The 71,097-nt window shown below is 50.5% G+C and overlaps 1 protein-coding gene and 1 long non-coding RNA gene across 2 annotated transcripts; one reads left to right on the forward strand and one right to left on the reverse strand.

The window, feature by feature from the left end:
• Positions 1–12,929: 12,929 nt before the first annotated feature.
• Positions 12,930–37,586, forward strand: ISX (intestine specific homeobox). Its single transcript, XM_070253890.1, has 7 exons — positions 12,930–14,209; positions 31,491–31,642; positions 33,402–33,518; positions 34,160–34,266; positions 34,384–34,592; positions 34,951–35,052; positions 37,516–37,586. The coding sequence occupies exons 1-7, from the start codon at positions 14,017–14,019 to the stop codon at positions 37,584–37,586; spliced, it is 951 nt and encodes a 316-aa protein (XP_070109991.1). The 5' UTR covers positions 12,930–14,016.
• LOC138921154 (uncharacterized) lies at positions 19,220–27,691 on the reverse strand. Its single transcript, XR_011433483.1, has 3 exons — positions 26,567–27,691; positions 26,202–26,313; positions 19,220–21,510 (listed from the first exon to the last, which is right to left on the reverse strand). It is a non-coding gene; the product is annotated as an uncharacterized lncRNA (long non-coding RNA).
• Positions 37,587–71,097: the final 33,511 nt, after the last annotated feature.

Here is a 71,097-nt window from a genome sequence, read left to right on the forward strand (position 1 = left end):
AATCCTAGAGCCGTTTGTGCCCTGATGGATGGTGATGCAGACGGAAATGTCCATCGATCTTAATTGGTCCCTAAATGGACCCCATAATACAAGTTATCAGTTTAAGACCCAGGGACACTTTATTAATATTTGTAATTTATGGGCTCATTTGAGAAGTCATCAGGGACGACAAACCTAATAAATCACAGGTCATAAGGACTCAGACAGCAGCGCGGGGGCCCTTCCGTGAGATGGGTGGTCGCCGCTGAACTTTTGAGACTTTTAAACCAGGGAGACGGGCTGCAAAAGGGAGTCTGGACTGGCAGCGGTGCCAGCTGGAGGCAGAGTGTCAAGAAGGGACCGCGTTTCCTGGTCCAGCGGGGTCTGCGGGGGGGAGATGCTGCTGTCCATTGGGCCCCGACTTTAGCGGGCACTGTATTTGCGCTGCCTCGTTCAAGGCCCTCACCGCCCGCCTGCACGTAGCCGCCCGCATCCGCATTTGTCAGACGAGGCCACAAGGCTCAGGGAGACGAGGCCGCCTGCTCAGCGACTGCAGTTAACCAGTGAGCTGGGATTCAAAGGCGGGAGACGCCCTCCCGAGGGCTCATGTTCTTGGTCACTGGGCTCTTCTGGCCACCAGTCCAAGGCACAGAGGGGGAAACTGAGACCAGTGATGCAGCCACACACCAGCTTGCCGACGGCAGGGCTGGGATGCGACTCCGGCATCTCAGCGTCTGCTTCTCCTTCTTTCTGAGACGCTTCCCCGGCTCCCTGGCCCCTTCCCTCGCGTTCTTGTCTCTTCACTCACTTTCTCCCTCTAGCACTGGTCACCTGCCATGTCGTATATGCATCTATCTGAGTCCCAGCCTGTGCGCGTCAGCGAGCTGAGCGTTTGAGCTGTTCCATTTCACAGCCACTTGTACCCAAGATGGGGACAGAGACCTGGACTCAAAGGCAGTTGGCTGCACACACGTCTCAAGGACGTGGTCTTCCCAGTGGAACCGAAATAACCAAGGTCCTCGTGCTGGAATCGTCCCCGTGGCCTCACCCACAGACCCCAACCATCAGCAAGGGGCACTGCCCACATTGGCACCTGTGTGGGCTTTCTCAGACCCCCGGAAGCTGCCAGGCTTCAGGCCTGTGTCCCGTGAAGTTGCCTTTGTACATCTCTGCGTCAGCCTGGTATGTGTTCAATATCAAGTTTGTCACCAAGAAGGCCACCTTACTTCTTTTCTCTAGGTTTTTAGGGAACTTGTGCCTTGCAGCTCCCAGCTACGAGCTGTAGTGCTCTGGTTGTGCATCCAAGATTCATGTTCCTCTTCTTGCTACCAGTAGTACCCTAATTTTATTCAGGGTGGCAACGTTCCCAGGTTAAAGACTGTATTTCCTAGCCCCACTTTCAGCTAAGAGGGGAGGTTTAAGGAGGTGAAGGAGAAAGTCATTAGGTGAGCTTTTCTCCAGAAAAAGCTCTTGACAAGGGGGCTGGCCGAGCTGAGAGATTGGTCCTTTTTCCCTTCCACTTGGAATTCAAACCTGATGTCTGGAGCCCCAGCAGCCAACTTGGACTGTGAGGCAACCTTGAGGATGGAGCTGGTACTAAGGTAGGTAAATGCTGAGAATAGTGAATCTGCTAACACAGCCCTGGCCTGACAACCCTGGGGCTGCATTTACATGACAGAAAAAATACATTTATATTTTCTAAGATATAGATGCCCATATTCTGTGACTTGCAGCCAAACAAAATACTAACTAACATGCTAACACATGCATTTTCGTTCAGCAGACCGTCATGGAACACCTGCTATATGCAAGCCACTGTGTTAGGCGTGTGGTATGAAAGATGAGTAAGGCACAGCCCTGGCTTTCAAGGGCCTCATAGTGCAGGGAATTCCATGTGGAAACTATGAGAGCGGTATCAAAAGAAAAATGGACAGAGATTTATTTGATAGGAATACTTTACTGAGTGAGATCCAAACTGTTCACAAACAGGAATGCTTCAAACTGAAAACCAGTATGAGGCTCAGAAGCGTGACGTTATAGGATGGCTTACGAAACGAAAGTGAGGAAGTCGTTTAACCTTTAAACCTTGATTGTTACAATGGAAGTTTCCAGACGGCAGGGGACTGGTTAAAAGTAAGTATCTTCTACCATTTTTGGAAGATGACTTAAGTCTCTTTTGTGATTGTCAGAGGCATTGACAAGAAGTAAGCGAAGTTCAGTCTCGCTCATGTCGCTGAAATAAGCCCGGCTTCGTTTTGCTTGTACGGCTTAACTGGTTTTCTCTGCTCCAGGGGTTGTCGGGCCTGGTCTCTGTTCTGCTTTATTTTAACAGTGCGAAGTCTGAGCTGAGGGACGCAGAACTGGCGCCCTGGCCCAGCAGGCAGGGCAGAGAAAGCCACCCAGAGACACGCTGCGTGGTCATGAACGAGGACTCCCCAGGGAGATTTGGGGCAGAGACAGAAGCGGAGGCGCAGGACAGATCACGAGGAGTCTGTTCACCAGGCTGAAAGGTTTGGGTTCTGCCCCACCCCACCCGGGCACACGCTCACACACGTACCCCACACACATACACACATGGACATGTGTGAACACACAGGCACACGCATGCACGCACACGAACTAAACCATCCTGAACCTCTTGCCTTTCTCCAAACCTCCTAGGTCATCTCGTGCCTCCAGGCCTTTGTCCAGGCTGTTCCCTCTGCCTGGAACACTCTCCAGGCCCCTCCCTTTGGCTGGCTCCCAGGTTAGCGTGATGGGAGGTGCTCCTTCTGGCCGTGATGGGAGGCGCTCCTGAGCATGATGGGAGGTGATCCTTCTGGCCGTGATGGGAGGTCCTCCCAGGAGTGATGGGAGGTGCTCCTTCTGGGTGTGATGGGAGGTGCTCCTGGGAGTGATGAGAGGTGCTCCTTCTGACCGTGATGGGAGGTCCTCCCGGGAGTGATGGGAGGTGCTCCTTCTGGCCGTGATGGGAGGTGCTCCTGAGTGTGATGGGAGGTGCTCCTGAGCATGATGAGAGGTGCTCCTTCTGGCCATGATGGGAGGTGCTCTTGAGCGTGATGGGAGGTGCTCCTGAGTGTGATGGGAGGTGCTCCTGAGTGTGATGAGAGGTGCTCCTTCTGGGCATGATGGGAGGCGCTCCTGAGCATGATGGGAGGTGATCCCGGGAGTGATGGGAGGTGCTCCTTCTGGGTGTGATGGGAGGTGCTCCTGGGCGTGATGAGAGGTGCTCCTTCTAGGTGGGGCCGCCCGCCTCTCTCACTCCACCATCCGCCTCCGCATGCCGTTTGCGGTTTTTCGCTAAGAGCTCACCTGCACAGCTGTCTGTGCCGCTGAGCAGCAGGCCCGCCCCGGGCAGGTTCTCGGTTGCCTCTGCTGAGGCCCCTCAGGTTTCCGTGGCCTGGGTTTGAAGTTCACTAGCGTATCAAAAAAGCTGCTGTCGCTCTCTACCCAGGATTTCTATCTGTTGGAGCAGAAGGTGTTGCCTGCATAACAGCTCAACTCTTCTTGTCAAATCATGTGCCTGGTTCGTGGTCTGAGAGGAAAACACCAGCTCGGCAGTCGGGACACCTGGGTTCCAGTCCTTCACGATACTCGTTAGTGTTTTAGGATGATAGATGGACTGTCCCCTCTTCATACTGGTGTCTATTTACATCTCTGCCTCATCCTGGGAAAGATTTGAATACAGACAACCCAGCACGTATTTTAAAGGAAGGAAAAGATCAAGAAACCAGGGAGACAGGAAGGAAGCCCAGCACACTCTAAGATCCAAGAGCCCAAACCAGTTTTTTAAACTTAGCTTCCCAGGAGCCATGGAGAAAACAGAAACACAGCCACCCACAAGTGCTCAGGATGACAGTGACTCTAAAAGTTAGAAAACTGCTAATTGCTTAGAAGTTAGAAGTGGGCTTTTCCTGGCTTGGTGGTCTGAGAAACATTTATCTGGGTTCTCATAAGGGAAACGTCATGCCAACCTCAGCAAGATCCAGCTCTCTTCTTCAGGGAATTCCGGGGAGTACGTCTCTCTCCATCTCTGTAGAGATGTAATGAGCAGCGCAGACAGTCTGAGGTTTCAGTCTGTGGGAAGAACCAGCCTGTGGCACAGACAGTCTATGTTACCAGCTAAGGGAACGTCCGTGCGCATTAACAGTCAATCAAGTGGACCAACTTTGGCATAAAGAGAAGCTAAAGGAATATCTGGGGGAATGCATGTGGGAACGCCTGTGGGAATACCTATGGGAATGCCCGTGGGAATGCCTGTGTGACTGCCTGTGGGAATGCTTGTGGGAACACCTGTGGGAACGCCTGTGGGAAAACCTGTGGGAATGCCTGTGGGAATGCCTGTGGGAAAACCTGTGGGAATGCCTGTGGGAACGCCTGTGGGAACGCCTGTGGGAATGCCTGTGGGAACACCCGTGAGAATACCTGTGGGAAGACCTGTGGGAACACCTGTGGGAATGCCTGTGGGAACGCCTGTGGGAAAACCTGTGGGAACGCCTGTGGGAATACCTGTGGGAACGCCTGTGGGAACGCCTATGGGAATACCTGTGGGAATGCCTGTGGGAATGCCTGTGGGAATACCTGTGGGAACGCCTCTGGGAACGCCTCTGGGAACGCCTGTGGGAAAGGCTGTGGGAATGCCTGTGGGAAAACCTGTGGGAATGCCTGTGGGAACGCCTGTGGGAACGCCTCTGGGAACGCCTGTGGGAAAGGCTGTGGGAACGCCTGTGGGAATACCTATGGGAACGCCTGTGGGAACACCTGTGGGAATACCTGTGGGAATGCCTGTGGGAACACCTGTGGGAACGCCTGTGGGAACACCTGTGGGAATACCTGTGGGAACGCCTATGGGAATACCTGTGGGAATACCTGTGGGAACACCCGTGGGAACACCCGTGGGAATGCCTGTGGGAACGCCTGTGAGAACACCTGTGGGAACGCCTGTGGGAATACCTGTGGGAACGCCTGTGGGAATGCCTGTGGGAATACCTGTGGGAATGCCTGTGGGAACGCCTATGGGAATACCTGTGAGAATACCTGTGGGAATGCCTGTGGGAATGCCTGTGGGAATACCTGTGGGAATGCCTGTGGGAAAGCCTGGGGAAAGTCTGTGGGATTATCTATGAGAATGCCCGTGGGAATGCCTGTGGGAATATCCATGGAAAAGCTGTTTTCCTTAAGAGAACAGCTCTGTATCTGCTCCCACATCGAGAAATAATGTCCTAGCCCGTCAAGCTAAGCCATGACAATTTTAGGTTAAAATTTTTTTCAAAGCACATTTTAAAAATCTCCCAAGAAGGCCTTATAAAAATCCTAATACTGCATCCACAGACACCTAATGTTAAGCACGTATCACCTCTGGGTGAGTCCCCCAAATGGCCTAGTAGGAAAAGATAGCCCTAAGTGACTAAATGAGTGAATGCAATTCACAGTTGTTGACTAAAAGCCAACTCAATGTTGGAGGACACCTGCCAAAAATGGCAGTTGGAGGGTTGGAGCAGTTATCTGAGCCATTTTTTCCTCACAGTAATGAGGCCATTCCTAGTTGGTGACAATAAAACCATGTCATCTGCGTAGAAAAGACTTAACTTTCTGTTCCTCTTAGCAAAGGGCAATTCATTCAGCTCATTCAAAAATTCTTTCAAGTCATAAAATACTCATTAAAGGGAGTGGGGACCAACGTACGTGGCTCTTGTGCTGTGCTTGAAGCTGTCGTCTGGTTCTCAGGACACCCTTTCTCCCGACGCCAGCCCTCACGCTGAGCTGGGGTGCAAGTTCTGGAGAAGCGTCTGAGGTGGGGTGGGGACTAACGCTGAGCACCTGCAGTTTAGCCCGTAATTGGTTTCTCTCCACGTAACTAGTTTCCCTCCCCTGAGTCAAAGGCCAAAGTCGGTCATTGCTGTTGCAATTCGTATATTGTTCCTGACAAATTTGTGCAAGAGTGGCATGAAAAGGTCAATAGCACGGAAGAAATGTGCTGAAAACCCAAAGACTTCCTCATAAGAAATATCAGCCTGAGAAACCCAGACTTGCAATTTATAAAAGAGGAAATTGACAGACAGTTTAGTTGGAATATCAAGTAAACCAGTGGGCCCAACCCTGGGGAGGAAATAGAGGACGGTCCCTGTTTACAACGTGGGATAATCTACCCTATAGGCCCATCCAGACAAGACCACATGTGTGGAATCAAGGAAAGGAGGCAACTTGGCTATGGAACACTTGAGATGTTGCAAGTCCAAATTGAGATGAACTCTAAGTGTAAAACACATCAGCTTTCAGATGCAGTATGAAAAAAGAACGCAAAATATCTTGTGAATAATGTTATGTTGATTACATGTTGAAATGATAATATTTGAATATGTTATGTTGGGTGAATAAAATATGTTATGAAAGTTAATACCACTTTTTTAATGCAACTATTAGAGAATTTTTAATTACGTGCATGCACACTGTGGAAGCCACCCCCAAGATGACCCCTAATGATCCCCCGTCCTGGTATTCACATCCTGTGTAGCCCCCTCCCGTGTTGTGTCAGGGTTGATCTGTGGGACCAATAGAATATGTCAGAAGGAATGGTATATCACTCCAAGGTTAGGTTATAAAAGATACTGCGGCTTCTACCTTTGTCTCTCTCTCAGTCTCTGTTTCTATTTCTCTGACCACTTATTCCGGGGGAAGATAGCTGCTATTTTGTGAGCAGCCCTGTGGGAGAGAAACTAAAGCCTCTGGCCAACACCCACGTGGGTGACCCTTCTTGGAAGCAGGTCCTCCAGCCCCAGTCCAACCTTGAGGAAACTGCAGCCCAACCGACATCTTGACAACAACTTCGTGAGAGACCCTGAGTCAGAACCACCCAGCTAAGCCGATCCTGGATTCCCAATACTCAGAAATTGTGTAAAATAATAATATTAAGTCTTAGGTAATTTATTACACAGCAGTAGATGACTAATACTCAGGCACTATATTTCTATTGAACATCACTGGTCTCAAGCTTAAAAAAAAAAAAAAAAGGAGTAAGCTTGTAGAGCAGAGATGCCAAACCTGGCTGCACATTAGAATCACCCACAGAACTTTTCAAAATTGCGGATGCCCCAGCCTCACCCCAAAAGAATTGAATCAGAGTCTCTACAGATAGAGCGCCGGCACTGGTATTTTCTAGAAGTTACCCAGGTGGTGTTAATGTGCAGCCAGGGTTGAGACCACTGCTCTAAGGACATGATTCTCCAATGTCATTGAGCTTAAATCAACACGACATCGAGGGCTTCACCACTCCAAGTGTGCCTCTGGATCTCCTGGGAGCTGTTGGAAATGCCGGGTCTCAGGCCCCAGCCCAGGTGCACTAAACCAGAAGCTGAATTTTAATAGGATCCCCAGGGAATTGGATGCACACTGAGGTTTTGGGTATCCATTCAAAACTGGTCCTCAGACGTCTCGTCCCCCAGATTCCCGCTAAGGATAACCAGATCCCAGCATCCGTTCTCCCATAAACGTTTATTAGGCTACAAGTTGTGAGTGAGGTCTCCCCCGAGGGATTCTGGCATAACTGGTGTTGGGGATGGGGTGGGGTCCAGACGGGGAGAATTTTGTGAAAGTTCCCCTGGGGGATTCTAAGCCGCAGCCAGGGTGGAGAGCCGTCAGCCGAGGGTCGGGGGATGGGAGACACCCTAACTGCTTCTCAATCCCTGAGTCTCTCATCTCGCCATGCTGAGCAGGAGTCGAGAGTTTAAAGATGTGTCGCTTCCATACAATGTGGACCCTAGAAGCCAACTGCCCCATCTAGAACTTACCTAAGAAACAGCAATTTCTTCCAACTCAAGAGAGAGAAAACTTGCCACGTGGGTCTGACCCACAGGCAATGCGTGCCTCTCAGCAAGGTGCTCTCCCAAGGGGGCTCCCAGAGGAGCGCTGAGGATCAGAGGCAGTCACCTGAGTCCCCTCCTTGACAACTAACCCCCGACAAGTGCACGGCCGCCACACAGCAAGAGTTAAATTTGACAGCAATACTGTGGCTGTCTGCAAACTCCTCTTCACACGTCCGCTCGCTTCCCTGGCCGCAGTTTAAGAATTGTTTTATTTCTCAGTTCATTTGGTTTCTTTTTCCTCTCTGATAGTCTTTATCAAACCAAGAACTACAATGGCAAAATCTACATTCACCCAAGTCAAAATGAACCAACAAAGCCAGTCTTAATTTGCCAACAGCTCCGTTGATAATGGGTAAGTGGTAAACCCAAAGTGTCTCTTGGCATCCCAAGAGATTCTCAGAAAAAGCAGTTTCCACCAATTTGAAAGTTCTAGTCCTCTCTTTGCCATCCCCTCACCCTTGGAGGTGCGGCCATGAGACCTAACAGCCTTCGCACGGCAATACTCCCTGCTAAGGTGGGAGGGACCTTATCACTTTGTCCCTGGCTGAAAAAAAATGCCTTCCTAAACATAGTCATAAATAAGACAGGCTAACTGTAATACAATTTACAGCACCGTCTCCTTCAAGCTGTTTACCATCATTTGTAATTATTTTATCTACTTGCTGCTTGTTCATCTGATCTATAACTCCATCGGGGCAAGAGCCATGCTGGTCTTACCCAGTATGTTCCTCCTACTTAGCCTGGCACCAAAAGAATGTTTCTAAATGAAGGATTGAATGGAAAGTTTCCCCAGATCCATGCCACACACTAACATCCAGAAATACTAGACGTTATAAATCCACTGGTGAGGAATTGCCCTCTCGGCTTAATACAGCTGTCCGTCAGGAGATGTGACCTATATATAGGAAATATATACGGATCTGACATAGTTCTGCTCCAGCGCAGTTCAAGCAGGACTGTAAGCCTGTGCCAATCCTGATATTCTTCAGAGCTTATTATGACTGACTTTAAATATGCTATGTCATGGAGGGTTTGAACCATCACACACAACCAACGTCCAGGTAGACGGCACGTACCCAACCAGAGCGATGTGAGCCAGGTCCAGCCTCTCTGGTTAGCAAATCCCGTAAGGAAAGAACTCTGTTCTGTCCTGCGCAGTAGGGATCGCCACTCCCCGTTTTCTCTAGGATCTGCCCGGCCTGCTTGGAAGGACAAGTTCTCATTCCCAAACAAGGGGGCATAAGGACCTGGCGGGCTCTGGGAAGACTTTGAATGCTCTCCACAGAATCCAAGGTGAAAAAGAATCAGTCAAACACGAACCCAAAGAGGCAGGTCTAGGCATCCTGCTTCCCCCAGGAAGCCATATCAAACGCAAGTCTCAAGGGCAAAGAGTACAGGGACAAGGGATCCACTGAGAAGTCCTGATCCTCTCACCAGACCATTCCATGATGGGCCATCTTCGTGTCCTTGTCCCTGATCCCTCAGCTCATATAACCTAGCTCATAGGACAAGGGCCCTCTTCTGCTCAGGAAGCCAGTGCCACAGAGTCCCAAATGCAAATTGGGTTAGACTCTAAAAAATTCTCTGGAGGAAAGTAGCAGAGTGGGAGCTCCACAGACCTCAAATCTCTCAACCATCAAGCCATGGAGATCTCCAGACACATGCTTCTTTGAGAGTGCCTTGTTAAAACTCAGGATTTAAAAATCACTCAAAGAGGCAGTGTGGCGTGGTGGAAAGAGTTTGGGATGGGTGATAGAAAGATTGGGTCTAAGCTGTGACTCTCCCCGCAGCCAGCAACTAACAGAGAGAGCTCGAGCAAGTCACTTCCCTCGTCAGGCTTCAATCCCTTCAGCTGGACAGCAGGGGCGGTAACTCCCCATTCCCATGGAGCCTGGGAGCCTCAAAGGTGGTGCTGGTGTAGAGGGCTTTGGAAAGGAGTCAGCTGTGAGCCACTTGAGGCGTGCTCCGGGTCAGTCAATGTGTCACTTCCTCAAGAAGAGCGACCTCCCCCGCACACATGGGCACACACCTTTCCAGACGCAACATCCCCCATCAAAACCCACTTGATCTGCCACACACCTTGAAGCAAACACTCTTGGTCGTCTCCCCAATAGCGGTCACCTGCCTTCTTCCTGCTAACACACCCCCAGCTTTGTCCAGGAACTGAGCAGCAGAGTGACGAGGACAGCGGGTCCCCTGCAAAGTCCCAGAGTGGACACTGAATAAGGCAATCTGTCATGATCATTTCATTCTTTCTGCCAGTGATTGGTTTAAGGACACGCACGTGACCCAGCCCCGGCTGAGGGGAAATAAAGGGACTCGGCTAGGAGACCTCTGGGAGAGGGTTTCCTCCATGATAAAAAGAGTTGGGGAAGGCAAGCCTCCTCCTGCGGCCTTGGGAAGTGTTGGCAGGAGGCCAGGAGGTCTGGAGCTGCAGCGACCACCTACCAGCCACGCGGGGACAAAGCCAATGCCCACAGACACAACCAACGCACTGGGGACGGCAGAGGAGGAAGAGGAAAATGCCTGGCCCTTGCCGTTGTTGCTGTGTCTGAATCAACCTGCCCAGGATCCCCTACTACACACGTTATCACGTGGACAACAAACCCCTGCTGTGGAAGCCTCTTCAGGTTGGGTATCTGGTCACTTAGAGCAGAGCATCCGCGTACACACTCCTCCCGGACTCCAACACACACAGCCTATAACTTGTCTCCATCTTATTCGGGTCCCCAAGGTTTGTCCTAACCCCATAGTTCAGCTCGTGAACCATTGCTCACAAGAACACCCGTAGCTCGGTAATGCCTGCAGGATAAAATTCAAATCTGAAAAAACTAATGTCCCTCCCCTCACCTGGCCCCGTCTAGCTCATCCCCCTGCTTTGTTTTATTCAGAACGTGATCGCGAATGGAAATTACCCTGGGTCTTGGTTTATTATCTGGTTATCACCTGTCTGTTCTCAAGGGAAGCACCACGAGAAGAGGGAGCTTGTCTGTTTGGATCACAACCGTCTTTCCAACACGGCGATCACAGTCTGGCACATCAGAGTGGGTACTTACAAATACCCGATGGGTGCATAAATGGACAGACGGCTCCCACCTGCCTTTCCAGCATAGTCCCCCTAAACACCTCTTCAGAAAATGAAACCTGTCTCCCATCAATGAAACACTCACAGTACACCATGCAGGGTGACTGTGTGTTTGTGTGTTTAGGAGAATTAAATGACAGAATTGTGTGTGTTGGCTTCCCTACCTCTCTCCTTCCTCCACGTCCAAGCCTTCTTTGATCCAAACAGCCACACAGTCTCTTACTTGTCTGAACTCCCACAAGATCCCATCACTGACCACTGACCACTTTCCCCTGGCACATCTGCCACCATCTTCTCCCCACCACCCCGACTCCCTCCCCAGAATGTGCGTCCCTCAGGGCAGGGTCTGTATCTCATTCATCTACATCTCTCTAGTGGATGGCACATGGTAGATACTTAAGAAGAAACATTTGTGGGACGAACATACTTGCAAGTGCCAGGGCTGTGGCTAACCATGCGGCAATGGTTTGGGAAGGAGGGCAAGGGTCTGGGTCCACACCACAAGGGGTGTTTTTCTAAACTTTCCAAGGAGTGAGGCTCACCCCAAAGACAGGCAAAATAAAAGGAAATAAAATGAGGTGCTAAAAATGACAGGCGTAACTCTGGTGACTTCTCTCTCTGAGACTCGGTTCATCTGTGCAATGAGAAAGTTGGACCAGATGGTCTCTGGGGATTATGGCAAAGGGAGCAGAACATGGGTTTTAGAGCTGGGCTCACCTGGATTGAACACCACTTCTTCTGCTGTGCAGCCTTATACCCACCACTCCACCTCTCTGGGCGCATCTCCTCGCCTGTAAAATGGCGTTAATGACACCAGTAGACGGGACTGTTGGGTGGAGTAAACATGTGCACAGCTCCTGGCTCCATGGTATCTCCTCCCCTCCTTTCCTGCCTCTGCTGCTTCCAGCCCTGAAGTCCCTGTCTTCCCTCTTCACCGGCCACCACAAGTATCCATCACAGCTTCTCTGCACCAAGTGGAAGGAAATTTGCTCTCCCAAGGCAGTAACTCCTTTAGCCAACCAACGGTGGGCCTTTCTTCTGTGGGACTGTGGCCTCCTGACCATGAAGGGTACACAGCAGGCCTTTCCCTGTGCATCCAGCAAACTGGGTCATTTCCTCCTAGCACAGAGAACTCCATTTCCCAGCCCCCTTGCATCTAGGCAGGGTCATGTGACTCATTCTGGCCACACCATTTGGTCATCACCATTTGGAAGAAGCCTGAGTCCCTGAATGGATGTGCCACTAATTAGACTGGGACACGGGTGAGCAATGATGCTCCTAAGATTTTCAGGTTTCCTTGTTACTGCCACAGAGCCCAGACTCCCCCAGCTAGATCAGACAGCCCAGCACTTGCAGGGGGCACGGCTCCCGTCCCCATCTCAGGTGAGTCCCTCACTCTCCTGGCTCAGCCTCCTCAGGGAGTGGGGATCAGCCTTCTCCACCCCCACCCTCTGTGAGAAGGTCTGGGTTCTGATGTCCCAATTCACATTCACAGTCCCTCCGGGGGTATCTGTCACTCTCATGCAGATCGGCTCCGTGTGGCCAGCACAGCATCCTGGAGCTCCCCAATGGAGTACTTAGAAATCAGACCTTGCCATGACATCCACTACACCCCCGTGGTCTTGGCCTCAGTTTCCCCACACACACCCTAAGGGCTCAGAAGGCCTTCCCCCTCTGATATTTGCAAGCCCTGGAAGGCATATTCCAGAGGGACTGCCCGCAGCCGACACCCAGCAGCCTGCACCCTGGCCCAGCCTCCAGCCTATATGTGACCCATAAACTCTCCTGGCTGAGTAAACACGTTTTATTGGGGCTTGGGACATTTCCTGGCCATCCTGCTCCCACCTCCCGTTGTCCTGCTCTGGTCTGGCCTGTTCCCCAGCATGGCCCCTCCCGGGGGCCCCCAATACCCATCCTTCAGCTCCCCTCCGCCCCCTGCCCGTTCCCCTGACACGTGTATGCTCGGTCTTAAGGAGGTGGAGAGTTTCTTCCCTTATCAGCCGTTCCTGCCCCCTCCTCCCTGGTTACACAGTAATTGGGAGCAGAACGCCTGGCAGGGGCAGGTCGATGCCTGTCAGCTCCCAGCCGGCAGTTTACTGGACACAGAGAAAGGGTCCCTTCAGTGCTGTCTCAGGAGGCAGGTAAGGGCGTGCAAGTAGGAAAGAAGCAGAAAGGACCCCAAAAAGAAGGAGGAGCCACCCTGGGCCAGGAGGCTGTGGGGAGACTTGTGAAGTGAGGTTAGGGAGAGGAGAACTGAAGAAAGTCGGGGCCAGACCAGAGACACCTGGGGAGGTTCAGAGAGCAGCACTCTGCCCAGCCCCGTCACGGAGAGAGAGCCTGGCAGGGACCCACTGAGCCCCTCCCTGAGCCTCCACCTACAGGACAGCAGAAACACAGGCTCCGAGAGGCCTCTTCTGGAGTCTTCCAGCAGCAGAAGTGAAAGGAGTCCAGGAGGGTTTCTGGGAACACTCCTCAAGCTGCGGTGTGGCCCTGGACTGAGTTGGCCACCTGGGGCCCAAAGGAGGCACTCCAGCCTTCCAGAGGCCTGTCCTGAGCCAGCAGGAAAGGGCCACGAGCCAGAGAAAGGGCAAAGGTGGACAGACTGCTCCAGATCTCCTCTGGGGGCAGGCTCCCTCTTCCTTCCGGATCTTTGCCTTGTTCCCCACTGGCAGTGACCCCTGTAGCCTAGGCTGGGGGCTGTGAAGGTGACCACCCCGGAGAAGACCCTTCATAGTAAGACTGAACCCAATTTGGCAATGGTGACCCCCTTGACACTGAGCCGGCAAGGGCTCTGAGCCCACGGGCACAGGGTACAGCCCATTCCGGGTCCTCCGACGGGACCTGCCTCCTTGATGCCAGGGGTCTTTTGAGGTGGCCCATGGAAGTCCCTGCAGAGATGGAGTTGTGCTTGGATAATCCGACATGAGGCTCCTCATTCTCCACGTCTGCCTGCCCTCTTGATTCCAGGAGTTTCAGAGAGGAAGTACGCACCCTCCTTCGACAACACCCTGGGCACACGCAAAGCCCCGCTCTGCCTCTCCTCACAGCTGCCCAGAGTGTGCCCAAGCCGGCCCTGCTCTCTGTGGGGTTATGGAGAGGAAGAACTTGGGGTGCTGTGAAGCCCCAAAGAAGCTGGGCCTGTCCTTCTCCATCGAGGAGATCTTAAAGAGGCCTGATGAGAGGAGCCATGTGGTCGGGCCGGAAGGGGCAGGTGGAGGGGGCACCAGGCAAGCAGGAGCTGCGGGCTCCAGGCTGGAGAGGGCCCCAGAGGACCAGCCCCAGGGTAAGTGGCTTCTGGTCATTTCTTATCCATTCCCTGGGTTCCAAGACCCAGCTAGGCTCAGGCAGAAAGAAAGCTGTTTCGTATCAACAGAAGACAGGACTCCAAAATTCAGAGAAGTCAGGCACTGAGCTTTCGGCCTAAAGACCTCTCTGTCTAGCCCAGACCGAGGGCCAGATGCGGACACCAAGCCTCAGGCAGGTGCAGAATGCAGGCACCCAGGGTTCGTTCCCGTAACCAGGCCGCCACTGAGAATGCTTGTTACCGTCTATTGACCCAGCGTTTACAGTGTGGCAGGCATCGTCCTGCAGGCTGTGTGTGTCTCCTCTTTAACTTCAGTAGAAAAGCATGGTTATCACAACTTGACAGATGAGGAAACTCATCCATGGAAGAGAAGAGGCAGGTGACGCCCCCAAACTACACAGCTAGTAAGCAGAAGAGCTGAGTCAGGACGTGGCACTGGCTGCCCCCAAACCCCTGCTCAGTCTAGCACATTCTTCTCCTTCATGAGCAGAGTTCATCCTGCACAGCTTGTAATGGCTGAAGCTTTGCCCAGGATCAGCCCACGCTGATCCAGGGTGTCCCTCAACCCAGGCCAGTGGCCCACTCCAGGGCATGTCCCCAAATAGCAATGACCAGGTAGATCTCAGACCCCTCCTTGAGAACCAGCTCAAGTAAGGGCATTGAGGTGGACACAAGCACCCTGCTATGAGTCAGGAAGCCGCAATGTCGGGATCAGTTTTACCCCAGCCTGCTGTGTGACCCCAGGAAAGTCCCTTTCTACTCTGGCCTCAGTTTCATCCCCAGGGAACCACTTGGGCTGAGGGGGGAGGAAACAGAGATGGTGATGTCTCAAGGGTCCACTGGAGTCTGGTAGTCGATGAGCCTGGAGTATTTCACAGGAGGTTCCCAGTTCTCACCTCCTTTCTGCCCCTTTAATCCAAGGAAAGGCTGGGAAGGAAGCTCGGGTGAGCCCGTGATGTCCTCTCTACTGTACACAGAGCGCCACCCGCTCCCCTCAGTCTAGTCTTCCAAGAGGGAGATGTGGGGTGGTGCTGAGCTGCAGACAAGGGGAAGACCCCTGGAGGCTACAGATCCCGTGCCCAGGGTGCCGGTGAGTTTCCCTGTAGCTGAGCCTATCAGTAGGAAAGCAGCTCAATCTTCAGAAGTTCATCAATAACTTGCAGGGAATTGAATGAGCATTCACAGAAGCAATTCTGGGGATCTAACCTGAGTGCCCCTTGCTGCACCTACATAAAACCCATGACCGTCCTCTCTGGAGGAGAGAGAGAGAGAATAAAAAGAGAGAAGAGAGAGAGAACAGGTTCACTCTCGCCTCCCAGAACAGCTTCCCTTCCCCTAGCCTGACAATAGCTGATGGCAACAAGGAGGCCACTCATTCCAGTCCCCCACTGAAGATGCTGGCATGTTCCATGTCAGCTATCCAGCTGGACCCAGAGCAGACCCCCCAGTAGGCAAAATAGCAGTCATAACGTCAGACAGTGCCCTGTGGCTCTCACGGCACCCTCACGGCCATTCTCTCGTTGAACTGCCACAATTGTGAGCCCCACCTCAGAGATGATTAAACCAAGAAGAGAAGATAAGTCACCTGCAAAAGCTAGTGAGAGGTTAGCACTAGGACTGAACCCTGGTGGCCTGAGACCATCCCCTCTAGATTATTCCTGAATGTGGCTTAAATCCATACATCTCCCACACTGCCAGACTTCAGCATTTCCGAAAGCCCAGTGAGGGTCCCACTGGTAGTTTTCAAGATGAGTTTAAGGGGTACGCAGACAAAGATGACTTATGTCGATGGTTCTGTAATTATTTCTACACTGACCTGTTTATGACACATGATACTGGTAATCCACTTATGGTTATGATGTGAGGTTTGCTTTCAAAATAAATTTATTTATTTAAGCAAAACAAAAAAGTCTATCTGGGAAAATGCTAAGTGGATAATGATACAGAATGGATGCCAATGTGGCGGAAAGTACAAAGGTAACTTGCAGAATCTGCAAATGAGCTGGAGTCTGTGAGACCCTGGGCAAGGAGGGCCGAGAGCCGGGATTCCAGAAGCCTGGCCTCTAAGCTGTAGTCCGGCACCAATTCGCAGGAGGACGTCAGGCGAGACACTCCCCTTTCTGGGCCTCTGTTTCCGCATCTAGAACATGAAAGAGCAGAGCTAGAACATTCCTGAGGCCCCTCCCAGCTCTGGTACGCCATGACTAATTCCGCAACAGACTGCTTGCTGAAAAGCCTTGGCAGTTTCACCCGTGGTCATTTTCCACGGCTGACGCTTCCTCTCTGCAGAGGGGGTCTCCACGCCAGGAGGGCAGGGGCGGGGGGCTGGGAGGGGCAAGCCAGAGGGCAAACCCTCTCACAGGCCTCCGCCTCTCCTGTCCTCACAGGAGCCCCATCCCCCAGGGCTTGCTGCTGCGGCTAATGCCCCTCCATCTCCCTGTCCTGCCCTCCTCCCGGCATGCAGGCCCCCTGGGGGAACGGGCAACAGGACCAGAAACCGTGTGTCCAGGGCCCTCTCCTGCCCCAGTAATCACTACAGAGGAATAAATTCCTCTTTGTCTCCAGGGAACACTTAAAGGGCTTCATGGAGTGGCTCACGGAGGCCAACTGGCAAGCACTATCTCTCCCTCCCAGGGACCTCCAGGAGCTGTGAAATGCAGCATTCCAGACCAGCACCCAAGACTCTGACTCTAGGTCCAGGGTGAGGCCCAAGAGTCTACAAGCTCTCCCAGATGATTCTAATGTAGGCGATCTAAGGACCACTCTTGGAAGTGAGGCTGAGGCCCAGGGAGGCAGGGCGGCTTGTTCCAAGCTGCAGGACCAATACGTGCAAGAGCCGGGGTCAGACCAGTTATCCAGGCCGAAGGCCAGGGCTCTGCCTCCCTCGTTTCTCCTGGCAGGGACCAAAGTCCCCCGTCCCCACATCTTCCCACCCTCCCCAGGCCTCTCATAATCTACGGCTTAGAACTTCCCGGTCTCAAGCCAATGGGAAAATCCAAGAGGGTCTCCCAGCTTGAAGGGATGCTAAGCCCAGCCACCTGCTCACTCGTCCTGAGAGAGTAAGCCCCCCGAAGCCCGGGCACCCTCCAAAGTCAAGGGAGCCCCAGTCAGGAGGAAGATGCTTTGGCCTGGAGGCTCAGACCCTGGGAAGAGTCGTCTCTGCACCTGTCCCACTAATGACCCTCTGCAGGGAAATGGTGACACCCGGGGGGGAAGGGGAGAGGAAGATGGACAAGGAAGAGACCACCCCAATGGGTTAACTGGTATGAGTCTTCCGGCCTGTGGGGAACCCAGATATATTCTCTGGTCTGTTCATGAGCCGCTGGGTCACTCAGTGAATAATTGCTGAGTGCTTACTCTGGGCCAAGTCAGGACTAGAGAGGTGAATAGAACCAGATGTAGTGACCACCCACCTGGCACAGGGTGGGGTCAGCAACAAGGAGAGTCCTGGTGACACCACCTTGGGGCAGTGCTGACTTCCGCCCATCTTACCTGGTGGAGGGGCCAGGGGCACCGTGGAAGTCTCGGGATTTGAGAAGTGTGCTGTAGCAGTGGTCAGCAGAGCTTTTCTGCAAAGGGCCACAAAGTAATTTTAAGCTTTGATGGCCAGATGGTGTCTGTTGCAATGACTCAACTCTGCCATCACGGCTGAAAAGTAGACGGGTGTGTTTATGTTCCAATAAAACTTTATTTATAAAAGTAGGCAGAGGGCTGGACTGGGCCTCAGGCTATAGTTTATCAATCCCTAATTTACTGGTGTGACAGCCAATGTCCTGCACAGACTGGCCCAGGTTGTCTCTCATCACACCCTCCCTGCCCCTCCAGGCACATGGAGCTGCTCTCTGACTTCCCATCTTTCCGGCCCTTTAAGTGCCTCCAAACCTCTCCCCTTTAGGAGCCCCTGCTCCTCCTCCGCCTTCTTTCTCCTTTCCCCCTTCCTTTCCCTCTTCCTTTCCCTCTGTATTAGCTTCCTGTGCCTGTTGTTACAAATTACCGCAAACTGAGTAGCTTAAAACAAGAGAAATCTATTCTCACGGTTTTGGAGGCCAGAAGTCCGAAACCAAGGTGTTGGCGGGGTAGATTCCTTCTGGAGTCTCAGAGGGGACATCTGTTCCCTGCTCTCTCCCAGCACCTGGCGGCTGCCCGCAATCCTTGGCCGTCTGTCTTTGGCCTATTGACGCATCCCTCTACCATCCGTCGTCACCTGGCCTTCCCCTCGGGGTCCGTGTCAAATCTCCCTCACCTTTCTCTCACAAGGACACTAGTCTTTGGATGTAGGGCCCACTATAAATCCAGGAGGATCGCATGGCAAGATCCTTAATTGTATCTACAAAAATACTATTTCCAACTAAGGTCACATTCACAGGTACCAGGGGTGCAGACTTGGACAAATCTTTTGTGGGGGGAACACAACTGAACCCACTGCACCTTCCCTCACTTCTCTGCCCTCATTTTCCTCTTTCTCCTCCCTCCTCCTTGTCTTTCTCCTCTCCTCCTCGTCCTCCTCCTCGCCCTCCTTCCCCTTGCCCTCTGCCTCCTCCCCTGCACTGCCTGGAACCCCAGGCAGCAGCTCAGTGCTGCTCTGGGCGCTGGGAGAGGAAGCCCAGCACGGGGCTGTGCCAAGGTCTGTGGTGTGTCCTGTCACCTCGTGATTAATGGCTCTGGTTCTCAGACAGGTAGACCCAGGGGCTCCCACGAGAGCAGACAGGAGCAGGGCAGAAGGACACAGAGCTAAAAACTTGCACTCCCCCAGTATAAGCCTCCTCTCTCAGTCCCCACCACCAGAGCCACAACCTAATGTGGCCATGGGGACACTCCTACAGGGCTTGGGGGCACCTGGAGGCTGGTGCTGGAGTTGAGAACCTGGCTCAGTCTCATGCCCCGTGGGAGCACAAGGAAGTACAAAGCTTGACCCCCACCTGCAAAAAAAGGATGGTATTTGTGTGAGTTGCCCCAAAAAGCTGACCTGAAGGAAAGGATTTGAGCACAAGTAGTTTATTGGGGACCTGCAAGGAACAGGGGCGTAAAGTAGTGGAATAAAACAGAGAAGAGAAGGTGGCAAACAAGGACGTGTGATAAGCCAGTGACCACTGCGGGAAACGAAGCTCAAATCCTCCGGGAAAAGGAGCAAATACGCTCCTCAGAACTATCTGGGCTTTTCGGCCCAGAAACACATATCCTGACGGTAGGAAGTGGATCTGGAGCACAGAAAGGTCAAAGGGAGACAAGCAAGGCATTGACAATGTGACGGCCGTCACAGGACCCCAGACTCTGAGAGCTGGGAGAAATCTAGTGGACAGAAGAGACTTACAGCATTGGCTATTATTTGAATTTGATTTATCTGTTGTGTTTTTCAACCAGACATGTCACAAAGAGCCACTGAATCTCTACTGAGTGGCAGGCATGGCCATTGCTGCACGGCAAATCCCAGAACTTAGTGGCTTAAAATCACCATTAACATTCACTATCTTACTCGCTTTCTGTGGGTCAGGACTTGGGGACTGACTTAAGTGGGTGTTGTGGCTCAGGGTCCCTCCTGAGATTGCAGGAAAGGTGTTGTTCGGGGCCGCAGTCACCCAGAGGCTGGACTGGAATAGAGCATCTGTTTCCACAGCGGCTCAGCCCCATTGCTTGAGTTGGCGCCAGCTGTTGGAGGAGGCCTCGGTGTCTCCCAGGCAGGGCTCACCACGTGCAGCTTGAGTGCCCTCGCAAAATGGTGGTGGCTTCTCTCAGAGCGAGCCCTCCAAGAGGGAGAGAGCCCAGTGGAAGCTGCATCCTCTCGTGACCCAGCTTAAGACACTTCACAGCCGCGCTTCCACTGCATTCCATTTCTTGGAAGGGAGTCACTCAGTTGGGCCCAAATTAAAGGAGAAAAGAATTCAGGGAGGATTGTCAAAGAGCTGCGAACCTATCTTGCAGCCACCACAGGGCCTGAGATGGGAGCAGGGAGGGTGCCCTGCTCTTGTCTGGCTTAGAGTCTAGCAGGGGAGACAAACAGCCATCCAATGATCAGAAATGAAAGCATAACTACAACTGTGACAGTGTGGGGAGAGGGTGCCGTGGTACTCCGAGGGCCTGCTCCAAGGGAGGTTTGACCTGTCGGGGAGGCCAGCGCAGGCTTCCCAGACGGGTTCCTGATGGAGCTGCAATCTGCAGGCTGAGCAGAATGAAAGGGGAAGGCATTCCACACAGAGGGGACCCCAAGGACAAGGACTCAGTGGGACCTAGTGGGACGAGATATTCAAGGGTGCAAGATGGGGTCTGAGAGCTAGAAAGAGGCCAACCCATGCTGGGCCATATAGCCCATGGTAGGCATTTTTATTTTTGCTCTGTATCTCAAGAAGAATGAAGAACCCTTTTAGGGTTTTAGGCAGGAAAAGATGCAATGAACGGTATTAATGAGGACTCGAGGGTTCCAATCAACAAAAATTATCTTAGGTTAGCTAAAATAGAAAAGGAAATGTGTTGCCTTGGAGAAAATTAAGAGAGAGTTTCCCACACTAAGCAGTGGGGAGGGCAGGATCACAATGAGAGCCAAAACCAATAACGCCATCCAGTCTCTCCAGTTGCTTTCTCTCTGCGTGCTGGCTCAACTCTTTCTTGCTCCAGTCATCATTCTCCAAATGGCTCCCAAAAGCTCCAAGAGTTACATCAGCCTCCAGTGACTTCCCTCAGGCCCTCTAAAGTCCCAAGTCCAGAAGTCCCAGAGGAGAGATCCACTGGGACCCTCCAAACCAGTCCACCCAAACCAGTCAACTGAGGCCAGAGGGGGAGGCTGAGGGAACTGTGTGTGTTTGGTCTGGAGTCTTCTTCTTGCTGATCCCCTTCTTGTTCACACTGTTCCATGCTGGCATGATGGTTCTCATTTCAGAGCCCTTGTAACTCTTCGTATGTCATTTTCAGTCCCCACATATGCAACTCTCAATGTTTCTTTATTTTTTTAATCAGTGGTGTGTGCTAAAGAGGTTTACTCCTCCAGATTCTACTTGTAAGGTGGCAGTTCTTAATCATTTTTTGGCCAGATATGGCTCTTCCCTCTCTTTATGGGGCCCTGTGGCTTTGGATGCCTCTGATCTGGGCTCTCTGCACACCTGCCACTTGGGCTGGCCTGCTGTATGTATTTTCACAGAGAGAACAGTTAACTTCCTCCTCCGTTCTCGGCAGGAAGAGTAACTACATACAGATTCCCCCATTGGACAGAAACAAGTTCTGTGACGTTTCCTGTGTCACACCACGAAACGTCCTCCGGCTTCACAGCTTGTGTTGTCTGACTGTTCCCCCTGCATGGTCGCAAGTATAGAAGGGAGAGAAAGAGGGGTGAGTGGGGAGCGCACACATACACATGCAACTTCCAGCAAGAAAAAGTTACAAGTGTTGAAACAAGATGGTACTATGAAGGCACAACGTGGCTGTCACCACCATGTCCTCAGTGCCCATCCCCACTCTCTCTCTTTTCCTAAGCTCACTGTCATGAGAGTCACGTTGTCATGACACAAACAAACATAGGAACCTGACAAAGTGCTTTGAGAACACAGAGGAGGGAATAATGGACTCCAGCTGAGGCCCTCCAGGAAGGCCTCAGAGAGGAGGTGACGCTGAGATGACGGTCAGGCAAAGGGGAGAGGGCACGTCAGGCAGAGAGAAGCATGTGCAATGGCCCAGAGGAATAAAAAGGAATGAATGGTCCTTTTGAGAAACAAAGGAATTCAGTGTGGCCGGAGTCTAAGAATCATGGAGCCACGTCCCGGAAGATGAGAGAAGTGGGGTTGACTTTGGTCAAGCCAAGAACTTTGGCCTTTATTCATGGTCATCAGCATTTTTTACACCCACGTTTGGAGAATTTCAGGCTTCCCCGAGATGCCTGATCAGCGCTGCCCTTGATGAAGGGGGTTGAGCAAGCCGCACCCTGATCCCAACACACACACACACACATGTCAATCAAGAAGCTTTACTCCCGTTTGCTCTGTAGGGTCTCCTGCACAATTTCCCTTAAATAAACTATACAACTGCTACTAAAAAAAGATTTATACAAATGAAAAGTGCGAGGGGGGGTGTGTGGATGGACGTATTGGAGAACAGATGCTGAGGTCCTCTCGTAAGACATATCATGTAAGCGAGGCCATCCACATCGCAAGGACGTGAACACGCCTTTCCGCTTCTTGGGGAAAATGACAATCCTCCCACCGCTGAGAGAGACAGAGGGAGGGAGCCCCAGCCCGGCCATCCCCGGGAAGCAGGGCAGCAAATCCTTTGCCGTTGAGCTTTTCAATGGTCTTCTCTCAATTCTTTCTTTTAGTGATTTTTTTTATTCTCATCTCTTTCCACGCTAGCTGCCTTCTCTTTGTTGTTATTTATTTACACATCATCCACGTTTATTGTAGAAAATGCAGATAAACAAAAAGAAGGCAAAAGAAAATGTAACTATAACTCTACCCTCTCACTATCCAGTAATAGCCACGTTTTGTGTGTGTGTGTGTGTGTGTGTGTGTGTGTGTGAGGAAGATTGGCCCTGAGCTAACATCTGTTGCCAATCTTTCTTTTTTTGCTTGAGGAAGATTGTCACTGAGCTAGCGTCTGTGCTAATCTCCCTCGATTTTATGTGAGACGCTGCCACAGCGTGGCTTGATGAGCGGTGCTAGGTCTGTGCCCAGGATCCAAACCCGAGAACCCCAGACCACCAAAGCAGAGTACATGAACTCAATGGCTATGCCACTGGGCCAGCCCCTAGATTTTTTTTTTTTTTTTACAAACATGGAGACTGGTTTACTGCAAGCTGAAAGTTAGCACTCTTTACTTAAATTTATTTTTTTTTAAATCTGCTGTGTTTCTACCCAGAGATCCACAACACACCTCGGTGGGAAGGAAACATCTGATTGATTTGAGCTTTGAGGGATGAGTAAGAGTTCTTAGACAAAGGACAGGCATTGCAGACTAGGGAGAAGTGAGGACAAACACCTGTAGGATAAAAGGGTGTGACCAACTGGGGGAATCTAGAAGTGATCAGATGGGACGGAAATAATGGAAATGAGGATTGGGGAGAAGGCGGATGATGCTGGAAAGGGAGAATGTGAAGAGCCTTGAGTGCCATGCCAAGGAGCTCCTCGCTTTGTAGGCTCTGGGCACCAGGGGCCTGTAGCAAGTCCATGACCAGACTGGAGAGGAGAAGTCTACCCCGGGAGATTACTACCCTGCACCCCACCCATCATGACCAGGAGGTGTCCTCAGCCTGCAGGAGGGCCCCAAAGGGTACCCTGGATCTCCTCCATGCTGAAGCCACTGCCTTAGGAAGACAAGGACCAGGGCCATTTCCAGACACACTGCCCAGTGCAAAGCCCCCGGGACCTTTAGCTGAGCAACCAGGGCCAATTAGCAGACCGCAGAGAAGGAGCCATCATGGGAGGGAGCCGAGCGCAGAGAAACATCAGTTTATAATTAGGCGGCCTAATCACCTGTGTAAACTGTGTATTTCTTATGATCGATGTGCTAAAGGGCTCAGGTTTAATTAAGTTCTGCTGATTCGCTCCCTTTGAAGATCCACTGAAATGTGATTCACAGCTCGCACTATTAATAACGGGAGAGGAGCAACTCGAAAGGGGTGGCAGTTCGCCGCTGCCCTCCTCTGCCCTCTCCCCACGCCCCTAGCCGTGTCCACTCCCAGTGCCCTCGGCCAGCCACAGTGAGTGGGCTGCACTCTGGCCACTCACTTCTCAGCGTGTCTGCCAAGAAGCTAGTAAGGAGATGGTGGACCAGGACTGGAACTCAAGGATTTTCTCATTCCCAATCCAGTGTTCCTTCCAGGGTTTGGAAAATGGAGCCCGACACCCCCATCATCCTCTCTGAGCAGGGACCCAGGACATCTCAGCCCTTCCCGATGATTTAGAATCACATCCCGTGCACGGAGAGCTCCATCAATGAGCTGGCATTTCCAGCTTCTTGTTTAATGAGGTCCCTTCTGCTTCCAAAATTCTACAGGCTAAGTTCTGTATTCTTCCTGCTTCTCGGTTCCAGATCCCTTTATGCTGTTCTCTTAACACCCACTGTGGTCTGTTACCCAAACGTCAGCCCTGCTGGCCCCTCCACCCACTCCTAGCAAAGTCTCCTCCTGCACATGGTGGAGAAACAGAAGCGAGGACCTTCACCTTTCCTGAGCCAACCCCTCAGACACTGCTCTTGGCCATCCCGCCCTGCCCTGTGCACCATGGGCAGCTCTGCTCTGCTCTGAACCACCACCCACAGCTCCTGGGCACCATCCTCTCCACCAGACACCCTCCTTCTCCAGCTGGGCCCCATACTTCCAGGTTCCCCAGTGCCATCAAAATTGTTCTCTGTGACTGACAGATACTTTCCTTCTTAGAGATATGTGGCAATTAGAGGAAATCGCAACACAAGGAGAAACCTAAGGTTAGACCCAAAATATGACTTTTTCAAGAATCCATTGGGAAAGGCTCTAAGGTAGCACCATCCAATAGAGCTTTCTCTGATGCTGGAGGTGCTCTGCATCCGTGCTGTCTCGTGGAGTAGCCACTAGCACACGTGGTTCTTGAGCTATGGCTAGTGTGACTCAGGAGCTGAATTTTTTATTTTCTTTTCTTTAAAGAGCCACATGTAGATAGTGGCTACCATATTGAGCAGTGCAGATCTAAGGAGTTAAACTTAAGTCCGGCCTCAGATGCCAAGCTTGCCTCCCTGACTCCAGGTTCTAGTCTACCTGTCAACTCTTCCAGTTGGGTCTCGTCGGGAGCCCCAGTCACTGAGGGTGATCTCAGCTCTAGGCCCCTCCTTCCTAACACTCCTTTTTATATTCTCCAATTTGTGGTCATTCAGTCTAGAGTAACACCCCAAGATGGGCTGTATGGGGACAGTCAGTGTTGACCATTAACACTCCAAGAACCCACGGTTGGTCTCGGGGGAGAGTCTTCGGCACTCTGAGTCCTGTAGGCTGGTCCATTTGGGGCTCAGCCTCCACCTCCCCACCAGTGTGAATTTTAGGCACCCCTCTTTATTCCTGGAGATGTCACTACAGCTTCTTGGACACACACACACGCACACACACACACACCATCATCATCATCTCTCAAGGACGTTTATCCTGAGAATGTATAGCTCAAAGCTAATGAGAATAGACATTTTTCTAACTGGCCCATAATTTGCTCACAGCCCCCTCTCCATGAAGTCAGCAGGCACGTTATTATGAGAGTGGGCTTAGATGCTTTCCTTCTGCACCCCACCTCCAAATTATGCCCTTCCGGTCCTGCTGGAAATAGAGAACAGTCATACATATCTTAATAGCTGCTCTCTTAGTTACAGAAATGGAAGCTTTGAAATCATTCTCATATTCAGGAGCCTACACTTAGTCATAAACCCTTGTTCGCCTAAGTTTCCTTCTGGGAAAAAAGGAGGAGGCGTCTTTTTTTGTTATAATCTGCATTCTGTTTCCAGTCCTCTGTTCTCCATGTTGCTGTCTTTCCTCTATTCTGGTTCTACACTCTACATTCTCTGCTCAGTATCCTCCACCCATGATTCTATATTCTCAGAAGCACCCCAGCTCCACACTGTCCTTGACATCTCAGCAACCAACCTAGAATCTTCCATTCTGTGCATTTTTTTTGCAGTTACCTATAGAATTTCACTGTATCATCTAGATATACTATCATCTAGAATGCTGCCCTGGTGAATGAATGAATGAAACACTGTCAGCACGGCTTGCTCATTTGTGTTCTCCTGCAGACAGGCCCTCAGTGCCTATCAGATACTGAGAACAGAGAAGACGTTCAGTAAGATCTTGGCGAGGCAGTAACATGGGCCATTTCTCTCTGTGTCAGTTCTGATTGGGTTCAGCTCTACCCCTTAAATACACCACCAGCTCTAAACATAGAATAAATATCTCTTTAAAAAAATAAAATTAAAAAGTAGGGTGGACTCAGGGAGAGAAAGGGAGATGGAGAAGGAGAAAGAGATCAGAGTCTCCTACCATGGGTGGTTCACAATGCAAGAGCTTCCTCTAGTGGGGAACGATGTTTGAAGTTTCGCTGTCTGTGACTCCCAGGAATCTTCCAAGAGTCAGAAAAATGAGTAAAAGTACTCTGAGGGGACAAAAAATGGATTAAAAACAAACATGAGGTGTGGTAGGAGGGGTGAGAGGAAAGCAGACTAGGAAAGGCCGTCTCTACAACAGAGGCATTGGGCCTGGTTAATCCCAGAGATGAAGACAGCTCCTTCAGCCAGCAGACTTATCCTCAGGGGGAATCTCTCCTCTCTGGCCCCCTCCCTTTCACCAAGCCAGTTGGTCCCCCAGGCAAGCCCAAGGCAAGGTGGTCTAAATCATTCAGCCCCCACCTGAAGAGAAAGAGAATTACAGAACGTCCGAGTGGGTTGGGCCTTCGCCACTTGATCATTCAACCTCTCTTTCCTCCTCCATTCTCCAGATGGGGAGACTGAGGCCCAAAGAGTAAATACAATGCGGTCCAAGCTGTAGAGTAGAGGCAGGAACAGAGCTCAGGTCTTCTGATGTCCAGCTCAGTGGGTTTTCTACTATCCAATGATTGCAGGATGGATAATAAGGACAAAAAAAAACACACAAAGTTAGTTGAACTCTTCAATTGTTAAACCATCACAAATGAAATCTCCTTTTCACTCGGTGTCTCCTCCAATTCATAGCTTGTGGTGGTTTTACCTCTTACTTGGGGAAAAAAGACTGAGCTGAGTGGAGTAAGGAGCCCTTGGGGGAGTTAGGTCCTCACCCCTCCCTAGAGGAGCTTCAGCCCTCTCCATCAGCCCATCTGAGCTGTGACATCAGACAGCGTTCACAATTCCAGACAAATCTCCAGCCTTGTTTATTGTGAAGCTGTCTTATCTGCCCAATGGGATTGAGAGCGGAGCCTGAGTTTCACATTTATTCATTTACAGCAAATAATTATTAAGCTCCCACTAGGTGCCAGTTACTCAGCTAGTCTAAGATACAGTCCCTGTCCTCCAGGAGCTCACAGGAGAGAGAGAGAGAGAAAAAAAAACAGCAGGCAAGCACGAGCTTCCCTGGAAGGGTTTGAGTCCTCCCAACATGAGTGAGTGATCCTGGGACAGGAATTTTTCTTAAAGCAGATTTTTCTTATAAGAATGAGAAAGAAATCAGGAGCCCTGTGATCAACTAGAATGAAGGGAATTCTACTGGCCCCAAGAGTGAAGGTGATTTGGAGAAGGGGTTGTTTCTTTCCTACAATCCCTAAAACTACATCACAAGGACTTTGTTCCAAGTAACACTAGAACTGTAACCCTGTCCTCAGAAATCCACGGTCAGGGAAACAAACCCATCACCAGCCAGTGTGGTCCTTCCTCCAATATCTACAGTCCCTGGGCCCCAGTCAGGAGGTACGGGCAAGGTTGGTTGAATCTCCCCATTGCAAATGGGTGATCCTCCTGACTCTCTTCGCTTGCCTAGCCCTTCTCCAGTGCCGCTTTCCAAATCCTTTCCCTCCCACCTCCCCCATTCTTTGCTGAGGACCTGACCTCCTGCTCTCCTATCCCCCAAAATTCAATTATATATATAGTGAGCACTTCTGACCAGCCTGTCCACAGTCTTGCTCCATCGAGCAGCCACCAGAGCCCTCTCTCTTGCTTCCTCAGTTTCTCCTCCTCAGTCTTTGGACATGCTCCAGGCTGCACTCTAGAGCTTCTCCCCAACCTCCCCTACCCCTTCTAGCAACTTCTCAAGATACAAATATAAGATCTTCTCTTACTGCCCCCACTTCATTGCAAATGTTCACACCTCAATCCAATTTAATTCAACATATATTTGTTCAAGTCCCTACTAAGTATCAGATGCTGTATTGGGTGTGTCTGGGGATAACATATACCTGATTCCTCTTTACTTGGCTTCTGCCATCATAATTCGACCCAAGTGGTCTTCCTGTGGTCCTCAATGACCTCCGAAATACCGAATTCAGGACCACATGCCTCAAATCCATCTTGAAACAATGCAAGCTAAAAATACATACATACATACATACATACATACATACATGGGAGTCAAGGTCATGGCACCTGGCACATAATGGGTGTTCAATGAACACATTGATCTTTTCTTGCTTTTCTTCCTCTTCTCCCTCTCTTATTTTTAATTCTATGGCCACTCCTTTCTTTCCAAACCTCTCTTCTCTCACAGTTTCTATGGCATTACATGTGTCTGAGCTCCTCCATCTTAGGTCAGGTTCCCAAGAAAACAGGCTGAGACAGAGATTTGCTGGAGACAGTTTACTGGGGAGTTTACATGATGTTATAATGTTCATGGTTTTTCAACCCCCTGGATCATACATTTCCTCTCCAGCCATCACCTGCAATGCTTTCTCCACATGCCCAGAGAAACTTCTTGAAGAGTTGTCTATAGTTGCTGTCTCCTCTACTCCAACTCCCCTTCTCTCCTCTACCCACTGCCAGGTGAGCCCTCACTGTCTCCATTCCGTGGGAACCACTATGGTGAGGCTCCTCAGTATGGCCAGGTTCATTGGCCACGTTTCTGTCCCCATCATAACTAATTACTCACAGCATCAACACAGCTGAGCCTTCTTTCTCTTCTGTCCATGTCACCGCACCTTCCTCACTTTCCTCCTACCTCAGACAGCTGTCCTTGGTCTCCTTCTTTGGCTTCTCTTGGCTCCCTCACTGAACCTCTACATGGTGGAGGGGCCCCAGGCTCACTCCCAGAGCCTCCGCCATTCTTCACGTACACTGCCTGCCTAAGTGATCTCACCCGTTCCCACGACAGCAAAGGCCAAGTATATGGTGACGATTCCCAAATCTGAGGCTCAGTCCTGAGCTCCCCTTTGAACGCCAAGCTTATATATAATCTGCCTATTCAACATACCTTCTTTTGAACAGCCAATAGGCATCTCAGACTTAAGATATCCAAATCGAATACTTGATTCCCCATCACACGTGCGCGCGCGCACACACACACACACACACACACACCTTTTCCCCTCCCAGTTCCTCCCAACTCATTAAATGGCTACACCACCCATGCTATTGCTCACACCAAAACTTTAGTGTTGTCCCTGATTTCTCTCTTTCTCTAGCCCAAGATCTAATCCATCAATATGCCCTGGAAACTTCCATCCAAATCGTATTCCATGGTCAGCCCTGTAACTTCTCCCTATAAACAACTTCACCAGAATGACAGGAGAGAAGGAGTCTGGTGGCCTAAGGCTCACCTCCCACCGCTAAAGGAATTTGATTCTCTTTCCTACTTCCAGCGCAAAAAAAATTCCAGAGAGAGGCCCCAGTAGGTTCAGTTCAAATCTGGAACCTCCTCATCTCCTTGGATCAATCCAGATCCCATTATAACTACTTGGTGGGTATGTGGGAAGCATGGTTTCCAAAAGGAGGGGAGTGTTTGCCCCAAAAAAGAGGTGGTGCTGGGCAAATAAATCAGTAAGTGCCCACCTCATTCAGTTAGAGCAGCAACCACCGTGTATTCTAAGTCACGTACAAGCCTGTCTGCATCCCCCACCTCACAAGATGAGGAGGTACTTCCAGACGGAGACCATGTCTCCATTGGCTCTGCAGCCCCACTGCCTAGTACAGTGCCTGGCAGGATGCGTACGCTTAATAAGTGTGAAGATGAATGAATGATATTGCTAGCAAGCGTGATGAAGCCGCTCTACAGTAAGAAAGATCACCCAGAGCTAGAAAGACTGGGAAAAAATTTTGGAGATTATAAGAGTGAATTTAGATGTTGAAGAACCAGTAAAAATCACAGAAACTGTGAGCCAGCCCCAGTGGTCTAGTGGTTAAGATTCAGCGCTCTCACCACGGCCCGGGTTCGTTTTCCCATCATGGAACCACACCACCCATCTGTCAGTTGTCATGCTGTGGTGGCAGCTCACATAGAGAACTAAACTAACAACTAGGATGCACAACCACGCACTGAAGCTTAAAAAAAGAAAATAGAGATATTGATTGAAATCACGGACAAGAGGAAGAGACCCTGAGCAAAACCAGAGATAGGCGCGTATGGGGAGTGTGGAGACAGGAAGTAGACCAACCTGAAAGAAGCAAGGTGGGTGGGCTGACAGAGTAATGGAGGCAGGGCTGGCTTCACAGTGGGGGTGTGCCCAGTGCAGTTGCATGGGGCCGCATGCTCAGAAGGAGGACCAGTGCTTGGGGTTTAATGCTTACGGTCACCATCTTGAAATTCTTAATAATTTTATGTTTGAATCTGTGTTTTGTAAACGAAGTTCAATGAACCCATGGAGCAGGCACCAGGGGCCTGGAACCTCAACTTACGCTCAATGCCCAACTCACCACCCCCCTGTTTCCCTGGGATGGGCTGTCAGCCACCTGTTTCCCCACCCCTACCTAAGGACCGCTGCCTCCTCCATCCTGTGAGGGGTTGGTTGGGGGGCTGGGGGACTGGGGGCCTGGATGCAGATGCAAGGAGGGTCGCGGTCAGGCACATGCACCCTGGCACAAAGTCAAAGGGTGGGCCCTGGGTCCCTGCGAGGGTCCACACTCACCCTGTTAGTCTCCCTGTGCCTGAGGGAACACAACCTTAAATAGCACATAGAAAATGCCCTGAGAGAGAGACTGTGGGATAAAAGAAAAGGCTTTTTCCTGTTTTTTGAACAAGGATCCCCACATTTTCATTTTGCACTGGGCCCCGCAAATAATGTAGCCGCCCCTGAGTGGACATGAGGCCAGACAGATGGGCCGGAAACAGATTGTAAAGGGCACACCGCTGTGGAGTTCTGTCTTTACTTTGAAGACCAGGGTTGGCAAACTTTTTCTGTAAAGGGTAAATAATTTTAGGCCTTGTGGGCCACACGGTCTCTGTTGCAACTACCCAACTCTGCCATTATAGCGCAAAAGCAGCCATAGACGGTCCCTAAACCAATGGGCGGGGCTGTGTTCTGATAAAACTTTATTTACAAAAGCAATCCGTGGGCCGGATTTGGCCGGCAAGCCATAGTTCACCGTTCCCTATTGCAGACAAGAGGGAATCCTTGAAGGTATCTAAGCAGCAGAAAGGACAATCAGAGGAGTTTCTAGAAGGTTATCCTGGCCTCACTGTCCAGGATGGATGGGAGGGGGTCAGCCTCGGGGCAGAGTTTCTAGGAAAAAGAATAGTGCAAAATCCAAGCACAAGGAGCCGGTGGCCAAGACTCGGTGGCGGCAGCAGGGGTTGAAAGGGCACAACAATGCATCCCAAAGCGTAACCGAGGCACCAACACCAAGGCCACTAACGTAGCTTGGACCCTCTTCCATCCAGGGGAGAGGAAGAGCAAGCGGAGAGTCCGAACCACCTTCACCACAGAGCAGCTGCAGGAGCTGGAGAAGATCTTCCACTTCACCCACTACCCGGACGTCCACATCCGCAACCAGCTGGCAGCCAGGATCAACCTCCCAGAAGCTCGTGTGCAGGTACAGCCGCCCCGACTCTCAGCCCCCGCTAATGCACTTGGGGCCATGGTGAGACATCATGGATCCTCCGGGTTGCCCCACCTGAAATTTTACGTTGGCTTTATCCCATAAGTACAGCCGTGTTCACAAAATATTATGTTCCGGGAAATGAGGTCCCCATAGTTACAAAATGGTTTCTCTCCTCGGGGGGCGGAAACGGAGGGAAGGGGCATCAGTGATGGCCATTGATATCTGCTTCTACTCGCTTCTTGTCCATCTAGCTACAGTTCCAGAACATCGTTCACCATGCAGCCTCATTCACAAAATAGGTCTTGACAATCTAGACCAGGAGTCGACAAGCTTTCTGTAAGGGGCCAGATGGTAATTACGTTAGGCTTTGTGGAACCATACGGTCAGTGTCGCAACTATTCAACTCTGCCGTTGGAGCATAAAAGCAGCCGTGGTTTACAATGTGTAAACAAACGAGCATGGCGGTGTTCCAGCAAAACTCTATTGATGAACACTAAAATTTGAATTTTGTTTAATTTGCATGTGTCACAAAATATTATTCTTCTTTTGATTTTTTTTTCCCCAACCGTTTAAAAATGTGAAAACCATTCATAGCTCATGGGTCAGGCAAAAACAGATGGAAGGCCAGATTTAGCCCACAGACCCTGTTGGCCAATCCCTGGTCTAGAACACATGGGTATCCCTTTGAGGCAGCACGGAGCTGTGGAAAGGACCGGGATCCACGGTCAGAGACCTGGTTTAAGCACCCGCTGCCTAATCTGTATCTGTAATGTCTTCACTCTGGGGTCTCTCTCGCTTCATCTGTGGTTAGAAACGTAGCGGCCTTTCATCAATCACCAGGCATACACCCTCTTCGCACATCCCCGATTTTGCAAATATCACTCTGGCAGATCCAAATCCACCAGCTGCACTGTTGGACTCTCTCTAGAACAATTTTCTAAGTCACTCTTCATGTTTCTGTTTGTTTGTTTTAGCAAATGTGATGGACTCATTCGAATTCAAAATCTGAGCCAGGGCCCAGGTCAACATCCCACTCTTGATTTCATCTCCACCTCCTTTTCCTCTGGCTAAGGACCACCCCTGTCTTTGACTTCTCCCCTTCTTCTTCCCGTTTGGAATCAGTCACCGGCCAAGTGGGTGCCACTTCCGTCTGCTGTAAAGCCCAGAATTCAGCGGCTGCTTCCGCACAATGAGCTGGTACAAGTGGCCACTGCTCGGGGCCGATCAGGGCGCTCAGGAACACAGGAAGCATCAATGTTCAACCTATAGATGCCAAGGGGCCCACAGGGGTTGCAAACTTGTGGTCTGCCGGCAGGAAACAGCCCAGGGTGGTTTTATTTGGTCTACACAGAAAACTCAGAGCTGTCACATAAAAATCAAGATTTCTGCCTTGGAAATTGGATGAGCCTGCCATGCTGGGCTCACATTTCCAGTGGTGACTGTTGGCGGAAGCTGAGAAGCTGGCCGCTTTAGGCTCTGTACACCACAGACCCCACCACTCCCAATTCTGTGGCAGCCCGCTGCTTCACCACACATAAGCGCCGGCCCTGTAGGTACTGAAGGTTGTGATCCCTGGCCCCCTCTTGGAAGGCTCACCTCCAAAGTCAGAGAAATCAAGGATGTCGTGGAGCTTGCTGGACTGTGAAGGGCAGGTCCCTTCGAAGGTGCCACTTTTCTGCATTTGGGGGTGGTACTAGATGGAGAAGAAAAGCCTTTTGCTTATCTCCATCCTCTGTCGTCCTCATCCCAGATCTGGTTCCAGAACCAGCGAGCCAAGTGGCGGAAGCAGGAGAAGATCAGCAGCCTGGGGGCTCCGCAGAAGCTGAGTGAGGCCAACATGGCCCGGGTCACAAATCTGGATGTGGCTGTGAGTGGCTGGGGGATCCAACTGGGCTGGGGGAGCCATTGTTTGGGAACAACCCACCCAGGCCCAGATGTGAGGAAACATCTCCGGGGCTCTGTCTACGTAAAACGTGCAAGGGGAATTGTTTTAGAAAGAGCGTTGACAAGGAAGCTCTGGAGGTCTATGGGACCTGGGACAAGTCACTCTCTCTCTCTGTCCCTGTGTCCTCACCTGCTGAGTGACAATCACAGTGCCTCTCCCTCCTCCAGGGACCGGCTTGTATTGCTTGTGCCGAGTTTCACGGTTCCTGGAACAGGGTCACGGAGTAAAGGGCAGGGCACGGAGGTGGAGCACGTCCACTCTGGAGTCAGACTGCCCGGGTGAGCAGCAGGGCTGCCTGGAAGACTCACTGTGCCCCTCAGAGGACAGTGACAGTTTTGATGAGGATGAAATGACTGAGAGGTGAAGGAAACTTGGCACCTTGGAAGTGCTCCCTGAGAGTTAGCTGTCCGCTGAGTCAACAAGGATTTGGAGCATGTATCGGATGCTAAACTCTGGGGAGAGAGCGGTACACAAAATAGAGAGTCCTGTGGTTAGAGGTTGATGGGTACCCACAGTGATGCTGTGAGGCAGGATTTTTCGTTCATCCCTTTTTGCCAATGCAGAAACTGGGCTTGGAGAAGCAAAATGACTTTTGCATATCAAACAATTGCTGTAAATGCCGGGGTGAAGACCGAGTTTCTTGGCCCCCAAGGCACGCGCTTCTACCCAGGTAGGTCCCCCTGCCCACCCAGAGCTGCCCAAGTCATGGGGAGGGGTTGGGAAGCTGCGGGACTGCCGCGGATAAGCCTAGGGCTCTCTTCTCTCTCCTGACCTCTCCTCATGACAGGGCCCCCTGCTGCCGCCCCCTGCGCTGCCCACGCTGGCTCCTCCCGTGGGGTGTTATCCTCCCGCTCAAGCTCAGCTGGCCTCTGCCTGGTTCCCTGCCCGGGTCACCCTCCTGCCACACCACCCATGGGACCCCCATCCTCTCGCGAGCCCACTCATCCAACAGACCTGCATCCTGGTACTCCGATTCCTTCCACCGCCACACCCCAAGTGGGGCAGCATCTGTGCCACTTCAACATAGGGACCAGACGGATATCCTCTGCCCAACGGAGCTGCTCTCCTCCCCAGGTGAAGGAAGGTGGTGACAAGGTGCCCCAGGCCTCTGGGGGAATCAATCTCACCATCCAAAGATGGCCCACAGCCCCCAAAGCCACCCTGAGCATGCCCCTTGGAAGGTGGCATCAGACTCAGCAGCAAGGTGACCAACTAGGGAGCTCCCGTCTCTCCTGGCCAATGTTGCCCTCCGGCTCAGATGACAGAGGCTGTGTGAGATCTCAGAACAAGCTCTGGAACAAGGAGGTTGTCCTCTTATACACGTGCTTCCTCTAACTTGCTGTGTGACCTCCAGCTGGTCACTCGCCCCCTCTGGACTTCCTCTGGAACACGAGGCAGTTGGACAAGATGACTTTTGAGGGCCCTTCTGGCCCTGACTGTGGTGAAGTGGACCATGGTGAGAACAGAGGGACAGAGGGGACCAAGGAGGGCTGTTTGTCCATTTGTTCATGGCGCACTTATTGAGCACCTACTGATTGCTCCATAAATGGAACTGGATCTCGAGATGAACAACTGGGTGGGCAACGGAGCTCAGCCCAGGGGGTCAAAGGGACAGTGCTGACCTTCCCCTGCAAAGAGAACATTCACCCAATGACCTTGCCGTTGGCCCAAGTTTAAAACACGCTGTGTGGCTTTGACATGAATGATCTAAAGTGGGAGAGGAATATAGGGAAAAAATGTGTTTTAATTTAAATAGAATTTGGCGCTTTGGTTATTCTGCTGGATTAGGGAGAGATGTTGTCATTTCTGATCTGAATGAAAAGTAAGACAGTAAGCTCTTTTCAGAGTTTATCTTCCCAGGACTTGTGCAAGGGGCCCAGGGAGAAGGCCAGCCTCTCACTCTGTCCTGGAAAGCCCAGGGTTTCGTGTGACTCTGCTGTTTCCTTGCGGCGAGACCTCGGGCAAACCGCAGACGCTGTGGGCACCTCAGTTTTCACATCTGTAAAATGGAGGTGGTGCCGCCCACCTGGCCTGCCTCACAAAGTGACCAGGAGGCTCTGAAAGGAAGCAAGAGGGCTGTGCAAGGTGTGAGGGCTGGGCCCGCTGTGGGGCGATGCTGTTGCTCCCAGAGGCCACCAGGGAAGTGGCTGCCTTGGATCCCAGCCCTGGGGTAAGTCGCTCCTGCTCATGCGGGGTCGGCTGCTGAACGCCCGTCTGCATCGGTATCTCTGGGACCCTCGAGTTATCTGGAAAGCGTTTAGAGATACAGTAACATTTCTTTAATATCCGTTGACCTTTAATAGTTCAAAGCCTTCTTCTTAAAAGGCGGAACAAGCCATAGACGGTGAGCAAAGAGCAGAAATAAGAGATTCACAGGAAAAGCATACAGACGGATACTAAACATATGAAACCCTTCTCAATCCCCTCCATGATCTAAAAAGTAAATAAAACAGTAATAAAATACGTTCTTTTACCTTTCAGATTGGCAAATATTTCGAAGTGTTGGCGAGGGGTTGATGAAGTACTCACTCTCATATATAAGGACGGATGAGTTAGCAAATCATTTTAGAAGATAATTTGACAATTATTAATATTCTGAATGCAAATGTTTTTGACCCAGTAATTCTATTTGCAAGAATTTATCTGATAAATACACATGTATGTAAATAGGGTATACGAAAACGTTCGTCGAGACTCGGTGACAGCAAAAACTGGAAACCACCTGATTAGGACACAGTTGAGCTGACTATAGCATATTCACCCAGCTGTTAGAAATAATGAGAGTGATTGAAACATACCTGATGGGAAATTGTCACTGGACACGTCTTTAAATGGAAAAAGCAAGTTACAGAACAGTAGTATGGTCTCATTTGAGTAAGAAAGGGATAAGATATCTTCGTATACAAAAACTTTATCTATATGCTGACGGTTTCTACATAAGTTAGCTTTTGCTCCATAACAAATCACTCCCAAACTTAGTTGCTTGAAACAAGGATTTCTTTGGCTCACGTCTCTGGCTTAACTGGGTTCGTCATCTGATCTGGGCCAACTTGGCTGATCCCAGCTGGACCTGCACGTGTGTCTGTGGTCAGCTGTTCAGTTGATGGCCACTGGGCGATCTAGGATGGGCTCACTCCCAGGTCTGGGTTTGGCAGGCTGTTAGCTGGGGCGACAGGGTGATTGGGCCACGTGTCTCTCGCTAGGCTTCCTCCTATGGTCACAGGATTTCCAAGAGCACAAAAGCAGAAGGTACAAGGGCTCCTGAGCCCTCGACTCAGAATTCACTCGTCACTCCTGCTGCTTTCTATTGGTCAAAGGAAGATTTGACTGTTGGTGGAGGCCAGCCCAGATTGTAGGAAGATACACTCCTCTTGACGAGAAGAGCTGCAGAGTGCGTGGCCGTGGTTATAATCTGCCATGACTCTCGAAAGTGTATCTCATCCACGTCTCTTTCTTGAATTCTCTCGACACCTCCACTTGAACGTCCAATAGGCATCTCAAGCTTAACACGTCTAAAAGCAAACTCTTCTGTCCACCCGGACCTGCCTCCTCCTGCCTCAGACTCCCTTCTCAGCAGATGGCAGCGCCTTTCTTCTAGTTGCTCAGACTGGATTCCTCAGAGTGCTCTTGAGGACTTTCTTTCCTAATGGAGCGGCAAGTCCAGCGTTAAATGCCACCTCCTTGTTGCCAGCCACGATCATCTCCCCGCCATCTCCCTGGGTCCACCGCTCCCCATCCGTGCTCTATTCTTCACTCGACAGCCAGAGAGATCCTGGGTGAATGTGAGTCAGACCATGAATCTCAAAACTCTCAAGTTCTTTTCTGTCTCACTTGAAATAAAGTGTAAGTCTTCCCCACGGAGGACCAACATAGAAGGTCCGGGGGCTCCTACTGCTTCCCCCAGGGTGCCCTGCCCCAGCCATGCTGGCCTCCTCCCAGCGGCAGCTCCAAGGTGCCAAGCACAATCCTGCCCCAGGGCTTTTGCACTGACTGTCACTCTGCCTGACATATCCTTCTCTAGCTATTCGCCTGGGTCGCTCTCTCACTTCCTCCTGGTCGCCGCTCACATGGTACCCTAGAGCCGTCCCTCGCCGACCATCCTATCTAAGTCACCATGCACATCCATATTCTGTCACTCCCCAGCCCCGTACCCCATTTTATTCTTTTCGTGGCGTTCATCAACACCTGACGTATTGTACATTTATTTATTTATTGTCTATCGCCCAGCACTGGAACAAAAGCTCCATGAAGTCAGGGTCTTATCTGATTCAAACACAGCTATGTTCCCAGTAACCAAAACAGGGCCTGGCACATAGCAGGCACTCAGTATTTGGTACACGTGGGTGTGCACACATACACACGTGCACACACATGTCTATATGTTCCCAGGAAGTTCTTAGACAGATACACAAAAAACCCAACAGCAATTCCTTCCAGAGAGTGGGCGGGTGGTATGGAGATGAATGGAGAGAAATGTTTGTTTTTCTTGCTGCCCTGCAGTGTTTGAATTTTCTGCCACAACTATATAATTTTATAAATTAAGATGTTAATAAATAACAATGAATGTTTTCTCTCACTTCTCTTGTGCTTTGCAATTTTGCTAGCAAAGAAAATGTTTTCCTGCCTCTTGTGGTGCTGAAGGGGTCCCCTGTGGGGAGGCGGGTCACCCAACGAGCCACTGCTGGAAAGCACAGGAGGGAGAAGGGAGGGCTGGAAAGCTTTCTCCAGGGGCAGTGGGGGCAGACGCAGGGGACAAGGAGAAGGGGACAGAGAGCTGTGGGTCTCCAAGCAAAGGAGATCAGGTCCATTCACAGGGAAAACAACACGCAAAGCAGGTGGGTCCAGAATCAGATAAGAGAAGCTGCCTGGCCAAGGGTTGTTAGAGGTAGGATGGATTGTTAAAGAAATCTCCAGGGGAATAAATGCAGAAGACGGTCAGGTGGAAAACACCCCTTATAGCAGTTAGGCAAGAAGGTGAGTCGCTGCCTTGCTGTCTAGGAAGAGGGCTGATCCACATGTAAGCAGTGGCAGCGGCTGAGTGAAATCTTCTAATAAATGTGTGAACCTGGTATTACGGGAGATCTAAGGATGAGGCGCCAGAGGCCTGGGTTCTAGCGTCCTGTTCATAAGTGGACCATCTGCAGAACCCCTCAAAATACTGGATTCTCTTTGACAAGGTTGGAGCCCCGGCTCCGTGCTCAGAGCTTTTATTTCGGTCTACCTGGCCCCACCTGATCACCAAGTCTGGGCTCCTGCGATGGAAGAGGCAGCTCCAGTAACTGAAAAAGTCTGGGGCGGGGGTGGGGCAGGATGTAAAGCTCAGTTACGTCTCCAGGCCTCGTTCCCATCTCTCCACTCTGCCTTCGTCTGCATCAGCCAGACTCAGGTTCCCATCTCGCCAACTTCACGCCGAGGGAAAGAGACTCTCTCTTTCCAAGGCTTATTGCAAAGCGCTGGGCCTGAGTGCCATCGGCCATCCCTGAGGCACATGCCATCCCTCGATCCATCCATCCCCAGGGCTGGGGTGGGGGTACAACATCCTACGGCTGGGTTACAGAGCACCCCAGTGTGCAGCCAGAGGTAAATTCAGGTCTGCCAAAACCACATGGATTGAGAGTGAAGTTACAGGGGAATCCCCTGGAAAAATTAGGATGCTGGTACCAGAAGAAAGGGAAATGGATTCTGGGTTGACAAACAACCGGCGTTCACTCCAGAACTCAAAGTGTTACCTATTTAGACCACATAGGAATGCTTTCAGCTGCAAGAAATAAAAGACCAAACCTACAGTGGCTTACACAAATATAGGTTTAAGTTTGTCACATACTAAGAAACCTAGAGGTAGAGCCAGCACGATTCTCTTGACCTTGACCTTGGCCACACAGTGGTTGCTTCAGCCCCAGCTATCACATCTGCATTCAACTTAGGAAGAAGCGAAGAAGGCAGTGTCAGTGACATCTGTCTTTACTATCACGCAAAAACAAAGCTCTCCCAGAACCCTCCAGTAGACTTCTACTTAAGACTCTTTATCTAAGACTTGTCACAAAGCCACACCTAGACGTAAGGGAAGATGAGAAAGCAAGAATTTAGGTTTTCCAAGCATCTTTAGCGGAGGCTGGCAATGGAGGAGGAGGTGGGGAATGCACGTCTGGTAATCCAAACGATTGTGTCTGCCATGCAGGCAGAGTGGCAGTGACTTGCTGGGGTGACAGGTCAGAAAGCACAGAGCTGGGGCTTGACCTCAGGCCTCTTGCATCCAGAGCCACAACCTGCCCTCCTTTCCATGCTTTCTCTAAAACCCAGGCTGGGAGCCAAGAGCAACCAAATAAACAAATTATTTTTCTTTTACGCAAAGGAGGAGCATCACTAATTAAAAGATAACAAACCCCAAGAAGATGGAGACATGAGCGGCAGGTTGTCTGCTCCTCCCTCGTTCTCCCCTCCCGGGGCCCTGGTCAGACCTGCCCTATTCCAGCATGGGTCTCCAGGTGCTCTTTATTCAGACTTTCACGGTACAGAATAAACTCCTGATCGGAGTTTATTCAGAGAGCCTGAGCTTGCTCCCACCCCATCGTGTGTGGCAGGGACCAATTTGCTCCCGGTCCTCTGACATTCAGTGTCCTCATATGAAATAACACTGGCCAAGACGACCCTTGAGATGTCTTCCGGTGCGGATATTTTTCAGTCCTCAGAAAACCAGGGTCTGAGCCTGGACTCGTTGCCTGAGTTCCCAGGAGACATTGACTCACTTCCTCTCTGGGCCCCAGGGTCTTGGTCAGAAACGAGCTCAAATGAGCACTGACCCCATTGCCGCCCAGAAGGGCGGAGATCAGGATTAATGAGGGTGGCTTGCCCGAGCCTCAGGCTCTGCAGACAAAGGTTCTAAACGGAAGCTATTACAAATCTTTCTCTGGGGTCGCAGATGACAGAATGTCGCCCTCGGGGCTGAGTCGCTCCAGCTGATTGTCTGGTTCCTGGATCTGGAGTTAAATGCAGTGGAAGAGCGGGAGGAACCGGCTCCATCACGCAATAGGTTTTGTCCACTTCTTACAACAGAGCCCTGCCCATTGGGATCATCTTACGAAGCTGTTGAGTCTGGGGGTATGCGTGCATGTGTGTGCGTGTGCACACATGCGTGTGCTTGTGTATGTGTGTGTGTCAGAGAGAAAGATCTCAAATCACAATTGATCTTCACTGTTTCTCCTCCATGCCAGGCATGTTCCAGCTTTAGGGGAGCCACCAACTGACCTTGAGTCTGACAATGGAATGGGTAATCTCCAGGATCCAACAAGGGTTCATCCACCCCAGAGACACTTACGGGGTCCTCTTCTGGGTGCCAGAGAAACAAAGACACAGTCCCTGGCCTCAAGAGTAGACAGTCTAGCAGGAGGGGACAGACACTTACGCAGAGCATTAGGACCTGGGGGAATATGAATCCTATGAAGCCAGGTGGGAGCATTATACAGAGGTGACTCAATCTGCCCAGGAAACCAGAGAAGGCTTCCCAGAGGAGGCAGCATTTAGCTTGGGCCTTGAAGGATGAGTAGGAGTTTGAGAGGTGAGGAAGTAGGAGAAAGAACACTCTGGCTGAAGGAATGGTTGTATAAATGGAAACAGCGATGGATTTGCTGAAATACTATAAAGATTAAGCTTCAGGGCCCCTCACTTGCACAGGGCTCTTCTAAGATCTCCAGGTTGAATTTGACATCTGCAATTTTGCATTTTCTTGTTTTTAAAACAAATTACATAAACTTTAGGCTCCACAAAACCTGAACCTGCCCCTGAATCTAAGGCATGGCACATGAACACAGGACTAAGGATGTCTGGGGCTGTATTTTTCTTCTATGCCAAGCTAGATCCCAAAATCTTCTTTGGGATAATCTGGTGGGGGCCACCTACACAGTCCAGATACCTATTCAGACAGTACCAGAATGGGTTCTGTAATCTGAGACAACAAAATGATGGGCTGCAGATGGCAGAACCCACAAGCCACCTGGAAAGAGAACTCAATGGAGCTTTCTCAGCAAACTTGGACTCAGCAAATTGTCAGGGACAGGCTGCATTTCCTAATAGCCATGTCACCCTGTTTGTACTAAAGCTCTGGTGAGGATCCTCAAAGCAGTGTGACCAAGGGACAGACTTGGTCCAGTTTCGCTTGCTGTGTGTGTCCCATGCCGTGTTCAAACCAGGCTATTGCATCTGGGGTCTCCATTCCTTGCTTCCAAACCCGCCAGAGCACGTCTGGATCTTCCTTGGTTCATTTGCTGAAGTTGAAGCCTTGAGGCTGTATCGATGGATTTCAAGAGAACACTTTGCTCTGAGATGCTCCAAAGAAGGTCGGCCCTCTGCTGTCCCTGTTCACGGAGCAGCTGGATGCGGACAGCCATCTGCCTGTCTCTCTAACCACAGCACTCTGTACCCACATCTGTGCTCTCAGCCACTCGAATCCCTCCACATCAGCGTTCAGCGTTCCGCATTCCCAGAGCAAGATTTCCAAGAAGACAAGCACAGGATCTAAGTGCTTACGGAGCCTCTGCTGACATCACTTGCTAAGGTCTCATTGGCCAAAGAAAGTCGCATGGCCACACTCAGGGCCCATGTGGGCGGGGACTACACAATCAAGTGAAGACCAGAAGTGTGTTCACCAGGTCGCCCGTGTAACAGGCTACCCCACGGTACGTGACCGCCAGCAACTTAATTCAAAAAAGGAAATTTCTCTGTTCTTCATTTTCCTCATCCACAAAGCGAGGGAGCTAAGATCAGTGCTCTCGGCAGTCCCTTCTCTTATCAGCCTTCCTAGAATGACAAAACCACAAGGGAAATGAAGCTCGAAGAGTCAGCTAAAACAAGATGAAATTTCACTTTGAACACTATAAGATATATAAATATTACATATTTGTAATATATGTAAGGCTTATATGTATAAATATAATGTTCACTTGGGACCAGAAAACCAACGAGGAAAGTTCATGAAGAAAGAGAGGTAGCTTAGCAACAGCCCATGAGAAAAAGCTTTGGATAATTTATTCAACAGTGGGCTTGGTGGGAGGTAGCAGTGTGCCGCCGCCCTGAAGGAGGTAATGGGGCCTTCAGCTGTGTGAATAGAAGCATTAGGTATAGACTGAGGGAGGTGATACTCCTTCTCTATAATCCAGCCCCAGCTGGAGTGACGCCTTCCCTTCTTGCTGCTTCCTCTTAAGAGAGAAGTGTACACCAACTGGACTCTGTTCAGAAGAGATGACCTGTGGAGAGACCAGGCTGACACCGTCTGAACCCCCATCAGCCTTCGTGTCACTAAGACCAGAACATCACGCCACTGTGTGAATCCTGACATAAGCGGTGGCGGGCACACAGTTATCATCTGTGAATTGTTCTCGCCTAAAAAATTGAACTTGACTCCAATCATGCCCTAGACTTAACTACCTATTTACGGGAAATACAGAAGATAGAAGGACAAATTAAATACACGAAGAAGCAATCAGCCACATTCAGAATATGGGACAGTCAACAGAACGAATGATTCTGTTTCTCCAACAAATCTATGGCATGGAGAAAAAATGGGAAATGAACTATCGTAGAATAAAAGAAACTTAGGAGCTATAACAAGCAAATGCAATATAAGAATCCTTTTTGGATGCTGATTTTAAAAAAATAGCCATAAAAAAATTCTTAGATACAATCAAGAAACTCTGACTATGGACCAAGTAATAGAGGATATTGACATTTTCTGTTAATTGCGTTGTCAAAATAACAAGGCCTGGTTTTTCAATGTCCCTTTTTGTAAGAGATGCATACTAAAATCTTAGGGATTAAAGGGCGCAATGCTTGGGATTTGCTTTAAAATACTCCAGCAAACACACACACAAAAGAGAGGAGGCGGGAAGAGAGAAAATCTGACGGGCAAAATGTTGATAGTGGTTGAGACTTGTCGATGGGCACGTGGGGGTTCAGTAAGCTATCCTTTCTACTTCGGAATATGCTAGAAAGTTTCCATTACAAAGAAATTTTAATCCAGAAGCCACTCATTAAAAAAAAAAAAAAAAGGAGGAACAGAACAGAAAAAATGACCTGGAAGGCAGAATGTCTCAAGACCTAGTGTCCTGAGGGTCATGTGAAAGAACCAGGGACGTTTGCAATGCAGAGGAGGAGTTCCGGGACGTCCAACCCTGGGTTCAGATGTCTGAGGGCTTGTCTGGAGGAAGAGGGAAGACCTGCTCCATGCAGCCCAGAGGGCAACACTGGGACCAATAGGAAATTATAGGAAGACAAGTTGAAGGTCAACGCAAAGAGCGAACAGGCGAGGTTTCCCAAAGACCCCTTCTCCCCACTCCTCTCCAGCCTCCTCTTCTCCCGCAGCCCTCAGTGAGCTCTGCCTTCCAACCACAGTAAATCACCTGAGGCTCCGGGAACATTCGTATCTCACGCCCTTTGCCCTGCACTGTCCTTGGCTAGGCATGCCCTCCCCTTCCCCCAGCTATTGGAATTCTGCTCCTGTTCGGGGCTCAACCCAAACGGTGCCCTCCCCCCACTGCCCTTGATCTCCTCTTCAAAATACTAACATCCTACAAGTGCTTAGAATATGCTGGTGGCTCTTATATGCCTATGAGTTGGCAGTTTAGAAAGAGATCATATTATCTTTACAGATATCAAAGATAAACGACATATTATCTTTTATAACGGCTCCTCCTTTCCACTCCCACAACACTGTGTACCTTTATTATGATAACAGCGGCCCCCACGTATTGAGGACCCACCAGGTGCCAAATGTTTTAATTCCCATGGCAATCCTATGACACAGAAATCATAAGCATCAGAGGGGGATGCAACTTACTTAAGGTCACACAGCCGAGGTCTAATTTGAAGTCTGATTTGCCTGATGCCAAAGGTTTTAACCACTATATATAACCAATATTTATACATACACGTGTGTGTGTGTATATATATATATAAATTTGTAATATATTCATATGGATATTCCCAAATATATAATAATTATATAGAATCTTCCCCTTATGCATTGTGTCTGTTTTCCTTTCTAGCATATGGTAAATGCTCAACAAATATTTGAGAATAGATGGATAGATGAACGAATAAATCCTGTATCATGACTAGTTACATATATGCTTTCCCCCACAATACCCGCCCCCACGGTAAACTTCTGGACAGCTAGAATAAATAAAGGGGCCTGGGCTCCAGGATTCCATATGGGATAGCAGAGCACTGTTTGTAGACAAGTATCAAGACTCAGAGTGGCAGGGGCTTACCAAGCTCCCCAGGCAGTCAATGGAGTGACAGTGGGAGGGGAGGAGCAGACAAGGACTCTGTGGGGTCACCCCCTCCACCAGCCCAGGCTGCTCCCAGGCGCTGTCAGAGGTTGGGGTTTGGGAGAAGCAGGCCTCTCTCCTCTTCCCCAGGTGCCAGGGCCCTGACCGCTGTGTGACCCCTGGGGGTGGGGCCCTGTACTCCCCAGGGGAGGAAGGTTACAGCCCTGTTATCATCGCCAGGAGGCAATAAAGTCATTTCGTGGTAATTAGAATCCTAACCAATTTAAGTCATTTACAGCTCCCAAACAATTACCTGGCGATTCTTATCTCCCCAAGAATCCTGAGATAGTGTTTGAAGGGGGTCATAAACTAAGAACCTGGTTGGGGGAATGACACGAGCAGACAAGGAAGAAAGATGGCTGCCCAGGGCGATGGGAAAAAGGAAAAATTTAAGGAATTTAGTTCATCAGACGTGGGCAAACCAGGCCCACCCTTGTGGATTTAGCAGGAGAAAAATATTCTATCCCCAGAAGGTTCCTCTCCAGAATCATGAAATCTTAGAGCTAGAAAGACTAAAGAAACTTCTAGTAAAGAGCTTCCCAAACTAGAAACCCCGGACATCTGTGGTTCATGAGATGTTCAGAGGTGTTTGATGAAAAGTATTCCTGGGGTGAATCGGTTTGGGAAATTTGTGCACTGGGAAAGGCTCTCAGAGCATCGCAGAGTCCACTGCATCTCAGAGGTTCTGGAAAGATCTATAGGAAAGAAACCAGGGTCTACAGGAAAGTTTAACTCAGGTAAACCCAGTGTATTTAGACTTTGACCACTGAATCTTTTCAGCCCCACAGGAAATCTATGAATAGCACAATAAACCTCTACAAATGAGGATCTATTTCTCCAAGCCTCCCTCTCATTCTTGGGCTGAAGTTAGGTGGAGTGGGGTTCTGTTTCGTGGCACACACGCCCCTGGTTAGGACAGGTATTCGCACAGTAAGAGTGAGCACTCAGCCATCTGTGGACACCTTTGGAAGATAAAGGAGGACAATCTCCATTTTTATGTCTCCCCTGAGGGATCATGTGAAAGGGGAAAGGAAGGACAAAGAGAATCTTTTGACTAACCAAAAATGGGGCCACCAACGAAAGCTCACGTCCAAAGGTGCAGGAAGAGACTTCTGTGGGGAGCAAAGGGGCAGAATCTATCCAGTTAAAAAGGGGCTTTCTAACAGTCAGAGCCACAGACAGCAGCACAGGTGACCTCAGGAAGGCAGGAGCTCGCTCACAGCACGCGCCTATGAGCCGAAGCTGAACGGCCCCCTGGGGGTGCAGTACTCAGTCAATTAGGAAATGTTTGAGAATCTGTATTGTTCAAAGCACTATTTGAAGGTGGAAAAACAATGATGAGCAAATTAGATAAACTTTCTTCTGTATTGGAGCCTCTATTCTGATGGGGAGGAAAGAGAAACAGAGAAAAACAGAGTAAATAAAAATAAACATAATCATTTCAGAAAATATAAAGATTTTAAATGGGTGATGTGGTAGTAATGGGAGAGGGGCTAATTAAGTCAGAAAGACCGAGCAAAGCCTCTAGGGGATCAAGTTACGTGAGCTGAGACATAAGCAACAGGAGGATGCCAGCCCTGAGAAAAGTGGGGGCAGAGTCCCCGGCGGACAGTGTGGCAAGACCGAAGGCTCTGGAGTGGGAATAATTTGGGGGTGTTCGAAGAACGGAAGGCAGGCCAGAGTGGGGGAGCACTGAGTGAGAGACCACTGTGGGTGAGAGTGGAAAGGTACAGCAGGTTCCAGCATCTGGTGGCCTAGACAACCCCCTGCATCCTTCCAGTTCTGGGAATCCATGATGGCTCCCCTGAGTGAGCAGCACAAGGTCAAAGATCTCAAACAGTGTTAACGGTCTTAGGCTCAGGTCTCAGTTTCCTTATCTGACTATCGGAAACCATAAGTCGAGTTTTCAAAGATGCCATATGGATAAGTAACTATATACTTATTTAGCACTCACAGATACAGTACTATGTGCCATTCTAAGCACCTTCTAATCATAATTCATTGAACCCTCCTAAGAGCCCTAGAAGGTAGACACTAACAGTATTCCGATTTTATCTATGGGAAACAGAGGTACAGAGAGTCACCCAACATGTCTAATCCATAGTAGATGCTAATGACCTCATAGCTACCATATGCTTAGACTAAAAAGTTCCTGGGAGATAAAAATAAAATATTTTCTATAGTCTTTGTACTCTTTCACCCCCACTTTCAGACCCCCTCATGGGAGCATCTGTACATCCTTGTAAATTCTCAGTAGGAAATCATTTAACCAAATCCTGTGGCACTGATATATACAACCTGCCTCCAGAGCCTCAGGATAACCAAGAGTCTTGCAGTCATCCCTATCAAAAAGTCAATGGCATATTTCACAAAAAAGAAAAACAATCCCGAATTCGTATAGAACCACAAAAGACCCCAAATAGCCAAAGCACTCCTGAGAAAGAAGAACAAAGCTGGAGGCATCACGTGTTCTGATTTCAAACTATGTTACAAAGCTATAGTAATCAAAACAGCGTGGTACTGGCGTAAAAACAGACACAGAGACCAATGGAACAGGATAGAGAGCCCAGAAATAAGCCCACAAATAGATGGTAAGCTAATCTATTACAGGAGTGCCAAGAAGGCACAATGGGAAGGATAGTCTCTTCGAAAAACGGTGTTGGGAAAATTGCATACAATGCAAAAGAATGAAATTGAATCCTTCTCTTACACCACTCTCAAAAATCAGCTCAAAATGGATTAAAGACTTGAACGTAAGACCTGAAATCATAAAACTCCTAGAAGAAAATGTAGGGGGAAAGCCCCTTGACGTCAGTCTTAGCAATGACATTTTTAGGTGTGACACCAAAAGCATAGGCAACAAAAGCAAAAATAAACAAGTGGGACTACATTAAATTAAAAAGCTTCTGCACCGCAAAGGAAACTATGAACAAAATGAAAAGGCAACCTGCAGAGCAGGAGAAAATATTTGCAAACCATCTATCCAATAAAGGGTTAATATCCACAATATATAAGGAACACAACAACTCAATAGTAAAAAACTAATAATCCAATTAAAAAATGGGCAAAGGAACTGAATAGACATTTTTCCAAAGAAGACATACAAACAGCCAGTAGGCACATGAAAAGGTGCTCAACCTCACTAATCCTCAGAGAAATGCAAATCAAAACCACAATGAGATCTCACCTCACATGTGTTAGGATGACTTTTACCAAAAAGACAACAGATGACAAGTTCTGGCAAGGATGTGGAGAAAAGGGAAGCCTAGTGCATTGTTGGTGGGAACGTAAATTGGTGCAGCCACTGTGGAAAACAGCATGGCGGTTCCTGAAAAAATTAAAAATAGAAGAACCATATAATGCAGCAATCCCGCTTCTGGGTGCATAGCCAAAGGTAGCAAAATCAGTAACCCAAGAGCTACACGTGTCCACACTCCCATGTTCATTTCAGGGTTATTCACAACAGACAGGATGGGAAACAAGCTAAGTGAAAGAAGGAAACCCTGCCATTTGCGACAACAGAGATGAACCTGGAGGACAATATGCTAAGTGAAATTAGCCAGACAGAGAAAGACAAACACTGTATGGTCTCACTTATATGGGGGATCTAAAATAGTCAAACTCAGAGAACTAAAAAGTAGAACCATGGTTACCAGGGACTACGGAGGTGAGGAAAACGGGGAGAGTTTGGTCAAAGGGCAGAAAGTTTCTGTTACGAGATGAGTAAGTTCTAGGGATCTAATGTACAGCCTGGTGACCATAGTTAACAATACTCAGTGCTATTCTTGAAACTTGCTAAGAGAGTAGATCCTAAGTGTTCTCACCACACCAAAAAGAAAGTAACTGTGTAACGTGAGGGACGTGCTAATTAGTTGCACTGCGGTAACCACTTCACAATGTGTATTTTTATCAAACCATCACATTGTACACCTGAAATACTTGCCATTTTTATATGTGAATGATATCTCAATAAAATGCGGAGGAGGACTCTTGCAGTCAAAGGAGATAAGGGCCATGCCCTGCAGTTCCACAGGTTGTGCACAACCTACAGGACCTCGAGGGAACCCACGTTTGTTAAGCCCCGACTCCGTTCATCCTCTTCACATCCCTGTGGAGTCGGATTACAATCCCCACCATGTAGATTGCAAAAAATGAGACTCAAGTAAAAGTCCTGGTCGCCCACAGTAAGTAGTAGAGATTCCTGTTCCAAAGGGCTTTCTTCTGACTCTACACCACGCATGCTCTGGGGTCTGGGGGGGCTCATGCGAAGGGGCATCTAACCTTCAACAGATCATTTCCTTACAGAGGAGTTTCCTGGACCTGGGGTATAATACGTCGAGGTCCCGAGAGCCAAGCGGTAGACTTACACGTTAACTGCGGTTTAACAGAGGGAGAAATAAGTCTATGTTCCTTCCTGTGTTGAAAAAAAAGTTATCTTTATTACAAAATATATATTTGACACATTTACCATATTAAAAAGTTTTGCAAAGATTCAGAAAAGAAGATCTCATAAAGCAAATGGGGGCGTTATTTAGCACTTTTCCATTTAAACTTAACTGCCACCCATTTATTCAAAACATCAACTTTTTTGAGCCTTTGGCTCTGACCGTTTCCTTGCTATACACCCACATCCCACAGACATGTGCATCTGTGTTTTCACTAACCTCTAGCTAGGATGTAGCATTTCCTCCTATGGCGGCGGCAGACAGCAAATGACACAGCAATGTAGTCACAGTACCCGTGACTTTGTCCCCGTAGACATTTTTTTTCCTTTAGCGTTGTTGCAGATATCTCAAAATATTTCATGTGTTAGTAAAGAAGCACACATCTGTACTACAGTATCACAAACGTTTTGCTGTTTCGACAGCTGAATTTCAGCATAATTGGTTTCCTTTCCAATCTTCTGTATTTTGTTTCATCAATTTAAAAAGGGCCCATAGGCAGAAGATTCGGTGGTTCAGAAGAGATAAGAACCCCATCCCACAGGCTGTCTTCCTTCTCGGCCAGGGGCTTCCATTACCAGAGACCACAGAAGCCTTTTTTGACTCTTCAGGCTAATCGGAGCCCCAGCATCTCTCAGCTCTTCTGTCTGGTCTCCTCTCTATTTGCATCATTCTTGCTGAAAGAAATTGCGGTCACGTTGCACTTGCGTACTGCCGGCGGCATTCACCTCGGAACCAATTTTCCCCAATCAGACTTGCTCCGCCCGCCCGTTTGCCTCGTGAAGAGCAGGGAAGGCGCCCACCTCTCCAGCCCAGCTCCCTCAGAAGGAGGCTTTCCGTAGCTCTAGTGCTGATAAACTGGAATTTTACGCCCAAGCGGAGATCAGGCGGCATCTGCGGAGTCCCTCGGCAGCAGGGAGCACAGCTCACAAACTCCCTGATGCCAACTGTGTTCTGAGATGGCACATATTCCCTTCCACGGCAGCGGGAAATGCTGCCCAAGAACACTTCCCATGAGTAAAACTGGAACTTAAAGTTGTTCCATCATGTGCGATGAAATCTTTCCTCCTTGAATGGCCCGGATCTTGGAGCGCACACCCCCCAGGGAAATTTGGTGTGATGCCTTACCACCTTGATGCTCACTGGGGGCTGAGGGTCACACATTTCAGGTTGCATGTGGGGGCAACTGCTTAGCAATTTGCTCTCCGTGTCACCATCCCACAGCTCACTCTTCGAGGTCACAATGCAGGCCAGGGCAGAGGAAGGAGGGTTCTGGACTAGTAATGGGAAGATTCTGGATTCCGGCTGAGCTTTCCTCACCTGCTGGGTGGATCCGGCCCCTACACCCCTGGGCCTCAGTGTCCCCATCTCTAGAATAAGAGGGGAAAACTGGAAAATCTCTCTCTTGAAGCCTTGGGTACCACATCAAACCGCTCAACGATGACTCCCCAGGGAGCTGCCACCCACAACCAGCGCCGCCTGCTCTCCTTTCTGGCTTTGCTTGGTCAGACAGATAGCCCTCTATGGGCTCCAGAGCCCACAGCCTCGTGCCATATCTTGCCATGGCTTTCAATGGCTTCTGAAAAGGAGCCCTCTATGAAGGCAGGATGCCCAGGGGTCCTCAGTCAGTGAGGCCAGGGCGTGCAGGGGACCCAGGGCTGTGCTCACTGCCAGGCCCTGGCTCTCAGGGAGGTCTTAACCTTCCTCACAGATACTCTTCCTTCTGCATCCCTCTGGCTCACAGCCCTGCTGGCCAGGGTCAGGAAGGATGGCCAAGGAGCCCTCTGGGAGAAGCACATAGGGGTCAGTGGCATGCTAGCCCTGCCTCCCGCATGCAGGAGGCTCCTGGGATTGAGCATGCTGGGGGGGCCCATTAGAGGACAAAGGATGGGGAATAATCGCCCTGAGACATCACTCACGCAAACGCATCACTTTACAGCAGAGGAGGAGGCAGAGAGGCCAGGGCTCAGGGTCACACGATAGTATCAAGAGGACTAGAATCCAGTCCTTCTCTCCTCCTTCTTATTCATTCTATTGATTTTTTTAAATGACAAAAGGACCGCATGTTTGCTGCAGCCACTCACACAGCACAGAGGTGATGGATGCAGCAAAGTTTATGTCCAATCTCCCTCACCCCTCACTCCACACTCCAAGCGTGGGGAGCCCGCGCTCCTCCCCAGGGGTTCCCCAGGTGTAAGGACAAAGCCATTTCCACCTTCCCAGCTGGTCTTGGTGGGACAGGAGAGGAGCTGGCACTCCAGAGGGCAGCGGGGCTGCCTCCTGCTGCATTCAGCTGTTTCTCCTCTCGGCCCCGCTGCCCTCGAAGACAAAAAGGTTGCTGATCTTCTTTCCCTGAAGTGGTTCTCAATGGGGATTTCTGGAAAGGGGCCTTAAAAAATGAGGCTCTTATGTGCCACAGGAAAGGACATTTTTCCTGGCCATCGGCCCCCACCCAGCTTCCAATTTCATCATCTCCAGCCTCGTGGTTCATCCCCCAGCTTCCAGAATCATGCACTCGGTACCTCTCCACAGCGCTCTTGGGGCCAGCCTCCAAAACCACCCGTCCTGAAAATCTTTCAGCGCCTCCATGCCATACTCCCAGAACCAGATGTCTGGATTATGTTTTTCACATCTCTGTGCCTTTGCATATGCTGTTCCCTCTGTCAAGAACAACCATCCCTTCCTTTCTTTGAACAGTTATCTCCAACTTCAAAGCTTAGCTCCTTGTCCTCTCCACCAGGAAGCTGTGTCTGGCCCCTCAGACCTGGTTAGGTGATCAAAAGCATCCCAGATACCCAGAACACAGTAGCGACCTCACTGTGTTAATATTTCTTTTCGTCCCTCTTGCTCTCTAGGCTGTCAGCTTCTTGAGGGAAGGACTAGGTCCTGGGTGACTAGGGGCCTCTAGCTCACACTACAATGCCTGGTGCATAGTAGGCCTTTGACAAATGTTTGTTGAATGAATAATGTTTACCGAGGTCTTCCCCCTGCCTTTGTGCAGCGCACAGCACATGAATGAGGAGACCTGCAATTCACGCCAACTCCTTCTAGACTTTTCTGGGTGATCTTGGGTAAATAGCCTGACCTCTCTGGCATCCATTTCTTCCCCTTTGACTAATTAGCATGAAAATGGGAATAACTATTATTATCAAACCTGATGACTTTTAGCACTAAGTATGTGCTGGGCACTGTGCAAATTGCTAACTTTTTTATTGCATTTAATTCTTTAACTCAGTGAACGCTAAGTAAAATAAGTCAAGCAGAGAAAGACAAATACCATATGCTCTCACTTATATGTGGAATCAAAAAAAGCCAAGCTCAGAAAAACAGAGAGTAGATCGGCAGTTACTGGAGGAGCTGGGGGTGGGGGGAAATGGGGAGTTTTTGGTCAAAAGGTACTAACCACCAAGGATGAAATGACTAAGTCCTGGAGATCTAACATACAGCATGGTGACCACTGTTAACAATGCTGTGTTATGTACTTGAAAGATCCTAAGAAAACCGATCTTAAATGTTCTCACACCAAAAACATGGTAATTACGTGAGGTGACGGAGGTGTTAACTGACTTTATTGGGGTAATCATTTGGCAATATACACATATATCAAGTCATCATGTTGTGTACCTTAAGCTTACACAACGTTATATGTCAATTATATCTCAATAAAGCTGGGGTGGGGAAAAGAAAGAGAGGACAAAATAACCCAGCGCGATGAGTTTTCTTTCCTCCATTGTGCGTGTAAAGAGCCCGAGGCTCCATAAGGTTGATGAGTCGCCCAGTTGCAGGGTCAGTGTGAGGTAGAAGGAGGGTAGGAGTCAAACTTGGGTCTCTGCCTCCTTCATCCCATGCTCGGGTGAAATTGCATGAGACCTTTCCCCTGAACACAACTTACATGAATGCACCAATCACTGTGGGATGCTCACCATATGCTAGAAGCTGGAGATTTGTTTAAATCCCCAAATTTACAAAGATCATAGTCAAAATCAGGTAAAGATTTTAGAGGTGCTTAAAGCATTGAAAGGGAGGGAGGGGGAAGGGAATAAATAATGTGTCAGATGCCCCCAGTGAGCCGGGCGCTGTGCGCACCGCCTCCCATCAGCCGCGGTCCCCCACAGCCCTCTGGGATTGCTGTTGTCTTCACCACGAGGAAGAGGAATCCTGCTCTCAGAGACAAGAAACAGCATGCCCAAGGTCAAAGGACAGTAGACAGTGAAGCCAGCCTGGAACCCAGGGACATGTGTCTCCAGAGTCCTCGCTCTTTCCAATACATACACGTTCCTATCGTGAATGTGACCTTAGTCCAAGGAGCAAAGAAATGAGAAGACAGGCTCATCCCGCCGGTCCCTGTGGGTTTGGATCCATCCAGGGTGATGTGTTAAGTGCCCAGATTCTGGAAGTCCCAGGCTTGTGTCCCAGCTCCACCACCACTTCCCGGCTGTGCCCCAGTGTCCTCATCTATAAAATGGGAGTGATAAGAGAACTATTGGCTTGATAAGGCAACGGATGAGGCCACTTGGCATGGTCCCTGGCACACTGCAAGTGTTCGGCTAATGGTCCCGAGAAGCACTGTACTAAGCTCGTGTGTCAGCCCTGGACCGCACCCTGAGGTTAGAAGACGGGACACGTGGCCTTCGGGAAACGTGGCACCTTGTGGAGGAAACAGGCAACGAAAACAGTTCAATCCCAAGGAAATGGCCTAAAAGTGTGGCAAAATTAACTCTGCCAAAGGAGTTCAGTGAAGGGTGAGAGATGGGTCTGAAAAGGTCTCTTCAAGGTGCAGTGGATTCCCAGCTACTAAGGGAGAGAGACAGAGACGGGGAGAAATGGACGGCTGGCTGTCCAGAGGGGCAACCGCGTGAACGAAATCCCAGCGGCAGGAAGAGAAGTCTGGTGGGAGCAGCAGCTGACTACGCCTGGAACAGAGTTGAGAAGCCCTTGGGTGTGAAATTCCAGGAACCATGATTCTCCAGGCTCGGGTCCTTCCTTGAAAATTTCCTAACGACGCAATCAAGCCCGGGACAAAGTTGTTCTCTTATCCCGTGTGTGATCTCTGAAATTGCATTTACGGCCCTAGAGCAAAGTTCAGTTTCAACTTTCGGGTGACTTTCCAAGATGTTCATTCACTGAGCAGCGCTCACTGAGCACCTACTATGCGCTGGGGGCCGCGCTGGTGCTGAGGATTCAACAGCAAACAAGAGCGACATGCTCTCCGCATCTGCTTTCCAGGAGGAGAGTCAGATCGTAAGCAACTTCCTCCACAGTTCTGCTAAGTCCTTGAATGTCATTGTGCTATGTGCACAAAGGTGAGTGTGTATTTTCTTTTTATTTGCAGGACTTCTCAGAGCCTTGAATTTGCTGATACGCATGTGACTTTCTAAGATGCGCCATTGTATGCAGTACTTCCCAACCTTATTTGACTATGGACATTTTTTTCCTAGGGACACATGTTAATATTTTCCCCCACACAGTCAGGAAAACACCCCCCTCGGGTGAACCCCTCTGGCTGGACCAGCCAACGAGCCTTGAGAAAGAGGCTTATTTTCAAGCTGAAAGGTACACCGGATGTGATCTGGTGCAGCCTCCCCTCAACAGTGGATGTTTTCCATTCCATCCCTAACAAGTGACCACTCAGCCCCTGCTTGAGTGCCTCCCTTCACAAGGTACTCACTACCTGCCGGGGCAGCCAGCCCCCACTGTTGGAGGTGGAATTCCATCCAGAGCCCTTCTTTAGGCTGAGCTGAAATTCACCCCTGCAACCCGTTCATCTATTGATAAGAGTCGTAATAACGGTTACCATTTATTGAACACCTACTCTGTGCCAGCCTCTGTGCTAAACATTTTTCATACATGATCGCAACAAAACCTCTCAAGCACCCCATGAGGTCAGCACGTGCTTCTTCCACAGCGAGGATCTGGTTTTGGAGAAGATACATCATTTTTCCAGAAGTGCAAGGAACAGATGGAGCACTCAAACCCTGACGGTCTGACCCAAAGGCCAAGGACTTCGATGGACCTAACCATTGCTCTGCCCTGCCCTCCTCACCAAGCTCTGCCCTCAGCGCCCCTAGCATCATAACACCCACCTTGGTGGGCACTTCCCACAGCCAGGCTCCATTCTGATGGATGACAGCATCCTATCCTGACAGCAGCCTGTGAGGGAGGGTCTGTGATTATCCCAGGGCACAGGGGACACACTGACCAGTCACCCACCCAGAGCTGCACAGCTCCCAGGTGGCGGATGGGAGCCTGGAGCCCAGGCCGTCCACTCCGCGTGCCCCCCGTGTCTCTGCCCTTTTCCATACCCCCTCCTGCATGCTGGCTTAAGGGATTGTGTTTCCATGAGCCTCGTCTTCCCCAGCTCAACAGCCCTGATCCCTCCGTGTTTCCTCCCCGGTCAAGGTCTCTATTCTCTCTATCCTTGCCACTCTCCCTCGGGCCCATCCCAGGATTCTGTGCAAACAGCCAGACCATTTCTATGGCCCCAGAGAAGGGAAAGTCAAGAAGCCAGGACTGAGGACAAGAACACAAACAGATCTCAAAAGGGGGCTTGCTGGGCCCAGACCCTTTGGGAGAATTATTGCATTTAATCCACTTGGCAGCTGCCGGCATCTGGAAGAAACTCCAGTGCCCGTGAGTCAAATCGGGGGAGTCCTCATCGTCCTCATTTACAGATGAAGAAAGGATGCCCAGAGGTCCCAGAACAGGCTCAAAGCCACGCAGCCACTGACAGATTCAAATTCAGACCCAGTCTGCCCGGCTCCAGGGCGTTTGCCCTCCCTTCTGCCCACATGGCGCCCCGGCCCACAGAGGCAGTCCAAAGAAACAGGGCCTCAAGCTGCCCGTGTCTCAGACCCACGCGGGCCTCGAGCCAGGCTCCCTGTGACAGGCATCCCAGAGCTCTCCAAGGGCCCCCCGGGATGGGGAGCCTCCTGAGTTTGGTGCGTGTGGGAGGAAGGAGTGACAGACGCCAACAGCTGAAGCCCCAGATTCATGAAGCCAATGCTGGCATGCCACCAACACAACCTCTTTACGACAGGAGAACGCTCTGTCCAATGACTCACTCAAGGAGGTGTCCTTAAAGAGTTCCGTGAAACTCCACGTTTCGGGGCATGACCCGTGGATAAAGCCACCGTGGGCTTCGTGGGCCTCCAGCATCAACAGGGGAGAACTCTGGGAGAGAGCCAGGGTGAGGGACTCCATCACAGGCCGGGGGCCAGAGCACCGCCAGGCGTGCCCAGCTACCTGAACTGTGTCTCCGACGCAGAGGGACCCTGAGGGCTCTGAGTCTGATGAAGAAGCCAGGAGGCAGCAGGCCGGGATCTGAGTTCTGAACGGGCCAAGGCCGGCCGGGGGTGCTCCAGTGCTCCCTCTAAAATACGCGACAGGATTCCCTTATGCTTTCACTCACGCGGCATTGACTGACACGGGTCCTTGCCTACGAGGGTGGCTGTGAGGACTGAGGACACAGACAGGGGCTTGGGACCTGCTTCACCAGCTGCAGAGCATTTCACCCACGGTGGGGCAGCTACGGGGACTGGCAGATCACTTCCACCACGGCCGCCATTGCCCCCCTCTGGCGTGACCGCAAGTGAGAAGAACACTGAGCTAAGCACGTTGTCCCTCATCCTAAGAAGCTACGCAGAGACGTGTGGCAGTGGACAAGTCTCTGACCCCAGCTTCCTCCCCTGAAAATGAAGGGTGGACGGTGGACTTGAGCACAGACCCCAACCACCAGCACAGGGCTTTCCAATGTTTTCTGTTAGGGATCAGGTAGTCAATATCTTAGGCTTCCCAGGCCTTGTGGTCTCTGTAGCAACTACTCAACTCTGCCCTTTGTAGCTCAAGGAGCCAGAGATGATGCGTAAATGAGTGCACGTGGCTGTGTTCCAATAAAGCTTTATTTACAAAAACAGGCAGTGGACGGGGTTTCTGCCGCAGGCCGTCCTTCGCAAACCCCCTCTTCCCGCAAAGAGTCCCCACAATGCCGCTGGACTCTTGCAGTGAGGAAGAAGCTTTAACACTAAGGTTTCTGTGGCTGGCCACTTTGGCGATGCCACCAGATCAGTCCCGCCAATGACACTTGATTCTGTCTTTTAAAACGTGAGCAACCCCAATGAGGACACGCAGGAAGTACCATCCTTCTTCAGACGTTGGGAAAGTTCCCCACCTCTCCAGGCCTCGTTCGCCCACCTTTAAATGTCCTTATCGAAGGCCTCCTCTAGGACAGGCTCAGCAGCCGGTGGGGTGTCTAGACGAACAGCCTCAGAAGGTTGGTACCAAAATCTGCCTCCTGCGAAGGTAGAAACTGGGACTCAGAGAGGTTAAGCAACTTGCCTGAAGTCACAGAGCAAGGAATTATCCAGGGTGGAACCAGAACTCAGTTCTTGGGGCTCCTGCTTCTCCCCCTCACATCTACTCCAGGATGATTCCAAGGCCCCTTCAGGTCCACCTCTCTGAGTCCTGGGAAGGTGGAGGGTACCACCAGAGAGAAGAGAAGGATGGCAAAGGGAAGACCAGAGAGCTCCTTTCATTATCCAGCTGTGTGCCAGGCTGTGATCTCAGTTACACAAGGTGTTGTCCTCCCTGTGGACGGATGAGGAATCAGGCCCAGAGAGGTAGAGGGACTTGCCCAAGGTCACACAGCCGGTAAGTGGGAGCCAGGACATGAAGGCAGGCTTGTCGGACCCCAGATGGCAGGGCTTGCTTGAGTTCTCTGGCCATGCTCTTCCCCCTCCCTGTGGTACTCCGAGTGGGGCCAGGAGCCAAAGAGGACAGGCTCTGCAGGTGGCACACAGGCAAGGGCCCGAGAGGGTGGCTCCCCACCCCCAGTGCCTGTCTTGGGGGCACCAGCCAAGCCCACAGGTGTTTATCAGTCCAAGCTGAGAACCATCGACAATAGACCCCCTTGTTCAAGCCAAGAGAAGCCTCCGCGGCTGGGACACTAGCTGGTTCCAGGCGGGGAGCGGGTAGGGGGGGTTAGTTATCAGGCCAGGAAACGTCTGGAGGTCTTGAACTTCTGAACTCCTCGCTCACCTCCACCTGAACCCAACGAAACAGCCCCTTTGCTGTTATTGCTTTATAGCCTTGCTTGTAAATTCTTCCCTCATCCCACTTTATGGCTGCGGGATGAAAACACATACCCGGGGCGTAGCTCTGCAGTTTGTCACGTGCCAGGAGGCGGGTGCAGCTCGCCGGGCCCAGGCACAGTGGCCGGCTGGGGGCTTGCTCAGGGGGGAACCCTCTGCCATCCTGATCCCAGGGAGGGCAAGCCGACTGGACCGCCCCGCTAAGGTGCCAAGTGAGGGACTGTAGAGCTGGAAAGCTAAGCAGCCATCCCAAACGCATGCTGAGGCTGCAGCATCCCGGGCACACTCCTGGCCACTTGTCACAGCATCCTCGGGACGACACTGAGAAATAGGCCAGGCTTTATCTTCATTCTACAGACGAGGGGGCTGAGGTCCAGAGAGGTGGCACGGCCGAGGCCACACACACAGCCCAAGCAAGACTAGAACACAGGCCCAGAGCTCCGGCGCCCACACTCTCCTAACAAACGCTCGCGTGTCTGCGGGCAGCACACTTCCCCACAGTTGGTTCAGCCTCGGGGGATCCTCAGCTGCCCTGGGAGAGCGAGCATTGCCCTCCTCCCATTGCAGACGCTCTCCATCATCACACAGACGCTCGCAAGTGCCCACTCCGCGCCCTCTACTCGTGAAGGATGCGGAAGGTCACTCCTGCCTTGCCCTTCCCATGGAGGGGCCTGGCTCAGCACCCTGGCCCCTGCTGCCCCTCAAGCCTCTGGACCGAGTTTGGAAGGAGATGCAGACCCGTACAGCCCTGCCCTTCCTATTCCCAGTCCCTTGGGAGCCGCATGCTCACAGGGAGCGCGAGCCCTCTCACTCTTCCATTGGGGTCCCACCCGTGGAGGGACCTGGGGTGGCATCCTTGACTACAAAGCCAAAGCACCAGGGGGCTTTCAGACTCTGGCCTCCAGACGGAAGCCACGTTCTGCATGCTCAGCTCCACCAGTAACAAAGATGCTATTTTGGCCCCGTGCGACTTCCTCCTCTGACTCACTACAAGCTATAGGCAAAGGCTGGGACGTGGCAAATGCTAGTGCATTTGGGGGGCAGTAGGGCATCCCTTCCCCATGACAGTGACCCCTCCTTGTGCCTCTTTTTCCACAATTCCTTGGTTATGGAGTCTTTAGAGTCCCTGACTGTAACATAACCAAGACTGACCAGAAGGAAAGTGGCCCAGGGGGGACAAGGCCACAGGAGTGGGGAGCCATGAGCAGCCAGAGACACCCAGAAAGAGAAGATGATGCCCACGTTCAAGGCTGGGAGGCAGCTCTCAAGTTGGAAGATCCAGTTCCAGCCTCCACTCCGAGCCTGGCTTCCTGGCTCCTTCGTCATATCACTCCAGCTTTCCAGGACTCAGTTTCCTCACTGGTCTGTGAAATGGATGAGGACAGGGCCCTGACCTGGAGGGTCTTGTGAGACGAGCTGATGCTAAGATCCGGATGCTGTGCCTTTTCCTCCGGCCCACTGTTCTCAGGCTGGGCTGCACATTCGAACCTCCTGGGGAAGCTTCGACAAACGCTGATGCCCGAGTCACTTGACTGCGTGCGATAATGTCACCCAGCTGCAAACTGGGAAACTCGACTCTGAAGCCGGGAACAGCAGGACTGACGCCGGAAGGCTGGGGACGGGTAACACCAGGAGCCTTCACGTCTGAGGAACGGAGGTGGGTTTTAGAGTCAGACAGACCTGAGTCCCAGGTCCTGCCTCCCCAGCCACCAGGACGGCTACACGCTCCTTTCCTTGAATGTGTCGTCTGTGAAACGGGGACAGTGCCACCTCCTGCATAAGATCGTTGTGGGGACTCCATGAAAGGCCCTGCAAGGCACAGAACAAGCATTCAGAAACGGGAGCCTTTATTATTAGTGAAAAACTGGGCACTTGCCATTTCCAGAGCCGGTGTGCCACCCCAGTGTGTGGCGAGCACCACAGTTCGGCGTGTGGGCTTGGAACCAGATAGGCCTGGACCAAAGCCTGGATCACTCACCTGCCAGCTGTGCCAACTCCCTGCTCCACACTGTGGGGAAACTGGTGGTGACATCATCCCGGGGTGTTGGGAGGGTTCAATTAAGCAGTTAGTAACACAGTCTGAAGCGATGGTAGCTGTTCAACACATGCTTCTTTTCCAGCTCCTTTTCTCTGGCAGTGGGTCCCAGGGTGCTGGCTGTGTAGATCCAGGTGTCATCCTACCCTGGGCCATGAACAGGCATGACGTGGCCTACGTCCAAGGTGGATCTGCCCAGGGGCTAGCCCTGACCATTTGTTTCCTTGCCCTGCCTACTGCTCAGGGTTGAGAAAAGGGATGTGAAAGCACTTTGTAGACATGTAGTTACTTTTCTGGAATTACGTGGGCACAGACCAAGGCCAGAGGAGAGATCAGAGCTCCCGGACACCCTGGGGAATCCAATCTGTGGCTTTGGCCCCGGCACGAGCTCGCTCAGTGGAGGTCACAAACTCTGCAGGCCAGATTCAACATCTAAAGCTCCCTCTTCAAGGTACCGCTCCTCTCTCCATCTGCCTCAGGGTCCAGGAGGAGAAAGAGAAGCGGCCTTGGAACCACACAGGCCTGTGCTTGGGTCCTGGCCCCACCGCTTGTAGGTGATGCCCTTTTTCCCTTGGGCTTCAGTTTCCCTATCTGTGAGAGGAGAGCAATCCCGAGTTCAGCAGTTCATTTTAAGATGTCTGTGCAAAACCTTCCAGAAATCCCAAGATGAGGCTCTTCCCTGACTAGCTATGGGGGATATTACTTCATCCCTCACAACCTCAGTTTCCCAATCTGTAAAGTGGGTATAATGATGTTTACCTCATGGGAGTAAATTAGATGAGATAATGTAAATAAACACCGGGCCACTGCCTGGCACACAGTACGAGCTCACTTCACAGTAGGTGGTATATTGTCACTGGGGTTTGTCCCGGGGCACCTTCTCTCTCCTCCACTGCAGGACAAGGATGGCTGTCTCCTCTCTGTGATTGAAGGCAACTTTCGGTGCAGAGGATCCCGGCCGTCAAGGGGTCTCGGCCTCCCAGAACCCCCTGGGGCAGCGCCCCCAGCACCTGGGGATGGAGCCATTAGGAGATGAAGAAACTTGCGTCTCAGACTAACGTCGTTCAGCCTGGCTGGCCGTAAGTTCCTCCACGAGGAGCTCTCTTCATCTTTCCTCCCAAATCGATAACCGCTTCCCTTGGAGGGGTTTTAGTTAATTCCTGCTGAGTGCTGATAAACTGGCCGGCTATTAATGCTAAGTGTCTGCCTCGTGGTTGCTATTTTTATTGTTATCATTATTGTTACGAATGCTCGTTTCCTGAGCCACACAGCTGGCTTTCTAAGAAGGACCTTGGGCTTGAGCCGCCTTCCCAGAAACCTGGGGAAAGGGGCCCCCCGGACATCACTGCCCACCCGGCCGTCTGCTACCACTTCATACCCTCAACACGGCGGTAGCCAAAGAGGCTTCTTCAGTCCCAGAAATCAGCCACATTTGCTGTCTGGCTTCCGAAGCAAGAGTCACCCAGGCTCTGTGACCCTGGTGACAAGGATCACTCCCCTTAAATCAGCTACCCACGGGGAGAACAGAAGGAGAGAGCGTTTATTAAGCACCAACTGTGTACCAGCAATGGTGCAATGTGCTTAATACTGGGACCTCGTCTGGTCTTCAGAACACCCCCAGGTGCCAACACAGGCTCTGTTTTCCCAATGAGGTAACTGGGGCTCAGAGAGGTTGGGGCACCAGCTCAAGGTCACAGCATCAGCACGTAGGGAAACATGGATGTGGACGTGAGTCTGTCTTTCTGGCTCGCCCTCTGGTAGGCCCCTGGGGCATCTCTTCCTGCCTTGGCCAGCTTCGCTGCTCTTTTTACATCCTTTGTCACAGGCTCCAGGACCCCCAGCTCCCTGCTTGTCTACCTCGCTTTCAAGATGCCCCCACCTCCTCTGACCTCTGGGTTTCTGGCTGGCTGGCAGGGCAGGCTGGGGGCCCGGGGCATGGCCTCTCACTGTCACAGCACACTCCACAGACCTTTGGGGTCACCACTCCAGGGGAGAGAAGAGGGACACAAGTATCAGAAAGAACACCTTCCTGGAGGAAGACCCAGCATCTGGGCTACGTGGCAAAGTGGTTCAGAACCCAGCAGCAGGAGCAGCCAGGTGGGCTCAAACCGTGCACGTGCCTCTTATGAGCTCTAAGACCTTGGGTGAATTGTTGAAGCTCGTCTCCTCATCTGTGAAACAGCCATCCCGGAAGCATCTGCTCCCCAGGGTCGTTGTAAGGATTAAATGAGAGAACTTGTGTGAAGGCTTCAAGTCCTACCCGGTGCAAAGTGATTCTTTGTATTGTTAGTAGTAATTAATGGTTACGTACACCAAGAAATCACCCTGTTCCAGGTGCTGTCCTGGGTGATTGTCTTGTTGTATTTCACATACTTGCCACAGCAACATCCTGTGTATTTCCAGTTTACGTTTGGGGACCCTCCTGTTGTCTCCATGTCACAGATGGGAAAAACTGAGGCTGAGAGAAGCGAGTAACTTTCCCAGGGCCATGCATTTTTAGTTAAACTTTTAATTTAATTAAAAGAAATAAGAAATAGAAATAAGAGAGAGAAATAAGAAATAACGAGAGATCCTATATACCCTTTATCCTGTTTCCCCCAGTGGTAACTTCTTGCAAAACTATAGTATAATATATACAATATATACAACTAGGATATTGGCACTGATGCAGTCAGGGCACAGAACTTTCCATCACCACAAAGACCCTTCATGATGCCCTTTTGAACCACACCCTTTTCCCTCTAATCCTTCAACTCTTCTTAAACACTGTTTAGAGAACTTTCTTTATCCATTCTTTTAGGGTAGGTCTCTTGGTGACAAGTTCTCTTCATTTTCCTCTATCTGAGAGTGTCTTGATTTCCCCCTCATGCCTGAAGGATATCTTCACCGGGAACAGGAGTCTGGACCGACATGTCCCAGGGAGCTCCCCATCGTATCCTTCCCCAGACCCCAAAGTCCCCAGCCAATCTGCCTTCTTCTCTCCACCTTCCAGAGTCTTCTTACATTTGTTTTTTGTTTAAAGGTTTTCGGTTGTGCCTAGCAGGAGGAATAGGGAAAAGTATGTGTATTTGATCTTCCCGGAAGAAGACATCCAACACCCAGGTTTTAATAAGTGATAGAATCTGGGTTCGAACCTGGTCAGTGGAGGCTCAGAGCCCAAGGACATCATCCCTAGGTTGGCTGCCCCAGGCCACCTGAGTTTATTCAGGTGTGCTCCTCTGGGGACCGTCCTCCCATTTTGATGTCCCCATCACGTGAATTTCTCAGAAGCCACAGGCCAAAATCTCTTCTCAAGAATGACAGTGTAAATCCTGTTGGTCCAGCACAGACATCTTTGCAGAAGGTGGGCAGAGACCTCTCAGAGGTCCTGCTCTCACATTCTATTAGCATGTGAGCTAAGCCGTTTAGACATGCATGAGGCCCACTTACTACAAGCCAGACACTTGTTCTTTCCCTTCATTCATCCATTATTTAGTGAATGCAAGCTACTGGGGATACAAAATCATAACTGCCTTTTAAATCGTGTTCCAACTTCCTACCAGACACTTTGCAAAGCACTTTACACATTGGCCACTTTTTGCACTCCATTTCCAGTTTTCTCGGCCTCATCTCTTATTCCAGCCACTGCTGCGGGGAGCAGGCATCTGGCACCCAGGAGACACCCACTCAGCCTCGCTCGCATGCAAACTGAAAGTGCAGAGCAGCGAAGACCCCCGGGACAATTCTTGGCCAGTGGGGACAGGAGCTGGAGGATAGGTACTTTCCCTTCTTTCCTGGAGCAGACGGTTCTGAAACCTAATCCAGAGCTTGTCCTCCATGGATGTGGCCAAACTCTTATCAAAAGGAATGATCACTTGAGGGGTTGCTTCCTAGGGCCACTTCCAGTGCCCCACGTCTTCTCCTGGGTTCCCCCAAAGGTTTATGTTTGGATAGTTTACTGGGGAATGTGACCCAAGAAGGGGGAGGGAGGACCAAGGAGAATGAAAACAGGAAAGAAGACAAGCCAATACAAGGATCTGCTGTCCTTTTGATAAAGGTGGGAGATGCTGCCACAGAACTGCAATCAATGCTCAGTATCAACGGAGATGGTGGATTCCGGCCACGTGGCAGCACCTCGTCTGCGAAGGCCGAGTGCATGGATTTACCCAGATATGTGCAAGGCCAAGTGCCAGCCAGGGGACCCACTCACTAGCCTCTGTCTCAGGCTCTGCTCAGGGGGACCCCAGACCTGGCTGTGAACATCACCTGATTTCAGTATCACGGCAGCCTTGGGGGTAAGACAGGCCCCGCCCCTCCAACAGGTGAGGAAACCGAAGCCCTGAGAGGTGGAAACAAGCCCACTGCCCGTTCTGACCTTCCTCTCCCGGGTTTTGCAGGACAAGGTCAGGGAACGTGGGGCATCCTCTGCGCCGCTCTACCTTCGTGACTCCTTCCTTTAAATTCCACTGCTCGCTGACAGACTTGTCACCTGTCATAAGTGCCGAATCCATTATTATTATGAATAGCGTTAATGGATGACTAAACATCAAATGCGCTAATCTCATTAAGCCACTTATTTAATTAATTTATTTTAATTCATGCAATTAGTTAATACGAGAATGCTTTCTTTCATCCAAAGACAGCCTGCGGGCTCTCCATGCTCCGTGGATTATTATTAATGGATCTTCACACGTTGAGAAGAAAAAGTTTGGGGAGTTGCTCAAAGTCACAGAGTTGCCTGGCGGGGGTCACTTAGCCTGTGGGGGACCCGCTGCCCTTGCTCTGTTGACGCTGTGCCCCCACCGCAGGCACTGCGCCCTCACTCGCTTCCTTCTTTGCGTCTGCTCTTCTCGCTGCCTGGAAAACTTCTCTCCTTTTCTCCCTAAGTGTCAATGCCACCCATCATTTGTGACTCCGCTTAGGGGTCACCTCCACCAGGAAGCCCTCCAGCCTCTCCTGGCTGGGTTAGACGGCTCTGTGAAGGTACCCTGAGTAGCATATGTCACCGTGTGGAATGTCCCCTGAATTAGAATGCAAATCCTTTCAGAGAAAGGGCTGGGTTATGCCAACATCCTCAACATCAGCATCAACCACAAACACAGCAACCACCATCATTCATTGAGCATCTCCCCCGTGCCAAGCGTTTTCCCAAGGACATTGCAAAGACGGTCACCTTTGAGCCTCACCCCAACGCTGAGTGGTGGGAATAATTTCCCCTTTTCTTTTTGGAATAAGGAAGCAGAAACTTCAGAAAGGAAACTTGCCCAGGGCCACCCATGAGAACTGGCATCGAAACTCCTGTTCAGATGGCCCCAAAGCCAGCTCCCTTATCTGCTATGCGGGGCTGTCTTATTTATCCTTGACGTCTCCATCCGCCCCCAGCATAAGGCCCATTTCCTAACTGCTTGTATAATGAATGAATGCCCCAAACGCTCCCTTAACACATTTGGATCCCATAATGAGAGAAACAAAAAGACCCCGTGGCTGAAGGAGGAGAGCCAATGACAGAGTTAGAGGGACTCTGTTATTATATTGGTCATTCACGGTGAGGTTTAAGGACATCATTCAGCCCTGTTGATGGGACTACATTTTATTCTAAGACTCAAAACCACAAACAGAAATAATAATTCCATTTGTTGGTGAAAATGGTAATAATCCTGGTGAGTGTGAATTTCATTGCTATGGTAACTGTAAAGCCCAGAGATAATAAAGAAAAAGTTCCCACCTGTCCTAGGGAGTACGTTTTGTTGCTGAGACTCCATCAAGCATCATAATTCCATTAGTAGTTAAAAATTGTAGTAATCCCCTTGACAGTAATTTTTGTCGCTATACCTATACAACACAAAGATAAGAAATAATTTTGGCACAGGGAGGTGATAATCAGTCAGTCGTATTAGTGAGGAACCTGTGCTTTGGTTTCAGTGTGTCTAGCATCTTGATTTGGGGTGTAACACTTGAAACAGTGACTCCAAAGCCATTTTGAATTCAAGCCGTTTCTTTCTTCCATTTCTAGTGTCTTGAAGGCAAAGAGAGAATGCACTCAAACAGGATGGTGGTAGCTCTGCCAATATCTTGTGACCCACCCTGGGGCTCAGTCTTCTCATCTGTGAAATGGGACAATATGGAGTCTGTTTCAGTTTAGACTGATATCTGGGGATACAGGCACACATGACAGCGATGGTGGCCCCAACCATGTGGAGCTCAGGATTTGGAGGGAAGGTATATATTAACACTGTTCACACACATAATTCGCGCGTCCGTGAGGAACCTACTAAGAAACAGAAGCCACTCCAGGTATTCCAAGTATGAAGGGATCGAGTAAGGAAATCTGAGGCTTACACAACGTTGGAAGGTGGGGGAGCGAAGGGCAGGGAAGTCACTCCTCGTGAACTGGTTTCCAAGAGCTCACCCAGAGGCCACTGGGAAGCTCCCACGAGCTACCTCAGCCTGCAACCCAGATGCAGATGCCTCCCCAGAACCTCATCTGGAAGCTGCTTCCAGCCTCGTGTCTATACCTGTCTGGCTGCAATGCCTCTGAAGAACAATGGTTCTCCTTCTCTTTCATGGATCCTATCTCCCTCAAGTGCCTCATTGGCCAACTCTAGCCCAGAACCATCTGGGAAGGGGGTTCTGGGCAATGGCAGCTTGCAGGCTCTGCTCTGCGGTGATGGGGTGACCGCGACATGAGCTGGCCACAGGCAACCAGCGTAATTAGTAAGTTACTGTCTGATTAGAGCACTGAAGGGCAAGCACAAGGGCCAGGAGGGATGTGCTGGGGGGGAGCCTAGGGACTTTAGGGATTCCGGGAAGGCTTCCTGGAGGAAGTGACATTTAACTTGAGAACCAGAGGATGAGTAAGACTTGGGTGTGTGAAGATAACGGTAAGGGGCTGAGGAGGGGGAAGAAGAGGAGAACATGGACTCCAGGCGTTGGGAACAGCATGTGCAAAATAGGGCTTCGCTTTCACTGGCCACCTCCTGGGAGCTTCTCCTGCAACCCACTGGCAGAACCCCCACTGGGGGGCTAGGAGTCGGGTAGGGGGATGGCACAGAGGCTTCTTAAATGCAGTGATGGAGTTCACTCATGTCACCAAGTGTTATCATCTGCAGACTTCACTGTGGCGCTTATAATTTTTCCAATCAAAAGTTGGCCTTTAATTTAGCATCTCCGAGCAAACAGAACGGTGACTCACGTTTCACAACTTATGTTCCCCGTTTAATTTATTTTTGACAGCCCCGTCATATTTTTGACAAATAATTTCTTCCCCCTCAGGATTGAAGGTCATCAGCTGTCTACGACTCCTCCCGCCTGCGTCCCGCCTGCCTCCTTCCGCATACTGTAGCTCTCCATTAGAAAACTGTTTAGAAGACAGAACAAACAGGACCAGATATTTTGGGGTGGTGTGGAGAGGGGGGCGTGGAGGGCACGAGTTCAGTTTTGAACATGTGGGTTTTGTGGTACGCTGGGGATGTCCAAATAGGGATGACAAGTGACAACTTCTTTATTGATCTGGAGCCCAGCAGAGAGGTCTGGGCTACAGACAGATTTTGATACAGGTGGTAATCGAAGGCATGACTGTAGAGGGGAAAGTAGATGGGGAACAGCAGAGGAGTTAGGACAGATCTTTGAGGTACGGTGACATTGAACACCAGGTACAGGACAGAGGACAGGTGTCCAGAGCAGTAGGAGGAGAGCCAGGACACTAGCGTATCAAATAGGCCTGTGGAGGGGGTGTTTCAGGAAGGAGAGAGGTCTGTAAAACATCCACGGGTTTCACAGTGCGGAGAACACCAGAGACCTTGGTGAGAGCTGTCGGCTCGGGAGAGCGAGGAGGAGCCCAGATGGGCGAGGGCTGCGGAGGGAACAGAGCAGGGCGTGGGGGCGGCCCTTTGGAGGAGTACGACACCCAAGGTGAGGCGAGGGGCCGGGGGCAGCTAGAGGGGAGGGTGGGGTCAAGGTTGTGGTGGTGGTTTTTCAAAACATGGGTGGGATGTCGGCCCAATGAAAAGATCCAGAAAGCAAAACGCAGGGGACAAAAAAGGCAACTAGAAGAGGAGGCGGAACTCAGTGAAGGCAGCTGGAGGAACAGAGGAAACGAACGAATGAAACAAACAGAAGCACACTTATGGATTCAGGACGGGAACGGGTGGTCACGAAGGGGCAGGAATGGGTGAAGGAGATAGAGAGGTACAAACTTCCAACTCTAAGAGAAGTAAGTCAGAGGGACGTAATGCACAGCATAGGGAACAGGGTCAATTATATTGTAATAACTTTGTACAGCGACAGATGGTAACTAGACCATCATGGTGATCATTTCATAATATCAAATTTCTCCAACGTACACCTGAAACCCGTAGGACATCATATGTCAATTATACTTCAATAAAAAAAGACTTGAGAACTCATTCTTCAAAGTGCCGGGACATTTGCCCAGCCCTGAGAGCAGATGACTTCTTGGTTTTGCACCCGAGGAGCCTGGCTGGCCTCACCCTGAACTCAAGGATCTTGGGGTCCTTGAGCACGGGGGCAAACTCTGCATGCCGCTGTTTCCCAAAGAAAAGCTTCAAAGGGGAAGTTCTCACCAAAGATGTTTAGGACTTGAAAGCACTCTAGACCCATCTACTTCTGGGGTTGTTCAGACTGTCCTTAGCTGTGAAACCCTTCCTCCAGGGTCACATGGATGAAGAAAAGAGGCACAGCAGAAGGCTCTGATGGAAGCTGAGCGCCAGGAGCCTCGAGCTCCAGCCGCAGTGGCATCGTGCTACACGGAAATCCCAAGGCTCCGCAGATCACAGTTGGAGGTTCTCTGGTCTGGTTCAAGGTTCCCATCCATTCATCTGTGAATTCACTGCATCTTTGAGTCCGGCCTCTGCGGACGTGAGGGAAGCCAGGCAACGGGAGGCCCACACATCTGCAAAATCCTGTCTCAGGTGCATGGGTGGACTTTGCTTTCAACTAAGCCGACACATTTCCATTAAATTGATCTCTGCCCTGCCTCGTTCCCCAAGGGACTCAAGGTAGCCTACAAAGATGTATGCGAGACAGCAAGATAAAACATCTAATGATGGATCCGAGCAAATAATAAAATAGCAGAGGGGAGTTAAAGGAAGAAAGGTGTAGATCTGAGATGTGCTCAAAGTCCCAGCCACTTGCCACAAGGAGTCACAAATCTGACTTTGAACTTTCTAGCAATTGAAGCAAAGAATGCACCTAGCACACGAGGGCCAGATCGCCCAGGATGCAACTGCCCGTTTATCAGCAACAGCCCCATGAACATGATTTGAGTGAGGGCAGCTTACAAAGAACCTGACTTGCAAGATTTTAATTTGTTCCTGACATTCTGGGAATGCTCCTGTGGCGGAGAGCAGCGTAACCTGTCGTAGGGGAGGTCTTACCTGCTCGTCACTGGTCAGAAGCTACCAGGTATTACAAGAACCAGCAGTGCCTCCTAAATGCCCTCTTCCAGAAGGTTCTGGGGCCCTAAGACACAAAGGGAGGCCATCACAAGAACAGAAAGGACCGTTGTCCCTGAGATGCTGAGAGACAGGGGGTCGGTGTGTGACGGGAGCCCCTTGCTGGCTTTAAAGTCTCGGCCCACCGTTTTCTGGCCCCAGCAATTCACCCAGGAGCCTTGGGATCTTGAGTCCATCTCCTAAGTCTGCTTCCTCCTGTGAAGAAATATCTCCCACTGTAGATTATTCATTAATTACTTTATTCATCCAACATTTATTTCATGCCTCTCATATACCTGTCCCTTTCACTTCCATTGTTACAGTCAATCCTCAGACCACCTTATAGGGACAGTAGATGCGATCACTCCCATTTAGTACATGTGACAGCTGAGGCTTCAGAACCGGAAGCAAGCAGCCACGGATTGCACAGCTAATAAGCAGCAGAGTTTAGATGGAAGCCAGATCTCCCGACCCCGAATCTGGTGCCCTCTGCATTGCATCATGGGGACCAGGTGAGCTGAACGCATCAAGGCTGAGAATCAGAGATCGCTGGCGAGTCCCAAACCAGACAGACACTCAGGAACCAGCGAGACCAGACCAAGGGACCAACAGGCTTGCAGGAGCTGAAAGGGCAGTCTGCTGTCTTAAGATTATTGGTGTCCTCATGTGCAAACCTGAAGCAATAGTCCCTCCCTCGCAGGTTTGTCGTTTAGAGCAGCTATGTGCATTGGTGCAGGCTGTGCACTGCATAATTCTAGAGGGCACCATTCACAGCATCGTCATGGATTGCAACATTTATTATTTTTAATTTGCATATTTATTAGTTTTCCAGCAGGTGGCAGGAAAGCGCATCAAAGAATGGGCACCATTTCTAAATGGCACAAAGGCACCCTATGGGCCCACAGGAGCGGTGGCGTGAGCCTCACGGGCAACAGTGTGCATTTGGTAACTACCGGTTTCTCATCCCTTCCTCTGTCCTCTGAGAACCGTCCAGCCTGCACCTGCCTTGCAGTGCAGTTTTGAAGATCAAACAAGATCACGGGCATTAAAGTGTTTCCAGAGGCTTGCGGCGGGGCCGCTGTCAATAAACCGGCTCAGGAATCCGAGGGACAGTGCTGGCGCTGAGGCTGGGCCCTGATCCACCCTGGGCACACGTCATGTGCCTCCTGTGTGGGCCAGGCCGTGG

This window comes from Equus caballus, chromosome 28 (genome assembly GCF_041296265.1).
Source record: "Equus caballus isolate H_3958 breed thoroughbred chromosome 28, TB-T2T, whole genome shotgun sequence".
NCBI classification, from domain to species: domain Eukaryota; kingdom Metazoa; phylum Chordata; class Mammalia; order Perissodactyla; family Equidae; genus Equus; species Equus caballus.

Bases quoted from the DNA above. Each gene is read 5' to 3' on its own strand.
- ISX (XM_070253890.1), top strand. From the start codon at position 14,017: ATGGAGAGGAAGAACTTGGGGTGCTGTGAAGCCCCAAAGAAGCTGGGC. The intron at 33,519-34,159 runs GTGAGTGGCTGG...TTGCCAATGCAG, and splicing joins TCACAAATCTGGATGTGGCT to AAACTGGGCTTGGAGAAGCA. The intron at 34,593-34,950 runs GTGGGGCAGCAT...TGTGACCTCCAG, and splicing joins CTTCCACCGCCACACCCCAA to CTGGTCACTCGCCCCCTCTG.